At 44.0% G+C, this 72,089-nt stretch overlaps 1 protein-coding gene across 1 annotated transcript; it reads right to left on the reverse strand.

The window, feature by feature from the left end:
• Positions 1-7,295: 7,295 nt before the first annotated feature.
• LOC133830694 (exocyst complex component EXO70E2) lies at positions 7,296-10,336 on the reverse strand. The gene has a single exon (XM_062260732.1). It carries the CDS (start codon positions 9,629-9,631, stop codon positions 7,541-7,543), a length of 2,091 nt encoding a protein of 696 aa, XP_062116716.1. The 5' UTR covers positions 9,632-10,336; the 3' UTR covers positions 7,296-7,540.
• Positions 10,337-72,089: the final 61,753 nt, after the last annotated feature.

The raw sequence follows: 72,089 nt of genomic DNA on the forward strand, positions 1-72,089 counted from the left end.
TGGTCCATTTTGTAAAATAAGCGACAGCGACCACTGCATACTTTACTCCACCTTTGCCAGTTGGAAACGAGCCTATAAGATCGATTCCCCACACCGCAAATGGCCATGGGGAGGTCATCATGGTTACCTCAGATGGTGGAGCTCACGGAATTGTAGCGAATCGCTGGCATTTATCACATTTCTTGACATACTCGAATGCATCTGCTTTGATAGTGGGCCAGAAGTATCCTTGTCTTATAATTTTCTTTGATAGGCTATGCCCCCAGTGTGGTCTCCACAAAATCCTTCATGAATTTTTTCTAAGATTTTCTTTGCCTCTGGTGGAGTCACACATCAGTGCAATTACATAGAATATCCTCTCCGATATAACCTTCCTTCCACAATAGTGTATCTTGGAATCTGATAAATCAGTTTCTGAGCCGTGTTCCGATCAGCTGGGAGAATACCAGTTTTGAGGTAATCAACTATTGGGGTCATCCAGGTCAGTTCGGAGTCAATCATGCGTACATCTTCCTTTTCAGGCTCGTTGATACTGGGAGTCGACAAGTGCTCTATTGGTACTACATTCAGCACATCAATTTCATTGGACGTGGAGAGTCTGGCTAAGGCGTCCGCATTGGAGTTTCGCTCTCGAGGAACCTGCTCTATCGTATAGAACTCGAAAAGTTCGAGTGCCGCTTTAGCTTTTTTTAAATACGCGGCCATTTTTATGTCACGAGCCTGATATTCCCCTAAGATTTGGTTGACCACCAACTGCGAATCATTGTAGCAATGTATTGCTTTGGCCTTGAGCTCTTTGGCTATTTGGAGTCTTGCCAATAGAGCTTCATATTCAGCCTCATTATTAGATGCTTCGAAGCTGAACCTCAAGGCAGAGTGAAATCGACTTCTAGTTGGAGTGATCAATATAATCCTGCCCCCGATCAATTTTCATTGGAAGAGCCATCGACATAAAGTTTCCACAACTCACAGGCTGGGGTTATAACTTCGTCATCAGATATTCCCATACATTCCACAATGAAGTCTGCCAGGGCCTGCCCTTTTATGGTCGTTCTCGGATGATAAGTGATCTCGAACTGTCCAAGTTCAACAGACCATTTCAGCAATCTGCCTGAGGCTTTTGGTTTGGACAAGACTTGCCGCAGTGGTTGGTCAGTCAGTACATGGATGGGGTGTGCTTGGAAGTAAGGTCGGAGCTTTCAAGATGAGTGGATCAGGCTAAGGGCCAGTTTTTCCATTAACAGGTATCTCAATTTTGCCCCCAGTAACCTCTTGCTGACATAGTATACGGGTTTTTGCACCTTCTGGTCTTCTTGGACGAGCACAGCACTGATGGTGTGCTCGGTTGTAGCAAGATATAAGTACAAGACTTTTCCTATGATAGGTTTTGAAAAGATCGGAGGTTTCGCCAGATGCTTCTTTAGGTCCAGGAATGCGAGCTCGCATTCCTCTGTCCATTCGAATTTTTTGCCTCCTCTCAAAAGGTTAAAAAATGGAAGACATCGGTTTGTAGATTTATAAACAAACCTACTTAATGCCGCCATCCGTCCAGTTAAACTCTGGACATCTTTATGCTTTCAAGGTGAGGGCATATCAACTAACACTTGGATCTTGTCTGGATTAACCTCTATTCCTCGCGGATTTACTATAAAGCCCAGAAACTTCCCCGAAGATACTTTGAAAGAGCATTTTTGGGGGTTGAGTTTCATGTTGTACTTCCACAATACGGCAAAGCATTCTTCGAGGTCGTCTACATGGTTATCGTTATGTTTAGATTTGACTAACATATCATCAACACAAACTTCCATGTTATTACCTATCTGCTCGGAGAACATTCTGTTCACGAGTCTTTGGTACGTCGCTCCAGCATTTTTTAGCCTGAAAGGCATAACATTGTAACAATACAACCCTTTATCGGTTACAAAGCTTGTATGTTCTTGGTTGGGTGCGTGCATGGCGATCTGGTTATATCCAGAATAAGCGTCTATGAATGACATAAGTCCGTGCCCAGCCGTGGCATCTACGAGTTGATTGATCTGAGGTAGGGGAAAGCAATCTTTTGGGCATGCCTTGTTGAGGTCGGAATAATCGATGCAAGCCCGCCACGTTCCGTTAGGTTTTGGGACCAGTACCAGATTAGTGATCCAATCAGGATAGAAGGCATCTCGTATGAACCGATTTGCCTTTAACCTATCAACCTCTTCTTTTAAGGCTTTCTTTCTATCATCGTCCAGGAGTCTTCGTTTTTGTTGCTTTGGGGGGAAGCGCTTGTCAATGTTAAGTGCATGGCTTATCACATTCGGACTTATCCCTACCATGTATGAATGTGACCACGCGAAAGCATCCTGGTTCTTCCTTAAGAAGCAAATTAATTGCTACTTTGTTTTTTCTGAAAGGTTTTTCCCGACCTTCACAGTTTTGAGGGATCGACTTCTTCGAGCTTGTCCTCTTCGAGCTCTTCCAATGGTTCGAGGTCTTCTCTTTCTTCTACTCTAGGGTCGATTTCCTCTTCGATTTCCAAGATCGTGCCACCCTTATTCCGAATTATGACAAGTGCTTGTGCACTTGTTTGTTTCTTTCCCCTAACGGAAATGTTGTAGAATTCCCTTCCCGCCAGTTGGTCCCCTTTCAAAGTTCTGATGCCCCCAGAAGTCGAGAACTTGATGGCCAAATGTCGGACTAACGATACTACCCCCAGCCCTACTAGGGCGGGTCTCCCGAGCAATACGTTATAGGCCGATGGAAGGTCAACTACAACAAATTCCATCATTTTGGTCACAGAGACTGGATAGTCTCCCAAGGTCATAGGGAGTTTGATGGATCCCATACAAGCAATCCCTTCTCCTGAAAAGCCATACAACGTAGTTGCACAGGCTTTTAGGTCACGAAGCGCGAGTCCCATCTTTTCTAAAGTAGCTTTGTAGAGGATATTTACTGAGCTCCCATTATCAATCAGGTCCCGGTGTACCCTCTTGTTCGCAAGCTGAAGGGTGATGACCAGGGGGTCATTATGGGAGAACTGAACATGAGACGCATCCTCTTCAGTAAAAGTTATGGGTTGTGTTTCAACCCTTTGTTGTTTCGGAGCTCTAGGTTCGGGTTCGTAGGGAGAATAGTCACCCGTCTTTAGCTCATTGACATATTTTTTCAAGGCATTCTTGCCCGATCCTGTGATATGAGGTCCCCCTGAGATGGTTATCACATCTTCTCCATCAATCGGAGGGGGTCGCTCATCCTCCCGAGGTCGAGAGTTATTGTTTTGGGCAGGTGGTGTAGCTGCCGCCCTTTGGCTGGTGGAAGCCTGATTGGGGTTTTGATTCCTTACGTATTGCCCAAAATACCCCCTTGAGATCTACCCTTCGATCTCATCCTTTAGTTGTCTACACTCATCGGTTGTGTGCCTGATATCCCTGTAGAATCTACAATACTTGCTAGAATCTCTTTTCGCATTTTGGTTCCTCATGGGATAAGGTCGTCTGAAAGGGACCTGGTTTTCATTAGCAAGGTAGATATTCTCCCGAGACTCATTGAGCTCAGTATACACCTTGTATATGGAGAAGTATCTTTCCCCTTTCTTTTTCTTTCCCCCATCCGCCTAGAAGTTATTCCTTGATTTTTCTTTCTCTTGGAAGGGTTGTCCCCGGGGGGTTTTGAAGTTGTAGGATCCGCCGAGATCGAGGCAGAGTTAGCGTTCGTTGTTGTAGTTACGGGCTGAGGGGTCATATTTAATGCTGATCTCGCATCCTCTACATTAATAAACCTCTGAGCTCTTCGATTAAACTCGGTTAAGGACCTTACATGTTTTCCTTGTAAGTCTTCCTAGAGAGGACTCCCAGGCATTACTCCAGCTTGAACGGCCATTAAATGGCCACTGTCGTCAACATCTCGAGCCTGAGCGACTTCCAAGTTAAACCTTGTGAGATAACCTTTCAGTGACTCATTTTGTTGTTGTCGGACATTGGTCAAGGCAGAAGCCTCGGGCCTAATGCCGACCATGGCTTTGAATTGTTTCTTGAAATCTCTCGATAGTTGATCCCAAGAAGCAATCGAATGTCTTTTGTATTTTTCAAACCAGTTTTTTGCTGGTCCCATGAGAGAGGCTGGGAACAACATACACCTGAGCTCGTAGCCCACATTACTGGCTTGCATAATTGTGTTGAACATGCTTAAGCGGCTATATGGATCTAAATTTACATCAAATGGCGGGACATGAGGGATTCTAAATCCTTGAGGAAATTTGGTGTTAGAGATGTGCGGGGCAAAGGGCTCGAGTTCCTCATCGAACTCTTCGTCCCATTCCCAGCTATGTTTGTTCTCCAAGAGCCTGAACGCTCTCTCCAGCTGCTCAATCCTCTCTTGGACTGGATCTATGGGAGGTCTGGTCTGGACCGGGGGGAACTGGTTATCGTTGATTACAACTCCAGTTCCCCGCCTTGGCGCGGGATTGTATATTGGCTTCTTGCGCCCGTTGAGATGATTTCTCAGGTTTGGATTTGGGGGATTATCACGTCCCCGATTATGATTTAAATGCTCCCGTAAATCTGGCTGATCTCCTCGATTTCTGGCATTCCTGGGCTTTGGGTTATATATACTCACGGATCTAGTGTCACCCAAGCTTTCGCTGACATGGCTCGTTGCATGATTATTACAAGATGGGTTTCCTGTTGGTCTCCTCGTCTCAATAATTTGAGACCAAGACATTTGGCTTCTCGTGGGATGGGGACCCCTGCGCTCCCTAGTAGTTTCTTTAGTCCCATGTCTTCACCCAGCTCGCCTTTCCTTATCATGACAGCCTGGTTGCGCCTCCCTCCGAACTGGCGAGGGGTGCCTTATTGGGGATGGCGGGTGCCTTATTGGAGAAGGTGGCTGTCATCTGTTATGGGGCCTAGATGGCCCTGAATTCGCTCGATCAGGCTCTGGCACATTCTGCGTGGCACTAGGATTTTGGGTCCGAGCCTCTGAGGGGGCTCAGTTATTCCCTATTCCTGTTGGTGCCCCTGCAGTTGGGTTGGCAGCACCTTCAGCCCGGTTACCTCTCCGGGGTCTCGGTGGGATAGGCTGCTCTGCTGGTGGTGGAGGTTGCTCCGTTCTCCTGGTGGCCGCATTTTTACGCGGTCGTCCCCGAGGCCTACGAGGTGGGACATGAATGTCCCGTGGAGGCGGAGCCTGGGCATCTTGCGGAGGCGGGGCCTAAGCCATCTGTGCTTCAGTAGCTAGTCTGGCTAGCTCTTTGTTGCGTTTTTTAGCTTCTGCTAACTGTTTACGCAGTTTGCGATTCTCGAGTTCCACGATTGGGACATATCTCTCGGGATTGTGGTACATATCCTCGTCGGCCCTGGGGGCAGTTGGTTCCCAAGAGTCAGATGAATCACTCCTCTCATCGGGATCAAAATTCACCATGGGCTGCTTTCCAGGACGCTAGGGGTACTCATTTTCATCTAAAATGTCCTCCTCAGGAATATTGGGATCATTTGCAGCCATTGCTAATTCGAGAGGCTTTCTGACTAAACAGATTCACGCACGCACTGTTTAATGGCTCTCAATGAAAGCACCAAACTGTTGACGCTGTTTTTCGTCAACTTAAAAATGAGAGTAATTAAACAAAGATATATCAGAGGAAATAAAAGAAGATGAAAACAGGATGTTTTTACGTGGTTCGGTGGTTAAATCTGCCTAGTCCACGAGTCTGTGTTATAAGTGCTTGAGAGTTTTCTGGAAACTTTTCAGGGAATAGTTGCCCAGAGTTTTCTCTCAAAAGCTCAGAATTTCGGTCCCCTACAAATGGAGTTTCCTTCTCTATTTATAGGGAAGGTTTCATAATTCATTCCAACATATTTCGGGAAGATATTCTCTAAATCAAATAATATAATGCCATTTAATGCATTATTTCCTACATACACGGAAACATCCCATAAAATGTGGGATTGGATAACAAATTATCTAATATCCCTTAAACATTGAGATTTTATAACAATAAATACATTCATATGTAACCGATTAGCTCAGATATGGAGTTCATTACATCTCCGAGACTATCCGTCAATCACAAGCTCGTCATCTTATTTCGACTAGGTTTATAGCAAGTATCCATTGATGAAGTCATCACATTCGAGCTTACACTTCCCGAGCTCGAACCATTTCGTCTGAAGGCAAGAGATGCATCAGGAAATATATATATGTATCAAACCATGGCTATTGTCAGCTCAGAGAATATTCGAGGCTACAGACTCTTTGAGCTTTTCGAGGTCGTTATTTACAACAAAGCGGTCTGACTGAAGGATCATATGACGTCCGTGCATGTTTCGAGCTTACACCCAACGAGTCTAGATTTTGGGATCATAACTTCTCATGTTCGAAATTTAGGTGTAACAAATAATAATAATAATAATAATTACAGGTGCCATTTTAGATTTTTGTTAGTCCCATTTTGATGTCTGATAATTGACCTTATGACTTGTATTGTACGTAAGGTATTATGTCATGGCTGATTTTATTTTTATTTTTGTGTGGAAAATGTAAAAGGGTCATAGAAGGGTGGCTCCAAATTTATATGATAAAGTCAAGTTCTTATCCTCTGGAAGCCAATGCAGTGGCATTGGTCAAATGTAACAAAACTTTGTATAAATGAAAAAGTGATAAACAATGACTTAACAGAGTCGTGTACATTGTACGATCTCAAAGACTCGAACCAAAACATTGTACCGTTCTCTCCTTAAGAGCCAAACATTGTACTTAATCCCCTTACCACATTTAGATTCACGTGTTCTCTTCTTCAAGTCCTCCTTGCTAAGCCACTAGAATTAGTCATTTTTCTTTATTTGCCACCCAATTGCTTATAATTAACATGTTTTTTTGGGAGACTAACTATATTAGAAATATAATCTTTTAGTGTAAAAAATTGACTTAAGATTTGAGTGCATGTATAATTGTAGTTGCTTCAAATGACCATCAACAAAACTTCACTTTTTAAGCTTTAAATGGTTTGCTTTAATCAACCAAATTTTATGGGTGCATGAATGATGCCTCAGGAAAAATTCAAGGAAAAAGGACATGACAGTTGGGGTGTCTGCACATTTGCAGGCTGTGTTTTGAGTCAATCAAAGTCAAGATCAAAACATTAGTTGACTTTAGTAAATAATAACAAAGGGTGGTTATGCACCTAATTTAACTAATCAGATTTGTTGAATCTTATGCTGGAAAATTTTGTGGGTTATGATGCTGAAGTATTGGTCCATAAACAAAGGTTAGACTTGAACTGATATGGGAAAATCACAAGCACATAGTATGAGAAAGCATTCCATCGTAAAACCAACTGATATTTTTATATATATTCTCATGGAGAATACAGAGAATACACATGTTAGTTGATGAAACAACAATATATGAGCATCATAATTTTTCTCATGAGAATCTTTTAACAGTAGGCATACGAGAAATACAATCGAAATTTACATTGATTACAATTATTACAGAGTACCTAGAGAAAAATGTACCCAAAAAGAAAAATAATACTACAACATTAAAAACCATTACTGAAGCCTCATCTCCTGCGGGGATTGGACAATGATCTTGGTGACCCTTCAAAGAGATGCAATAGAAAGTTTTCTAGCTCATCAGCAGTGTACTTGATATGCTTCTCATCATTCGAGTTTCGCCCGGTAAAACTCCGATATGCTTGGATTACCTTCTGGGAAATCGAAATTTGAAGATCTTCCCTAAGCTGTGGATCTGGGATATACCATGCTGTCTGGTTTCTATAAACCTCTTCAAAGGCAACACTGAAACGCCTACACTTTTCTTTGAAAATTTCCTTTGGAAGTGTGTGACCGTCTTGTGATCTGATCAAGGAAACAGCAGAACTCCAAGAGGTTCTCTCATAGCCTGTTGCCTGCTGCTGTACTTTGGCCATATGCTCCCTGATCCAAACATCTCCAAAAAAGAGTCTGAGTTTAGAGGTCTTCACCTTCTGGACAATGTAGTTGATATTATTCATTAAGAACATATTTTGCAGAGCACCATTGTTGTACAATTTGGATCTGTTGTTGAGGTTGGATTCTAGAGTTGATGCAATTGATTGAAGGTTGTAAGCTGTGGGACAAGAAGTCAAAGTGGAACTGTCCTCTTGCATATTCTCAAGCTCAAAAACTGAGTTGGGATCTTCAGAAGAAGCTGAACTTTGATCCTTGAGAAGAACATTGAGTGTATCACCAAATTCAACAAGGGCTTTGATGTAGTTCATGACATACTTTGTTAGAGGATGAATACCACCTCCTTTGTAAGGAGTAGTTGATGTGCTGCAAGCAATGGCATGTCTGAACTCAGAAAATGTTACTCTTGAGAAGTCTCCTAGTTTCTCCAAAAGATCGTGGAACTCAATTCGGATATCAGATCCCAACTCTGCCAACAATAAATGATCTATGTCGAAGAGAAGATCTCCTAGAACCTCATACATGTCCAGCAATCGAAACAACTTTTCAGGCTTATAATCTCCCATTACCACAGCTTCACCAAAATTCAACAGGTACATCAATAAAGCTTTTGATATCTCCATGAAACAGTGTGAGCTAACATATCCAAACTCCCCTAAAATCTGATCACAGAGCCTTTTTTCGCTTGGAAGATAAACCCGGATAATGATCTTCATGATCCAAGACCATCTCTTGATCTCGTAGTGCAAACTTTTCCATTCCATTTTGAGCACATCCTCAATGCTGAATGTCTCCATGCCTAAACTAACCCAGTATGTGTCCAAGGCTTCTTTCCTTGCCTTGATGAAAGCTTGGCAGAATTCTTCAGCATAATTTGAAGCAAACATTATGTTAGTAACGGACTTAAGGTGAGGCATTACATGGGGACGTACTAAATCAACAAGGTAATCTTCTGATTCGCTGCCACTGCTGTTTCTTCGCAACGCTTCTTCTTGTGGATCTTCCTCGACAGAAACAAAGGACTCATCATACATCACATCTGATCCACAAGATCGGAATGACATGTCCTCAGGCTCAAAGTACTGCTTGTGCTGATGAAGAATGTAATCCACCTCTTCTTCAAGCTTTGACATTGCCGTCTGAAGAAGACTCTCAGCTCTTTGAAGAAGCTCCATTGGTTTCCCATACTCATCTGCTGCCAAGCCTCTGAGGCTTTCCGTCATGGCGTGGATTTCACCAATGACTTCCAAGTTCTGAGAAGCTTCAATAGGGCAACAGTCACTTACCATCAGTTGATTCAACGTCCAACTAGCGACCTTTTTCTCTGCTTGCTTAAGCCGCTGTTCCAATTCCAAAAACTCCCCTTCTTTGCTTTCTGTGATTACAACCATGGCAGACAAGTGGGAGTCTAGATCACTGAGGATCTTTTTCAAATCATCAGTGAGATAATCAATTCCCACTAAGGCTTTTGTGAGGTGCAAAGCTGCAGCCATCACATGATGCTTTCCTTCTTGGGTTGGGGTTGCAGATTTACAGTTTTCCATTTCAGAAAGAGTAGGCATAGAAGGTGAAGAGGAATTATTTTTCTGAGTAAAAAAGATAAAGATGTACTTAGCCAAAGACTCGAAGAATCTGAAACTCAAGTCTTTAACAAAAACCAGGATCACTTTGCCTATAAGAATGTGAATCCAATTGGTTAGCATGAGTTTTCAAACAAGACTAGCTAATTTAGAAAAAGTGGTCAAACTCTACTAATTGAGGTCTTTAACAAAGAGACTAGACTTTTAAGCATGAAAAATATAAAAGGATAGGAATTAATTCCAAGCGACCAATTTGGAATACTGTTTCAAACAAAAGCCAGGAAGAAGAAAGATTGAGAAATGGAAAGATCAATGAAAACCTTATAAAGCTATTTTTTTTAATGTTGGCTTACCACTACAGATAGATGGGATATTGAATGAAAGAAAAAACACAGAATTGTACTAACACTACCTCAAAACTCAAAAACCCAGATGAAGAATTTACCAGAAGAAACAAAGTCAATAAGTGAAGGTACTCAACTCAAAAACCTAGCTGAGGAATTTTCCAAAAGAAACAAAAACAAACTAGCTCTGTCAGAATCAACCCAATATTTCTTGTTCAAGAAACTCGCTTTCCCCCTATTTGGTAAGCAACCACTAAAAAACAGAGTTCATATATATCCCATGAAACACTGGAGAAAATAAAACTCAAGAGGAAATAGCCAAATTCAAGTCAAAAAAAGAAAGGGAAATAAAAAAATATATATTATCATAAATCCAAATGAAAAGCGAATTACGCGTTTTCGTTGATCAGTGATATTATTTTCCAAGACAGGGACAGAGAGAAGAGAAACATATGAAGTTTGAGAAGCAAATGTGAAAATGAAAGCAGAAAAATCAAACATTTGAAATACAAACTGAGGGTGGGCCTGAAGCTTCGTGGGGTAAGTCTTTCCAAAGTCTGTCTTCATTTTCTTAGTATTAGTACTTCCATATTTTTGAGATAGAAAAAAAAAAGAGGTTACTTTTTAAGAACTTGACTCCTAGTACTTGACATTTTAATAATGCTAACAATCAAAATGGTGAAGAATAGGAAACATAAGTCTTTTCCACAAGTGGCGTTGACCAACTAACTTTATAAATTTACATACACTCAGAGACAGTTGCTGCTTTTTCCTTGGCCCTTTTCTGCCTCCACCCTTGACTCTACTACTATCAACTTCAAACTATGAAGAGTTTAGTAAGTATGGAGGATAGAATGGACGGAGAGGTGTACTCTCTTTCGTGTTGTGTTGTTTGGTATTAGGATTGGAGTTGGAAGGATGGTGAATAAATTATTTATTAAAATTATCGTTTTATATTTTAAAAATGCAAATGTGACAATTTACATTTTTTTTGTCTTCTTGAATTTCTAAAAAAATAGAGGGAATGATGTTTTGAGGTTTGGAGGGAGAAGGCTCTCCCTTCCCCTCTCTTGCCAAATAAAGTATTCAACTAACCATTCCATTTAAGGGTAGGCATCCGATCCAATAACTTTTTTGTACTAATCCAATTCAATTAAATATTGGATTTTGAAAATCATCATCAAATTCAATTCAATTAAGCATCAAAATCTAATATATTCCAATCCAATTAGTAATTGATTTAGTTTGATTTTTTAATTGGATTTCGAGTTTGAACTTGATTTCTTTCTTTTCGAAATGGAGTTAGAACTTGATTTTTAATTTTAACTTAAAAACATACAAAAAAATCACTTCAAATCTAGACAACACCATCCATTTATTTAGGTACAAACTACATAAAGTATCAACCTTACAAGTTTAATTCAACTAAAAGCTTGAAGAAGTATTGAAAATGAGAGAGAATGAGGAGAATATATGCATATTTTTAGTGTTTTCTCCTCTAATTAGGTACGAAAGTGTATATGAGAAGACTAATAGTTAGCCAATAATAATGTATTAAAGGAAATATAAATAATTAAATATTTTTTTAATATATATTATGTAACGTCCTACTAATCAGGGATCGTTACGACGTGTGTTTAAAATAGTGTTGGGACTCACTAAACAAGTCATTTAGACTAGAACATGTGATTAAGTAACTAATAGCTTAGGTATTAAAGATTTCGGTCAAAGGAATAAACATTTTCATTAAAAAGTTTTAGTCTTTACATGGGATCCCAAAATAGAAGTTTAAAAGTCGTTTACAACTCAAGGATTACAAAATAAGTCGACATAAGCAGCAAAATAGGGTCCAACCCTAGTTCCTCTGTGATATCTCGGTCGTGGCGGTCAAGCAGACTGCATATGTACACGCCGCCCCTAATGCTCTCCAACTCATAGATGACCAAGCTTCTTCTTACCCTTACCTGCACCACAAAGCACCCGTGAGCCAGGGCTCAACATGAAAACTTAATTAAATAGATTCAGATAGTCAACAAAATATATACAACATGCTTAGCAATAATAACTGTAACCAAGCATACACATTATGCAAGTATGCGACCACAGAGTCACACAAGTGTGTACTGCATTTCTATTTATTCAAGTGGCACAAGTGCATACTGCACTCCTAGGGTGGCCTAGCCATAGCGGCATGCGTTCTGCACGTATAGTGCCGACCACGACTTATAAGCCAAGCTTTCCAATCAGGAATAATCATACATATAATACATTCATCATATAAACAAATATAGTGCATTCTAGTATGCTTAATCAGGTATTCACAAGCATGATTATAATCATGCTCATTCACAGGGGCTCGAGCCCTAATCATATCTATATTTAACAATCGGGCCAAACCCAAATCACATACATCACGTATTGGATGTATTTTTCTTACCTCTGGTCTAAGCACGAGCTAATTAACAATGATTGCCGAGCACGATCCCATCCCGAGCCCTAGCGGTACCCTTAATTCCCTCTGCCCAATCCGAAACCTTGCTGAAATCCCTAGCTTGGCAGCTCCAAATCCCTCAGCAAGCTTTAATTCTCCTTTAATTCCCTTCAAGAATCCAACTTGGCCTAGCTTTGGAGTCTCCATGAGTGCTCTTCCAAAATGGCCAACAAGTAAAAATAGAGAGGGAAAATGTGAATAGCATCAACTCTTGACCCTTAGCCAAATCCCACTAGCCACATGGTCAAAAGACTAATATACCCTTGCCCTATTATTTCTCTTCAAGACATTTCCAAGGGAAATTTTCATTTGGCATGATGCCCATTAATCTCAAATTACCCCACATATTCCCAAATAAATCTATCAAACCAAATGTGCACCAAGTTAATTCCCGTTACTCAATAAATCCTGGTAATTTTAAAACTACCAAAATACCCCCAAGCTCACCCCGAGCCAGATATTTAACAATGTTATGACTAATCCGCTAATTTTCTCACTAGGATCGCTTCGTGCCAAATAACTCAAATATATCCACATAATAATGTGGTCTCAATCATAAATAACATATATTTACAATTATACCCTCAACGGGTCAAAATTACAAAAATGTCCTCCTAATAAGAAATGACTCACATGCATGCTTAATACACCCAAACATGCCAATATAGTCATATTATAATATAACTCACACAATTCATATAATCATGCATATAATCACGTAATACATAATTGTACGCCTTGATTTTCCAACAGGCTATTAGCGAGCTGAGATACGGCCTAGATTATATCAGCCACGTGGATCCCCCATGACCGGAGCTGTTGTCGTCAGGTCCTACCTCGTTAGCTCGGGGTATCCAAAGGTTCGCCAAGATTACTTAAGGACCGAGTCTGGACTGTGAAGGCCACAGGTCGAGGAGGCATCCAGCTCGTGGTACGAGCTGGAGTTTGAGGCTATGACCTTTTATAAAGTCAACCACGCAAGGTAAACGTGTATATATCAGACATCACGTGTCTGATATATCACTGACTTCTCGGACACGCAACATGAACGTGCGTATTCAGGCACCCATGACTGGGTTGGGCCGTGCGGCCCATTATCCCCCTTTACCTATTGATTAGACCACACTTCATGTGTCAGGTTTTAGGAATTAATCATGAATGTCACAGAAGTGACATGATAGGTAGGAAGGTCACGGGATGACCCCCCTTACCAACTCCCAGGTGCCCTCTCCTATAAATATGGAGACCCTGGGAGTTGCAAAGGGTTGGATTCTATTGTGTAAGGAAATACCCTGTAAAGAATATCAGACATATAGCAATAATATTGGCTGGTGGAGTAGAAGGATTTTAACCTTTGAACCACCTAAAAAACGTGATTGTGTCACCAGTCCATTAAAAGATCATTCATCTATTTCGGTTCATAGTTAAGCACTAATCCCTTCCTCTTATTTTCTTAATTACCTGTTGGCGAAGAACCTCATCAACAGTTTGGTGCTTTCATTGAGAGTTAGTTAGATTGGTGCTATCGCAAACATCCAACTATGGTGACCACTCGATCAAGACACGGTAACGAGGCGGAACAACATGATGGGCAGGAGGCTCATCATGCCGCCATCTCTGGTGAGCAAAATCCTGAAGTTCAGCAGCGGCCGGGCAAGTAGCCGATTGGCCAGGATGACACTAGAAGTTCGACGCCCCGACCACCTAATCCAAACCCAGATTTTTACACGGCGGTAGAAATGGAGAACGCTTAGCTGAGGAGCCAACTAGCGAAAGCTAGTCAGCAGATTAAGGAGGTGTTGGCCCGACTACCCCCTCTTACAACCGACGCTAACGTCGGAAAGAGGCAAGGCGAGACTCGTAAGTCCCGTTGGGGTAATTGGTCCAGGCCTAGCCGCTCGGACAGACCTCCGACATCCAACTCTATTCCCTCATCGCACCGTCGAGAGGCAAACTTCGAAGAAATGCCTAGAGCTGAACAACAGTATAGCCCCTCGGTCCGAACTTCAACTCCCAGCTCCCAGCCAGCCTCGAGCGCGCCCAGGAGGGCTCGAGGGAATTCCAGAAGGTGGTCCGGGGAGGGCTCACAGCACCAGCCTGTCCCCACCAGCCGTCCTGCGCCTTGTCCAGATCGCCAGGTGCGGGACTCGCAGGTTGGCAGGGCCGAAAGGCCCCCACCTAACTTGGTCCGCCCTGATGGAACCAAGATTGCATCTCCGGTCAGGCATCCTCCGTCTCCAATAAGATATCCGTCTCCTCCTCGTCCCATCCGAGATATTCCAGCTTATGGAAGCAGCAGGAGAAACCCGCCGTCCGCAGGACCTTCCCGACGTAGCAGGGCGCCAAGAGAGAGCCCGAATCCTCACCCCCAAGGGCAGACTCTGAGCTTTTCTAACGGGAGCTACTGGACCGGCAGTCGCCGGAGTGACCTTTCTGGCGGAGACTTGCGTCAACGCTTAAGCTCGGCGCAAAGTCCTCAAGCCACCCAGAGGGGCGACCTTCGAGATCGCCTTAACTCTCATAGGGGGGAACCAGTAGGAGGTGGCTGCCATGCTCACTCAGGGGGAGACCTGTCCGAGGTGCGTAACGGCGGGAACGCCCCAAATAACCTATCTCAAGATAGGAGGGGCAATAACCCACCAAACATATACAATGGATCCGGAGCTGTCGAGCAGCCCCGGAATAACCAAGGAAATCAGGACAAAACCCTTGAGCGCCTGGCTCAGATGGAGGAGCTAATGAGGAAGCTCCTGCCGGAGAAGGAGAAAGACGAATATGATTCGAGGGACGAGCTTGAGCTCTTCGCCCCCAGCATAGCAGCAACGGCATACCCACCCGGTTTCCGTATGCCGCACCTGTCCAAATTCAACGGAGACGGAGATCCGTCGGATCATCTGGGGATGTTCAATACCCTGATGATGGCCCACAACATTGGCCCTGAGCTGAGGTGTCTGATATTTCCCTCCACACTGACTAGACCAGCCAGGCAGTGGTTCAAACAAAGCAAGAAACAATCAATCAGCTCCTGGAAAACTTTCTCTGCAGACTTCAAGAGGGCATTCCGAGCCTCCCAGGCTGCCCGCGTCAAGGTCGACTCTCTTGCTAACGTGAGGCAACAACCTGATAAGCCTCTGAAGGCTTACCTGAGCAGGTTTGCGAACGTCACTGCTCGGGCCAGAGATGCAGATGACAGCTCCAAGCTCATGGCTTTGAGGACTGGAATCCTCGTCAGAGGGGGACTCTGGAACGAAATACAGAGGAAGGGAGTCAGCTCAGTAAATGAATTCCTGAATAGGGCCCAAGGATGGATCAACTTGGAGGAAGCCCAAGCCTCGGCTGTAGGAACCAGCCAGGTCCCTGAGCAGCCCGCTGGAGTGGGAACGGAGGTCGTGACAGCGACCCAGAACGTTACACAGAACAACCAGTTCGGTGGAGGCAAAAGAAAGGGGAACGGCGAGGGCAATCAGCATGGCCCAAAGAAGAATAAGTCTGTAGACAAATTTAAGCCAGTCTACGCGACTTATACAGAACTCACCCATTCTAGGGAGAACATCTTCCTAGAGAACTCTGCTCGCCTCCCCTGGAAGAAGCTGGAGCCGTTAAAGCACCAGAAGGGGAAGAGAGACACCTCCAAGTTTTGCCGTTTCCACAACGACGTTGGGCACAATATTGATGATTGTAGGAATTTGAAAGATGAGATCGAAACTCTCATCAGAGCCGGCCCCCTTGGCTTAGTATGCGCGGAATAGGGTTCCAGCAAGCCGACCTGCTCCGGAAGTCCCGATCAGCCAGCCCGGGTCTCGGGTAGATCAAGACGTCCCTCCTCCAGTGGTAGGAGGAGAGATATCCACAATCTCGGGAGGTCCGCATTTGGCTGGCGCGAGCAGGGGTGCCCAAAAGAGGTACGTAAACGAACTCAAGGCGCATAATGGAGTAGAGTTCGTCCCGGAGCAGCGTCTGCCAAAGCAGCAGCGATTAGAGAGGCAACCAATCATTTTTATGGAAGAAGATGTTGGCCATGTCCAGTTCCCTCATAACGACCCTCTGGTCGTAGCAGTGCAGCTCGCTAATCGGAGGGTTAGGAGAGTTCTGATCGATAATGGGAGCTCGGTAAACCTTCTATTCTGGTCCACGCTGGAGAAGATGGGTTGGACTGTCGCCGAGCTGAAGGCGAACTCCATGATGCTATATGGTTTTTCGGGAGAAGGATCAGCGGCTATAGGGACTATCGAGCTGGTGATCACCTTAAGAGAAGGACCTCGGACAGTCTCCAAACTCCTTGAGTTTGTGGTCATCAACTGCCCCGCTGCGTACAATGCTATTTTGGGCCGACCCACACTCATAGCTTTTGAGGCCATCACCTCCGTTCGCCACCTCGCACTGAAATTCCCTTCTTCCACGGGGATATGCATGGTCCGTGGCGATCAGCTCGTTGCCAGGGAATGCTACAACATTTCCATGAAGGGAAAATCGAAACCCGGGCAGCTAGCAATGGCCATCCAAGGTGGAGGAGAGGAATCTCAGGAACCTTTAACTGACCCTGAGATTGAAAAACCTCAGAGCGCCGAAGGGGAAAATATCATCTTAAGTGAGGATATTGACCCCCGAATAGGCGAGGATAAGTCTGAGCTCCAGGCTATTGAAGAGCTCGAGGAAGTAAACATCGATCCACCAAATCCTTCACGGATGGTCAAGCTCGGGAAAAACCTCTGTAACAAGAGGAAAGCGGAGCTGATCAAATTTTTGCAGGATAACCTGGATGTGTTTGCGTGGTCACACGAGGACATGGTGGGAATCAGTCCAAATGTCATCATGCACACCCTTCATCTGGATAAGAGCGTTCCTGCAAAGTCCCAGAAGCAGAGGCGCCTGGGAACAACTCGGGTTGAGGCCTTAGAGGATGAAGTAGCCCGGCTCAAGAAATGCGGCTTTATCCGTGAAGCCAAGTTTCCAATTTGGGTCGCCAACCCTGTGCTGGTCCCGAAGCCCAACAGGAAATGGAGGACCTGCATCGACTTCTCCGACCTGAATAAAGCCTGCCCCAAAGATTGTTTTCCCTTGCCAAGGATTGACCAATTGGTGGATGCCACAACGGGCCACGAGCTCATGTCCTTTATGGACGCGTACTCAGGCTACAATCAGATCGCCATGAATCTGACGGACCAGGAGCACACCAGCTTCATGACCCCGACTAACGTCTATTGTTACAAGGTCATGCCATTCGGGCTGAAGAACGCTGGTGCTACATACCAGAGGTTAGTAAATAGAATGTTCGCCAACCAGATCGGGAAGAACATGGAAGTGTACGTTGACGACATGCTGGTCAAGTCAAAGACTGTCGATAACCATGTTTTCGACCTGGAAGAATGCTTCAAGATACTACAGGAATACAACATGAGGCTTAATCCACAAAAGTGCACTTTTGGGGTCGCATCTGGAAAATTCCTAGGGTTCATCGTCAATACCTGAGGAATCGAGGCAAACCCTGACAAGATCAGGTCATTGCTCGAGCTTCCCTCACCCAAGTCGCGCAAAGACGTCCAAGGCCTGACAGAAAGGGTGGTAGACCTAAATCGGTTTATTTCAAAATCCACAGACAAGTGCCTCCCATTCTACAACCTGCTCCGAGGAAATAAGAAAATCGAATGGACAGAAGAGTGCGAAAGTGCTTTCCTCGCCCTGAAGGCGCATCTGGCCGAACCACCCGTATTGTCCAAACCAAAGGCAGGAGAGCCCCTTTTTTCTACCTAGCTGTCACAGAGGATGCAGCTAGTGTCGTATTGGTCCGAGAAGAAGACCGGGTTCAGAAATTGGTCTACTACATCAGTAAGAGACTTCTCGGGGCTGAATCCCGATACCCGTTGATGGAAAAGTTGGCGTTCTGTCTTATCACGGCCTCCCAAAAGCTCAGGCCATATTTCCAGTCCCACTCAATACACGTCATGACCGATCAGCCTTTAAGGTAGGTTTTGCAATAACTTGAAGCATCGGGACGCCTGTTAAAGTGGGCTATCGAACTTAGTCAGTTCGAGATTTTGTACACCCCACGAACTGCTATAAAAAGTCAGGCCCTGGCCGATTTTGTGGCAGAGTGCACAGGATTCCGGGAGGATCCTGCAGAAGACTCACCCCAGGTCACCTCGGCCCAGGCGTCATGGAAGATCTTCGTGGATGGCTTATCCAATGAGAACGGCTCCGGGGCTGGAATCATTATGATATCCCCTGAGGGAAATAGATTCCACTCGGCGCTGAGATTCAGATTCAAGGCCTCCAACAACGAGGCCGAATACGAAGCTTTGCTGGTCGAGCTAAGAATAGCCCAGGAGCTGAAGGCGAGCTCCATTCAGTGCTTCAGTGACTCCCAGCTCGTGGTAAACCAGGTGCTGGGCGAATATCAGGCACGAGGAACCAAGATGGCTGCTTACTTGGCAAAGGTAAAAGTCGAACTGTCCGCTTTTGGGCGAGGCTCAATCGAACAGATACATCGGGAGCAGAACGCTAACGCAGACGCTCTTGCCAAGCTTGCCACCTCCGGGGAGACGTAGGCTTTGGGGTTAGTACCGGTAGAGTTCTTGGAAAAACCAAGTATAGAAGAAGTCAGGGCGGAGGTCGAGATGATCGACGCCGGATCGACCTGGATGACCCCCATCCTTGAGTATCTCACCGAAGGGAAGCTACCTGAAGGGTGTAATGATGCGCGGCGGGTACTGTACCAGGCCCCAAGGTATACGATGGTAAACGAGGTGCTATACCGGCGTGGGCACTCCCTACCTCTCCTACGATGTGTTCTTCCAGGTGAAGCAAAGGCCATCCTACAGGAAGTGGATGAGGGTTTTTGCGGGGATCACACTGGGGGGAAAAGCTTGGCCCTAAAGGTCTTAAGGCAAGGGTATTACTGGCCCACTCTATCCAAGGACTCGATCTTGTATGTCAAGAAATGTGACAAGTGCCAGCGGTTTGCCACAGTTGCCCGAGCTCCCCCAGTCGAGCTGAAGATGATCTCTTCCCCATGGCTATTTGCGGTCTGGGGAATCGACTTGGTTGGCGCCCTCCCTACTGGAAAGGGCGGGGTCCGATACGCTATGGTGGCCATCGACTACTTTACGAAGTGGGCTGAGGCCGAGCCGTTGGCAACGATAACTTCCAAAAAATTCCTCGACTTCGTGGTTAAGAGCATTATCTGCCGATTCGGGCTGCCCAAGAAAATCGTTTCCAACAATGGGACTCAGTTCGACAGCGACCTATTCACCGAATTTTGCGAAAGGCACGGGATTGTGAAAAGCTTCTCGTCCGTAGCCTATCCTCAGGCAAATGGCCAGGTCGAGGCCGTCAATAAGACCCTAAAGGCGAGCCTTAAGAAGAGACTAGACGAAGTAAAAGGGGTATGGCCAGAACAACTCCCCCAGGTTCTGTGGGCATACCGGACCTCGCACCGGACTCCTACGGGTCATACTCCTTTCTCCCTGACTTTTGGGAGCGAGGCAGTCCTCCCCGTGGAGATTAAGGTACCTTCGCATAAAGTCCAGGCGTATGACCAGGACCGCCACCACGAACTACTTTGCGCTTCCCTTGACTTGGTTGATGAAAGACGAGAGGATTCGCAACTTCAGGTTGCACATTACCGGCAAAAAATCACTCGTTATTTCAACTCAAAAGTAAAAAAGCGCGCCTTTAGTATTGTTGACCTGGTCCTCAGGAGAGTTTTCTTAGCCGGTAAGGATCCCAAAGATGGAGTATTGGGACCGAACTGGGAAGAGCCATATCAAATCATCGAGGTCATTAAAGAAGGAACTTACAAATTAGCTCGGCTCGATGGAGGGACAGTCCCATGAACTTGGAACGCCATCCATTTGAAAAGATATTACCAATGACACCCTTGTAAGGCCTAAAGGCCATTTTTTATGTATTGAGCAATGAGAATTAACTTTTCGTTCATGATTGAATATATTTGCAAGTGTAATCTAAAGTAACCATGAAAGACCCTTTCCTAGTTACTTGGGGGGCATATGGTGCCTGGATATAACCAGGTCGCCTTAAAGGCTTAGAAGTTAATTCAAAATTGATTGATCGTTGCTTTTCTTAAAGAGCGCGAGATATTGATAAAGGATTAACGCGAAATAAGCTCTACCATGGATATTACCAGGTCATAAAACTTAGAAGTTAATTCAAATTGATTGATCGTTGCTTTTCTTAAAGAGCACGAGATATTGATAAAAATTAACATGAACTAAGTTTTCAAACTAAGGTCCTGGACATAACCAGGTCATAAAACTTAGAAGTTAATTTAAATTGATTGATCGTTGCTTTTCTTAAAGAGCACGAGATATTGATAAAAATTAACACGAACTAAGTTTGCAAACTAAGGTCCTGGACATAACCAGGTCATAAAACTTAGAAGTTAATTTAAATTGATTAATCGATGTTTTTCTTAAAAAGCACAGAATATTAGTCAAAAATTAACACGAACTAAGTTTTCAAAGCAATGACCAAAATGCGTAGATGGAAAAGGGAATGAACCAATTAAAAGTAAAAATTGATAAAACCAATTGTCTCAAGGTGGAAAAACCCCATACAAAAGTTACAAAAAAAAAAGAGGGTAATAATTATAAACGGATTCAAAGAGGAAAGGCCCTAGGCTCCACCGGGCTGCTCTGTGGAGGTCGTCATCTCTCCCTCCTGCTCGGCCACTGTGGAAGTCTCCGCAGTCTCAGAAGGTGCCTTGTAATGCCCTGGATAGCCAAGACCGTTACACTGTGTGTTTATAAAGTGCCAGACTTGCTAATCAAGTCATTTAAATAAAATCGTGTTATTGAAACTATTGAGGAACTAGGGTTAAAAGAGTTTTGGTCTCAAAAGCCACATTTACATTAAAGGAACTATTGAAACTATTGTGATGCCCTACGGCCCTCTCTTCTTGCTGCACTATCCCTCCATATCCTATTCTCCGCTTCCTCAGCGGTAAGAGCCCTCTCCACAGCCTGGGCATAAGTAGTCACTCCAGGAACTGTGGTAATTCTTACATCTCGGGCTATCATAACATTCAGTCCTCTAACAAATCTGTCCAGCCTGGCTGCATTAGTAGGCACAAGATCTGGTGCGAACTTCGCAAGTCTATCAAATTTCAAGGCATATTCTGTAACTGTCATACTGCCCTGAACCAGCCCCACAAACTCATTCACCTTCGCTGCCCTGATGGCAACGTTATAGTACTTCTGATTAAATAAATCCTTAAACTCTTCTCAAGTCAATGCGGCAACATTTCTAGTCTGTGATGCCACCTCCCACCAGATTAGGGCATCCTCTCTCAGCATATAGGTGGCACAGTCCACCCTGTCATGACCTTCCACTCTCATAAAATCTAGAATGGTAGTGATCAAAGTCATCCACTACTCAGCCTTTAGTGGATCAGGTCCACCCTCAAAGATAGGGGGTTGTTGCTTCCTGAACCGCTCATACAACGGTTCCACTTTGTTCCCAACATCAACTGGCTGTACCACATGTACTATTGCCGGTGGCACAACAGGGGCAACACTCCCAGATGGAGCCTGCTGCAGAATTCTGATCTGTTCATCTTGGCTCTGAAGCCTAGCTTGCATATCTGCCATTAACTGTTGCCAGTTTTCAGGGACTGGCGGAGGGGTTGGGCCCTGGTCATCCTCTCTAGCCCCAGACCTGCCGGCTTGTCGTGTGGATTTCCTTGAACGCATAACTATTCAAGTCAATCTGCAATCAACGACTCGGCAATTAGGCTAAGATGACAGGGTAATAATCTTTCCATAATCCATCACTGAATCTCCACTCATTCACAAGCAATCAAAGTATAGTAATTTATCCAAATATTCATTCACATGCACAACAATGCTAATAAGCACGCCTCAATAGCATCATGCAATAGTCAAGGGCCAGGCCCTATCAGTATCTCATGCTCCCTATTCATCAAGCAGATATCAACAATTACATCTCACTCAAATCACTTAAGCACATAATCATGCATATACAATTACCAAACCCTGAGTTGAGCTTGTCTCCCGCGGCGAATGTACATACCCAGCCAGTCTTCAGGACCCATAAACCTAGGACGCTCTGATACCAAGTTGTAACGCCCTGGATAGCCAAGACCGTTACACTGTGTGTTTATAAAGTGCCAGACTTGCTAATCAAGTCATTTAAATAAAATCGTGTTATTGAAACTATTGAGGAACTAGGGTTAAAAGAGTTTTGGTCTCAAAAGCCACATTTACATTAAAGGAAAACATTGTTTATTTACACGGGATCCCAAAAATATTTGTTTAAAGGCCATCTACAACAGTTACAAGGTTCAAATACATTAACCAGCCATATTAAGGCAAAACGAGCAGTTAGGTAATCCCTGTCCTGACTCGCTCCTCGACCATGGTGATCGAACAGCTGGCTAAGTACATTCCACCTCAGGGCTCTCCACCTCAGGCTTGGTCTAGCTTGCCTTTGCCTTTACCTGCACCACATAGCACCCGTGAGCCAAGGCCCAGCAAGAAAACACAACAACAACAGAGCATGAACAATTAACAGAAAAATCAATAACTCACATTGCACCTCATAAACTTATATATATCATTAGTCAGTATAATCAAGTATTCCACATACTAGGCATTTCAGTTCATAATATACACAATTCACAAACGATAACTAGGGCTAGCACCCTCAGGCTGCTCCCTCTGTTATCCCGTTGTTCTTGGCTCCCAGTGGCCAATTCGCGCCCTGTGCGCTAAAATCATGTACGGTACTCTTAGACCGCTTTCACATGTCCCATGGCGTGATACCAACGTTGACACGATATAACTTTCGGGAGCACTTAGTCCCATCACAATCATACAATCGGGTGCAGTTTTCTTACCTTTCAATTCACTGGTTTCCGATGCCACGAAGCCGCGAGCACGGTCCACTACCCCGAGCCTCTCCAAAAACCTAACCACAACACAAATGAAACATCCTTTGTCACTAATCAATCCATAGCTACCTCCCTGGAATCAATCCCACACTCTCGGAACCCCCAAATCCCTAAAACAATGCACCGAAGACATCCCCCGAACCCCCGGAGCAAAGGCTCAAAATTGCAAATTCTAACATCCTGAAATTGGCCTTGCGCCGCGGCGCAGCCCTGTAGGGCCGCGGTGCCCAGCAAGTCAGAGGACTCGCTTGCCCAAAAATTCAGCCTCGCGCCGCGGCGCGCTAGAACAGCGCCGCGGCGCTCCTTCGCGAGCCCAGAAAATCTGGGTTTTCCCTGCGTTTTCCCCGAACCCAAATCACTCCAAATCATCCCAACTTCATACCCAAGCCCCAAAACTTATTTAAAACCCCACATAGACCAACCGACAACCTATAAATACTATAATCCAGCTCAACTACACAATCACCCACAGAATTCACACTTAAATTCAGATTCAAACATTTGAACCAAAGCTTGAGAAATATGTAAAACAGCCCCTTAAGATTCTTAAACCATAACAGCTACGAAAATTTAAACATGATACACCCTTACCTCAATCAAGAACCCAGTTTGAATTCTCCTCAACTCTAGCTTCAAATCACCTTCTCCTTTTGATTACTCCAACTCTAAATTCATGCAAAACCAGCCACCAACTTGCTTCAATTCATATTCATCATCTAAAAACCAGACTCAAAACTTAAACATATTATAGCTAAATCCTTACCTCTGAGTTTTCTTGGCCTAAACTTGGTTGATAACTTCAAACACCCCTTGATTCTCCTTCCAAGAGCTAAAGTTCAGCTTCCCTTTTTCTATCTTTCTTTTGTTCTTCTTCTAGGTCTCTAATATATTCAGCATAAAACCAACTCCCAAAATGTTATACGTAAATGTATTTCCTTCAGCTCAAACTTATCTATTTACTGCCAAAAGACCAATTTATCCCTCTAATAATATCCCTTTCTAACTAGACCTCAAGGGCTTACTTGTCCTTTAACTGGTTTACAATTCTACCACCTCCCCAACAAAACTGGTTACTCTCTATGGTTACTAACAGTCACACAAGTTACTAAATCACCAGTTACCATTATCTAGTTTCCTAGGACCGTCTCGACACGTGCATCACATTGGTATCACCGCACCCACGTGGTACGATTCACATATCATAATTATCACATAACATAATACACATAGTCATATAACATGCTTAAAATCATAACCATGCTTCTAAATCATTAAAATCACACATGATTCCCATTATGCCCTCCAGGCACACTAATCAAGGCCCTTAAGCCTAGTTAGTGAATTTGGGCTCCTGCTGCAGACGAGCTTTAAACCCCTCCAGCAAGGGCTCCCATACGTCCGCTCCCAAGAAGGAGAAATCGCCGTCCGAGTTATAGACCCAGCAGTGGTAGAGCATGTCCTCCATGGCGGAGCTGGAAGCTGCCTTCTCCTTTTCCAAGGCGGCCTTAGCCTCCTCAGCCTCGGCTTTTGCAATTCCCAGTGCGGTCCGGGCAGTCCTGGTCTCCTCAGGTTCGGCCGTCGCAGCGGCTAGGGCGGCCTTGTTAGCCTCGGCCTCTTCTAGCTTAGGACGGGACGCGTCCAGCTCAGCCCGCGCGGCCGCCAAGGCTTCCTTGGCCTCCTGCTCCTGCTGTTGGGCAGTCTTCAGGGCGGCCAGAGTAGTCTGATGGGCGGCCAGAACAGCCTGATGCTTGCCCCTCATATCCTCGAGGCGAGCCTTGGATCTGGAAATGCTCCGGTGAAGAGCCAGAACACTCTACAAAAATAGAGAGGCGACTGCCTTAGAAAAAAAGAGAAGTAGAAAGAGGGTGTGATGCATGATAACCCAAAGAGTACAAAATGTAACGCCAGCTTACCGTTAGAGCCATTCCCAGTGAAGAATCCATCACACCCTCCGGGCTCCTTGTTTCGATAGCCCGTAGGTCCCTTTCTTTGGCGTCGTAGAAGTGGTCGACGGCGTAGCTCGCCGTCTCATACACCATCACCCAAAAGACGTCTGGAATCTTCTCCAGGGCCTGGGGGTCCACCGGGAGGTGCACCTCGGGGGGCGCGGTTGCCGAGGTCCCGAACTCCGCCCCTGTGTCCCGAACAAAGGCCGGAGCTCGCGGAGGGGGCGGGGGCATGTTCTCCACTACAGCAGGAGGAACAGTTTCCTTGGCTTGGGCAACCGGGGTCTGGTCTTTCCCCTTTGTAGGGGACTTAATTGGGGCCCCAGCGGATTTCTTCGCCACCCGGAGCTTCTTCATTTTGGGCCCAGAGGCCCCAGCTGATGAGTTCCCTTCGGCGAACATAGCTCCCAGATCTCTGCTCCTGGGCTGAGATATTTCCTCTGGCAAAACAAAGACAACATCAATATACAAGTAAGCATTCATGCAAAAACAAAGATAAGGGGGAAAAAGCGAAACTCAAGTATATGTACTAAAAGGAATCCTTCCCCCCGAGCTAGAAGAGGAATCTATGGTCACGACCATCGACCCCGGAGCTTCTGCGGGGCAATCTAAGACAATTACTTCTCAAGCTGGCGCGGATTCTGGGTCCGAGACTGGCTTAGGACTAGACTCTTCTACGTATTGCCTAAGACCCGGAGCTACGGTACCCTCCCGGAGTGATGGCCATGACCGAAGGTTGGTCCCATACTCCTCAAATAAGGCCGACCTAAAGGCTAGGGTGTTGTCTACGACTATGGTACCCCTAGGGCGGCTACTTTCGTAATCCAACACAAGCCGGTCGACACAATGGAGCAGGGTTATATCAAGGTCTGGGTCACTTCGATGGCATTGGATGAGCTGTTTGGGATTGAACCTAGCTAGCCGGGGGTCTGCGGTGGCCCTATCTAAGCCCCTGAATAGATATGGGTTACCTTGGTCTGAGGGACCTGCAGCTGCTCCGAACCAGATCCTCTCCTCATCCGTTCTTTGGGCTTCCTCCAGCACCCGCTTCCTCCTCACGAGGGGCACCTCGTCCTCCTCGTCCTCATCCCCCGCGGCCTCCCCCTCGGGGATAGGCCTCAACTCGTGAGCTGGGGGAGGCACCCGGGGTCTCCTCAGGTTCAAAGTCTAGCCTGGAGAGATTAGCTTGCATGCCAGCATCGTCTCGTCTGTCACGAGCTGGTGATAGTCCTTTTCACTGGGGGGCAAGCCCGCCAGTGTCTCGTACTGGCTCCCGAGGATCACAGACTAATCTGTCCTCGCGAAAATGGCTGCAGAATTATTCTAAGTCAGAAATGGATACAAGGGGGAGCTAACCGATACTTAACTTACGAGCTAAGGATGAAAGATACTTACGAGGACAGTTGAAGTAGTGCAGGTCGCAGTTGCGAAACCCCTTGGACATAAAGAACTGGTCTTTGAAGTCGTTGGGGTGGCTGGGCAGCTTGATGACCGTAGCCGTATTTGGAAACCGGGTCAAGTAATAGAACCCGTCGCCTCACCCCCGCTGCTTCGGGCTGGCCTTGAGGCAGAAAAAATATAGGATATCTGTCGGAGTGGGGACCTCCCACTCCTGTTTCAAGAACAGATATCTCAACCCTGCCAACAAATGATAGGAGTTGGGGGGGAGCTGGAAAGGAGCCAACCTCACGTAGTTGAGGAAGTCGGCGAAGTATTGATCCAGCAGGAGGAAAGCCCCTGCCTTGAAGTGCTCGTCGCTCCAGGTCGCGAACTCCTCGTCGAGCAGCACGCAGCTCCACTCACCTTCTGCGGGAGGTCGGGCGATCAGGGCGCCTCTCCCCAGTTCGATGTGGTGAGAAAGGAATATTTTATTCACTTTCCCCTGGTCAGTGATCTTTGAGACGATCCTCTCGGCCTCGAAGAAAGCATCGGGCGCCACCTCGAGCTCCTGATCCATGGCCGGCCTGAAGACAGGGATTGGGGAGTCTGTCATCACTTCTTTTCCTTTGGATTGTTGGGAGGACGAGCTGCCTGCAATCCTCTTAGGAGCGTTCTTCTTGGGTCTCATCTGGTCGCCTAGCGAACAAAAGAAGAAATTTCAGAAAAGGAGACCTAAGCATAAGGAAGAATCAAAAGAGGTGTTTCCTTTGCACGAGCTGAGGTAATCTCAGCCCGTGGAGAGTGAGACCACGCGGTTCTATGAACACGCGCCTGTGCCCCCAATAGATCCCCGATTACTCAGAATTCATGTGTCAGGAGGGTCAGGATAGAAATTTGCCTTGGAAGGAAAGTTTCAGTAGGCAAGAGGTGCAAAACTGCCTGTGAAGCGTGTCCCCTAAGCTACCCGGTTTTACACCCAAAGTACTGAACATTTTAAACAAGCATATCGAAAATCCTACCCAGAAAATTTCCCCAGAAAATGCGCCCTATAAACCATGCTCCTAAATGGCTTTCTACTACAAACGATACCCTAACCTAAAAGCTTTCTCCCTTCATACCCACAGAAAACCAACAAAACCTTGCATGCAGCTACATGAGTTATTTACCTAGGCTACAGTGAAAAAGAAATTCAAAACATGCACAGTCAGGAGACTTACGGAGTGTTCTGGTTGAGAAGAGGATAAAGGGGTCGTCTGGGTTGGGGCCTCGTCGGAGTAGTTGATACCAAAACTTCGAGGGAGCCCTTGCACCTGAGCTTCTGGAGTGGAAACGGTAACCGGGAGAGAAAGAGGGTTTTTTAAGGGTGAGAAGAGAGAAGAAGAAGAAAAATTCGGAAAATTTTCAAACAAATGGGTGGCCCATGCGTAAGGTGGCCACCCCTTTTATATACGTGAAGGGCCACGTGAGGAGGACCGTTGGATTGCCCTGATGTGGGATCCAAGGCTCTCCACTCGAAAGGCGAAACGACGGCTGAGTATAGGCTAGGCCATTTAATGTGGTTCTCGGAAGATGTACCATCACCAACCACGATGTTCCACGTATTTGGCACCTGCGTAAAATGTGGAATATGAAGAGTTCATGGGGAAGCCTAAAAGCCCCTACTGTGGCCCTACACGACGTCGTGTACCACGAGCAGGGGCTTGGGGGGCAAATGTACACCCTGATTTTCCAACGGGCTATTAGCGAGCTGAGATACGGCCTAGATTATATCAGCCACGTGGATCCCCCATGACCGGAGCTGTTGTCATCAGGTCCTACCTCGTTAGCTCGGGGTATCCAAAGGTTTGCCAAGATTACTTAAGGACCGAGTCAGGACTGTGAAGGCCACAGGTCGAGGAGGCATCTAGCTCGTGGTACGAGCTGGAGTTGGAGGCTATGACCTTTTATAAAGTCAACCACGCAAGGTAAACGTGTATATATCAGACATCACGTGTCTGATATATCCCTGACTTCTTGGACAAGCAGCATGAACGTGCGTATTCAGGCACCCATGACTGGGTTGGGCCGTGCGGCCCATTATCCCCCTTTACCTATTGATTAGACCACACTTCATGTGTCAGGTTTTAGGAATTAATCATGAATGTCACAGAAGTGACATGATAGGTAGGAAGGTCACGGGATGACCCCCCTTACCAACTCCCAGGTGCCCTCTCCTATAAATATGGAGACCCTGAGAGTTGCAAAGGGTTGGATTCTATTGTGTAAGGAAATACCCTGTAAAGAATATCAGGCATATAGCAATAATATTGGCTGGTGGAGTAGAAGGATTTTAACCTTTGAACCACCTAAAAAATGTGATTGTGTCACTAGTCCATTAAAAGATCATTAATCTATTTCGGTTCATAGTTAAGCATTAATCCCTTCCTCTTATTTTCTTAATTACCTGTTGGCGAAGAACTGCGTCAACAATAATTAAATCAATTATTGTCCTTCGGGCCCCCTAATCAAGGCACTAAGCCTTATTAGGGAAATTAGGACATTACAGTTATCCCCTCCTTACAGGAATCTCGTCCTTGAAATTTAATCTAAACAGCTCAGGATACTTATTCTGCATGTTGGACTCTGATTCCCCGGTCGCCTCCCGGGCCTTGATTTTCCTCCATAATATCTTAACCAAAGATACGGTTTTGTTCCTCAAGACCTTGTCCTTCTTGTCTAGTATCTGGATTGGCTGTTCTTCATGGGAAAGATCTGCCTACAACTCCAGATCTTTGTAACGCAATACATTGGTCACATCTGACACATACTTTTGAAACGTCAAAATATGAAACACATTTTGTACGACCGACAATGTCGGAGGTAAGGCCAATCTATAGGCCACCTGACCAATCCTCACCAGGATCACAAACGGTCCTACAAAATTAGGGCTCAACTTGCCCTTCTTTCCAAATCTTTTCACCCCTTTCCATGGTGAAACCCTAAGGAAGACATAGTCTCCCACTTGGAGCCCCGTGTTCTTGTGCTTCGGATCTGTATAACTTTTCTATCTACTCTGAGACGCGAGCATCCGAGCTCTAATCTTCTCAATAGCCTCATTGGTCCTCTGAACAGCCTCAGGACCCAAGTATTTTCTTTCTCCCGTCTTATCCCAATGAATGGACGACCTACATTTCCTACCATACATCATCTCATAAAGAGCTTCTCCAATGGTCGACTGACAGCTGTTATTGTAGGAAAATTCTATCAAAGGCAAATAGTTACTCCAGGACCCTTCAAAGTACAACACACATGCTCGCAGCCTGTCTTCTAATATTTGTATCGTCCTCTCAGATTGTCCATATGTCTGAGGATGATAGGCGGTACTAAACTTCAGTTGTGTACCCATAGACTTCTACAAACTTCCCAAAAACTTGGAAGTAAGTGTGGGGTCCCGATCTAACACAATCGACCTTGGAGCACCATGAAGGCACACTATCTCTCTCACATAGAGATTTGCATACTAATCAACTGTATAAGTCATCCTCATTGGTAAGAAGTGAGCTGATTTGGTGTGTCAATCCACAATAACCCACACCAAATTATATTGACCCACAATCCTGGGCAACCCAACCACAAAATCTATTATGATATCCTCCCATTTCCACTATGTGATATCCAGAGGCTATAATAACCCTGCTGGTCTCTGATGCTTAGCCTTGATCTGGTGACATGTCAGACACTTAGCCACATACTCATTTACATCTCTCTTCTTCCTAGGCCACCAATATAAAGTCCTCAAATCCCGATACATATGTGTGATGCCTGGATGCAAAGAGTAAGGGGTACTATGAGATTCATCTAGAATCTCTCGTCTAATAACGTTATCTATTGGAACACAAATTCGACCCTTGTATCTCAGCAAGCCCATATCTGACACTGTATAGTCCCTAGCCACTCTAGCTAGGATGTCCCCTCTAATCCTCATCAGCTGTGGATCACTCAACTAACTTTCCTTTATCATCTCCAAAAGAGTAGATTGTAACGTGATGTTGGCTAACTGGCCCACCACTAATTCTATTCTTGCTTTGGTCATATCCTCTGTCAACTTCTTGGATATCTGTCTCGCACTGTATAATTGTCCCGGACCTTTCCAGCTTAAGGCATCTGCCATCACATTGGCTTTTCCCGGGTGATACAGGATTTCACAATCATAATCCTTCACCAACTTCAGCCAATGCCTCTGTATCATGTTCAAATCTTTCTGCGTAAAGAAATACTTCAGGATCTTGAGGTCAGTTTATATCTCATATTTCTCCCCATAAAGGTAATGCCTCCATATCTTTAATGTAAAGACCACCACTGCTAACTCTAGATCATGAGTGGGGTACCTCTGCTCATATTCCTTCAACTAACATGATGCATAAGCAATCAATTGCAAAGCCTCATATGTTTATGACGACAGCTACAGAGGTGTGGATTTTATTCGTGATACGTATTCTGACCTAGATAACTATTCTCAGATTTTCAAGTTAAAGACTCAACTATGGCAATCCAAACAAGGACAGTGTAATGTCACAAGCTATTATAATGAGATGGTGGCATGGTGGCAAGAGCTGGATCAGTATAATGATGATGTTTGGGAGAGTCAAGTGGATCTACTCCAACATAAAAAACGTGAGGAAAATGATAGGGTCTTCATGCTCCTTGCTGGGATTAATCAGAACATGGATGAAGTTAAAGGCAGAATTCTCGGATGCTGACCCTTACCTATGCTTCGTGAAATTTCTATGAAATCTGGGTAGAAGAATGCCGCAGGAAGATAATGATTAGCAGTGAACCAACCTCTGTTTTAGGTAATGATACCTCAACTTTGTTTGTCAAAGGAAGTGATTCTAACAGTGACAAGAAAAAGAAGTCGTGGTATGATTTCTGCAAAAAAACATTGGCATACAAGGGAGACATGTTGGAAAATACGTGGGAAGCTGCCTGGTGAAAAGCCAATTCGACCAGAAAAAGATTTACAATCCGTGGTTGATCCTTCTTCAGAGTCGAGCATCACTCCTGGACAGTCTCCATTCACTAAGGAATACACTACAACTCTGATAAGCCCTCATGTTCTTTTGTGCAACATGGTAACTCTAATTCTCTATCTTCTTTTGTTTGTACTCAACCTAAGACTACCTGGATTATTGATTTAGGAGCTTCCGATCATATGACTAGTTGCTCTAGTTTTTTCTTTTCATATAAGCTTTGTGCAGGGAATAAAAAAATATGTATAGTAGATGGATCTCTCTCTGCTATAACCGGTATAGGGGATGTAAAACTCTCAAATACTCTAACCTTGTCTAACGTGCTTCATGTTCCTTGTTACACCCAGATTTTGAGATAAGAAGTTATGACCCCAAAAACTGGGTTCGTCAGGTGTGAGCTCGAAACATATGCGGACATCATATGATCCCACCATCAGACCTCTTTGAAGTAAACAATGACCTCGAGGATGTGTAGCCTCGAATGTTCTCTGAGCTCGCAAAAGCCATGGAATGACACTTGTATATATTTTTCTCTGATTGCCTTCAAGCGAGATGGCTTGAGCTCGAGAAGTGCAAGCTCAAACATGAAAGCATCATCAGCATCTACTTGTTCCGAGCATAAGCGGAGTTAGGTGACGAGCTCGTGATTGACTCATGGTCTCGGCAAGTTCAATGCGAATTGCTGATCTTGAAGATTTGATGAATCATCTAGGTTAATCAGTTCTGTGTGAATACGTTTATTGTTGTATAATCCCAATATTTAGGGGATATCATTTAATCTGTTATCCGTTCCCAATCTTCATGGGACGTTTCCATGTATGTAGGAAATAATGCATTAAATAGCATTATATTAATTGATTTATAGAATATCTTCCCGAGATATGTGAGAATGAATTCTGCAACCTTCTCTATAAATATCTTCCCAATCTTCTCTATAATGAATTCTGCAACCGATTTCTGATTTCTCGAGAGAAAAATCTAGGCAACTCTTCTCTGAAAAGTTTCTAGAAAACTCCCATGTCTTAATAACACAGACTCGTGGACTAGGCATAGTTAACTGCTGAACCACGTAAAAATCCTCTGGTTTTCCTCTTTATTCATTTGCACCAATATTTTATTGTGTAATTGCTCTACTATTTAAGTAGATGAAAAACGGCGTCAACAGTTTGGTGCTTTCATTGAGAGCTATTAAATGGTACATTGGTGAGTCTATTTAGTCAGGAAGCCTCTCAGATTAGCAATGGCTGCAAATGACCCCAATATTCCTGAGGAGGAGATTTTAGATAAAGCTAAGTACCCCCGGCGCCCTGGAAAGCAGCCTATGGTGAATTCTGACCCCGATGAGAGGAGTGGATCATCCGACTCTTAGAGACCACCTGCCCCCAGGGTCGACGAGGACATGTACTACAATCTTGAATGATACCTCCCAATAGTTGAACTTGAAAATCATCAACTGTGAAAGCAGTTGGCGGAAGCTAAGAAACGCAACGAAGAGATAGCCAGGTTGGCAGCTCAAGCGCAAGAGGCTTAGGCCCCACCTCCGCAAGAGGCCCAGGACTCACCTCCGCGGGACGTCCACGTCCCACCGCATAGGCCTCAGGGGCGGCCGCACAAAAATGCTGCCATCCGAAGAGCGAAGCAGCCTCCACCACCAGCTAAACAGCCCGCTCCGCCGAGGCCACAGAGAAGTAACTGGGCTGGAGGTCCTACCAACCCAACTGCGAAGGCACCAGCCAGAGTAGGGAATAACTGAGCCCCCTCGGAGGCTTGGACCCGACATCCTGGTACCGCACAGAACGTTGCAAAACCTGATCAAGCAAAATCAGGGCCTTCTAGGCCCCGTAATGGATGGCAACCACCATCGCCAATAAGGCACCCACCATCACCAATAAGGCATCCCTCACCAACTAGGAGGAACGCCCAACTGACCCATGGTGATAAGGAAAGGCGAGCTGGGTGAAGGCATGGAAATGGGGAAACTGCTAGGGAGCATAGGGGTCCCCATCCCACGAGAAGCCAAATGTCTCGATCTCACACTATTGAGACGAGACAACCAGCAAGAAACCCATCTCGAAATAATCATGCAACGAGCCATATCAGTGAAGGCTTGGGTGACACCAGGTGTGTAAGTATATACAACCAGGAACGTAGAAACACTGGAAATCAGGGTGATCACCCAGATTTACGGGAGCATTTGAACCATAATTGGGGGCGTGACAATCCTCCGAATTCGGACCTGAGAGACCATCTCAACGGGCGCAAGCACCCCGTGCCGAGGTGGGGAACTGGAGTTATAATCAACGATGACCAGTTCCTGCTGCTTCAAGTCAGACCCCCAGTGGATCTAGTCTAAGAAAGGATTGAGCAATTGGAAAGAGCATTCAGGCTCTTACAAAATGAACGAGGCCGGGAACGGGACGAAGAGTTCGATGAAGAACTCGAGCCCTTCGCCCCGCATATTTCTACCACCCCGTTTCCTCAAGGGTTCAGAATTCCTCATGTCCCACCCTTTGATGGGAATTCGGATCCGTACAGCCATTTAAGTACGTTCAACACAATCATGCGAGCCAGTAATGTGGGCTACGAGCTTAGGTGCATGCTATTCCCAGCATCACTCACGGGACCTGCGAAGAACTGGTTTGAAAAGTATAAGAGACATTCGACTGCTTCTTGGGATCAATTATAAAGAGATTTCAAGAAAAAATTCAAGGCCATGATCGGCATTAGGCTCGAGGCGTCTACCTTAACCAATGTCTGACAACATCCAAATGAGACACTGAAAAGATATATCACAAGATTTAACTTGGAAGTCGCTCGAGCCCGTGACGTCGACGACAGTGGCCATTTAATGGCTGTCCGAGCTGGAGTAATGCCTGGAAGTCCTCTCTGGGAGGACATGCAAAGGAAGCCCGTAAGATCCTTAACCAAGTTCAATCGACGAGCCCAGAGGTTTGTTAATGTAGAAGAGGCGAGGTCAACATTGAATATGACCTCTCAGCCCATAACTACAACAACAAACACAAACTTTGCCTTAACCTCGACGGATACTACGACCTCAAAACCCCCTGGGGACAACCCTTCTAAAAGGAAGAATAATGAAGGGAATAATCCCGAGGCGGAAGGGGGAAAGAAGAAGAAAGGGGAAATATATTTCTCCGTATACAAGGTGTATACCGAGCTCAATGATTCTTGGGAGAATATCTACCTGGCTAATGAAAACCAGGTCCCTTTCAGACGGCCTGACCCCATGAGAAACCAAAAGGTGAAAATAGACTCCAACAAGTACTGCAGATTCCATAGAGATATCAGACATACAACCGATGAATGCAGGCAATTAAAAGATGAGATCGAAGGTCTGATCTCGAGAGGATATTTCAGGCAATATGTGAGAAATCAAAATCCCAATCAGGCTTCCACCCGCCAAAGGGCAGCAGCTACACCACCTGCCCAAAACAGCAACTCCCGAGTAAGGGAGGACGAACGACCCCCTCCGATTGATGGAGAAGATGTCATAACCATCTCAGGGGGACCACATATTGCAGGATTGGGCAGGAATGCCCAGAAAAGATATGTGAATGTGCTGAAAACTGGTGATGGGTCTCCTTACAAACCCGAACCCGAACCCAAAGCTCTGAAACAGCAAAGGGTGGAATCTCAACCCATAACTTTTACTGAAGATGACGCATCCCATGTGCAGTTCCCTCATAATGACCCGTTGGTCATAACCCTTCAGCTTGCGAACAAGAGGGTACACCAAGTCTTGATTGATAATGGGAGCTTAGTAAATATCCTCGACAAGGCTACTTTAGAAAATATGGGACTCGCGCTTCGTGACCTAAAGGTCTGTGCAACGATGTTGTACGACTTTTCAGGAGAAGGGATTGCCTGTATGGGATCCATCGAACTCCCTGTAACCTTGGGAGACTTCCCAGTCTCGACAAGCAAGATGATGGAGTTCGTAGTGGTGGATCTTCCATCGGCCGACAACGTACTGCTCGGGAGACTCGCCCTAGTAAGGCTGGGGGCAGTTTCATCCATTAAGCACCTGGCCATCAAGTTTCTGACTTCTAGCGGCATCGGGATGCTGAAAGGATACCAACTCGCGGGAAGGGAATGCTACAACATTTCCGTGAGAGGGAAGAAGCAGACAAGTGCACAAACACTTGTAGTAATTCAGAATAAGGATGGGACAGTCTTTGAAATAGGCGAAGAGATCGATCCAAGAATAGAAGAAAGGGTTGACCTCGAGCCTCTAGAAGAGCTCGAAGAGGTCGATCCCCCGAAAACTATGAAGGTGGGGAAAAACCTTTCAGAAGAAACAAAGTAGCAATTAATCTGCTTCTTGAGGAAGAACCAGGATGTCTTTGCATGGTCGCATTCAGACATGGTAGGGATGAGTCCGAATGTGATAAGCCATTCCCTTAACATTGATAAAAGCTTCCCCCCAAAGCAAAAAAAATGAAGACTCCTGGACAATGACAGGAAGAAAGCCCTGAAGGAAAAGGTCGATAGGTTGAAGGCGAATTGATTTATACGAGACGCCTTCTACCCTGATTGAGTTGCCATCCCGGTACTAGTTCCAAAACCTAATGGTACATGGCGAACTTGTATTGATTACTCTGACCTCAATAAGGCATGTCCTAAGGACTGCTTTCCTTTACCTCGGATCAACCAGCTTGTAGATGCCACAGCCGGGCACGGACTTATGTCATTCATGGATGCTTATTCTGGATATAACCAGATTTATATACATGCCCTGGACCAAGAGCATACGAGTTTTGTGACAGATAAAGGGCTGCATTGTTACAATGTCATGCCTTTCGGGCTCAAAAATGTTGGAGCCACCTACCAAAGGCTCGTAAATATGATGTTCTCCAAGCAGATAGGTAATAACATGGAAGTGTATGTTGATGATATGTTTGTCAAATCTAAACATAACAATAACCATGTGGACGACCTTGAAGAATGCTCTGCCATGCTACGAAAGTACAACATGAAGCTCAACCCCTAGAAATGCTCCTTTGGAGTATCGTCGGGGAAGTTCCTGGGCTTCATTGTGAACGCATGAGGGATAGAGGTTAATCCTAACAAGATCCAGGCGTTGATTGACATGCCCTCACCTTGAAAGCATAAAGATGTCCAGAGTTTGACTAGACGGATGGCGACATTAAGTAGGTTTATCTCGAAATCTATAAACCGCTGTTGTAACGACCCAAATTTGCTAATAAGGCTTAAGGGCTTTGATTAGTGTGCCGGGAGGGCATAATTGGGATTAGAATGAATGTTATTTATTTAAATGCGTAAATATATGATTAATAGTGTGTTTATGATAATTGATGATATTATATGATGATGTGATATATATGTTTGAGATATATGCGAGAACCACATTATTATGTGGATAATTCTGCAGCTGGTGACTCGAGGCGATCCTAGGGCTAGATAGCGGGAAAAGTCACAACGGGACATTATAATTGACTTTGGACAAGTCAAGGAGTATTTTAGGTATCGGGTAGTGATTTAGACTATCGGGTGATTAAAATAAATAATTGGAGATATATTTGAGGTTAGGATGTCTAGGCGGGATTATTGGGGGATTTTACCGTTTTGGCCTCGGGGACGTTCTCGGCACCCCGAGCTTTGGGATTAGTCTAATAACTTAAGGATAGACTTGGGAGGATTTTAGAAAATAGTAGACACAAAGTTAGAACCGACTTATTCTTAGCTTTGCTCTCTTCTCTCTCTTAAGGAAGAAAACTACTGAAACTTGAGAGGGAACTGCTGGAATTAAACTGTGTCTTTGAGAATTGAAGGGAATAATCTGGAGGATTAGCTCAGGAACTGATCAAGGTCTGAGATAGAGCCAAGGTAAGCTTTGAATTTTCGTTTCTGAGGTTAGGAATTTAGAGAAATGGCTGAGTCTTAAATATCTGTGGTTTTGGCATTTAAGGTGGAAATTGGGGCTTGAAACTTTGAAGATAAGTCAGGGGACTCTTGGAGAAGTGATTCTGCAGCTGAGGTAAGGTTTAATTTAAAGTTTAATGGTTGAATTTGAGAGCTTTCATGGCTGGTTTTGAGTTTTGTGGGTTTGAAATATCAGAAATTGGAATTGGGATTTTGGTGGGTGTTAGGCTGGATTTTTGGTGGAGTTGTGTTGTTTAAATCATTCTAATGTTGTTATTATTAATTGGTATTGAGTTGGGGGCTTTGGGATGGCTTAAGGTGAGGTTTAGAGATTGAAAATGGTGGATTTTTCTGGGTTCAAAGGGTCGGGTCGTGGCATGGTTCTTGGTGAGCCGCGGCCCTTCAAGGCTGTTGCATGCTGAGGAAGGAGGGCGGGCTGCGGCATGGCCCAAGCAATGCCGCGGCCCTTACCTGTTTTTGTGCCTTAGATGGTTCTGTTTGGGGGCTATGCCGCGGCATGGGTGGCCTATGCCGGGGCGCTTAAGGGATTTTGGGATTTTGAGATTTTAGGCTTGGGAATTTAACCTAGGGTGCTCGGGATTGAATCTTTTACCATATTTGGTGAAGTTCAATGATCCGAGGACTAATACTTGGTTTGGAAACTCATTTAAGATTGTTAATGGTATCTTTCATCATGGTTGTGACTAGGTGTTAAGCTAGGGCTCGGGGATCGGATCGCGCTCAAGGAATATCGCCCGTAGCTAATTTATCTAGAAGCTAAAGGTAAGAAAACTACACCCGGTTGAATATTTGAACGGGACTAAGGGCTCCTTGATATATATGATTGAAAGAATGGTATTATGCCATGTAAATTGTAAACCAACGGCCTAAGTGTGCCACGGTTAACTTGTGCAATTGGCATGGCTTGGACACTGGTATTCGAGAACAGCTTATTATGCACTGAGCTCGGTTTAAGCGGGCCGAAGTCAGTGGGTTAAACAGAGGGTGCGACCTAAGGTGTCGACCCTAGTATTTGTGTTAATTGATTATTATATTTGGCTATGAATGGGATTAATGAGATTGTTGAATAATCTGAGTATAGATGAGGTTACTTGTACCTTGAAGTGTGCTTATATGCTGTGGACTGAATATCTGAACATGCTTATCGGAATGTCTGTTTGATAATATTGTTTATGCTGTGTATGTTGTTTTCTTGCTGGGCCTTGGCTCACGGGTGCTGCGTGGTGCAAGTAAAGGCAAGGGCAAGATCGATCAACCTTGATTGGAGAGCTCTGCAGGGTGAATTTACATGTCAGGCCGCTCAACCGCCACAGTTGAGGAGATTACAGGAACAAGAGGACCAGAACCTTGTATTTTGCCTTAGTATGGCTAATGTTTACTCTTAACTGTTGAATTTTGTGAACCAACCTTTAAACATTGTCAAGTTTTGGGGATCCCTTATGTAAACTGTTTATAACTTATAAAATGTATCTTTTGAGGCCAAAATGTCTTTTAGCCCTAGAACACTTTAGCTAATGACACGTTTTGGTTAAACGAATTGATTGGCAAGTCTCACACCTTTATAAATACACAGTGTAGCGGTCTTGGCTATCCAGGGCATTACAACTGTCTCCCATTTTTCAACCTTTTGAGAGGGGACAAAAAATTTGAGTGGACAAAGGAATGCGAGCTGGCATTTCAGGAGCTCAAGAAGCACCTCGCGGAGCCTATTATCTTGTTGAAACCTATCATAGGAGAAATTTTGTACCTATATCTCGCTACAAACGAGCACGCCATCAGCTCCGTGCTTGTCCGAGAAGACCAGAAGGCACAAAAGTCAATATACTATGTCAGCAAAAGGTTACTGGGGGCAGAATTAAGATACCCCATAATGGAGAAATTGGCTCTCGGCCTAATTCACTCATCTCGAAAGCTCCGACCTTACTTTCAAGCACACCCCATCCATGTGCTAACTGACCAACCACTACGACAAGTCTTGTCGAAGCCAGAAGCCTCGGGTCGATTGTTAAAATGGGTTGTTGAGCTTGAACAATTCGAGATCACTTATCATCTAAGAACAACCATAAAAGGGGCAGGCTCTGGTAGACTTCATAGTGGAATGCACTGGAATGACTAATGACAAAGTTATAACCCCAGCCCACGAGTTGTGGAAGCTTTATGTCGATGGGTCCTCCAACGAGAATGGATCGGGGACAGGAATCATATTGATCACTCCAACTGGAAGTCGATTTCACTCCACCTTAAGGTTTGGCTTCGAAGCATCTAACAACAAGGCTGAATATGAGGCTCTATTGGCCGGACTCTGAATAGCCAAGGAACTCAAAGCTAAGGCGATACATTGCTACAGTGACTCGCAGTTGGTGGTCAACCAAATTTTAGGAGAATACCGGGCTCGCGGAACAAAGATGGTTGCATATTTAGAAAAAGTGAAAACAACACTCGGATATTTCGAGTTCTATACAATAGAGCAGGTTCCCCGAAGAGAAAAATTCAAATGCAGACACACTAGCCAGGCTCACCACATCCGCCGAAGTCGATGCGCTGAATGTTGTGCCAATTGAGCACCTGACAACACCCAGTATTAGCGAACCTGAACAGGAAGATGTCTGCATGATTAACTCCGAGTCGACCTGGATGACCCCAATAGTTGATTACCTTGAAACTGGCATTCTCCCAATAGAACAGAACAACGCTTGGAAACTAATGTATCATATTCCCAGATACACTATTGTGGAAGGAAGGCTATATCGGAGAGGATACTCTATGCCACTACTCCAATGTGTGACTCCACCCGAGGCCAAGAAAATCCTAGAAGAGATTCATGAAGGATTTTGTGGGGACCACATTGGGGGGCATAGCCTATCAAATAAAATCATACGACAAGGATACTTCTAGCCCACTATCAAAGTAGACTCGTTTGATTATGTCAAGAGATGCGATAAGTGCCAACGGTTTTCTACAATCCCGCGAGCTCCACCTTCTGAGCTAACTATGATGACCTCCCCATGGCCATTTGCGGTTTATGGAATTGATCTCATAGGCTCGTTGCCAACTGGCAAAGGTGGAGTTAAGTATGTAGTAGTCGTGATCGATTATTTTACAAAGTGGACCAAGGCTGAACCTCTGGCAACGATTACCTCGAAGAAAGTCTTGGACTTTGTGGTGAAAAACATAATCTGCCGATATGGAATGCCAAGGACGATTGCATCAGATAACTGTACTTAGTTCAACAGTGAACTGTTTACCAATTTTTGTGAGAAAAATGGGATAATAAAGAGATTCTCCTCTGTGGCCCATCCCCAAGCAAACGGCCAAGTCGAAGCTAAGAAAAAGAGATTGGAAGAAGCTAAGGCTCTGAAAAGTTCTATGAAAAAGAGATTGGAAGAAGCTAAGGGAAAATGGCTCGAGGAGTTGCCCCAAGTCTTGTGCTCCTATCGAACCATAGCTCGCACTTCAATAGGACATACCCCTTTTTCTCTGGCATATGGATGCAAGGCCATGTTACCAATTGAGGTCGAAATACCCACTATTCGTAGCTATGCTTATGACCAAGCCTCGAACCAATCCCAACTCGAAGTAAGTCTGGACCTGATCGAAGAAAGACGGGACGAAGCTCAACTAAAAAATGCAGCATATCAGCAGCGAGCTACCTGATATTTCAATAAAAAGGTCTGGGACATGAAATTTGGATTGGGAGACTTGGTGTTAAGGCACGTGTTCCTAGCAACGCGAGACCCAGCCGCTGGTGTAATGCCCCGAATTCTCCGATATGGTTTAATGGCGGGATTAGTAGGCCAGGAGGGCCATACTTGTTTAATTATGCCATTAAATGATAATATGCATGTTTATGTGAATTATATTATAATATGATGTCATATGCATGCATGTGGGTCCACATTTGAATATTAGGGTGTTTTGATAATTTGGCCCGTTAAGGGTATAATTGTATATTTGGGTGCATATTGTGATTTGTGAATGAGATCCCATTATTATGGAGATATATTCAAGCTATTCGGCAAGAGACAGTCCTATATAGTGGATTAGTGGTTTTGTCATAACGGGGTCAATTATTGTGTAATAGGAATGTTATTTGATGATAAATTGGGAGTATTTGAGATCAGGATGGAATTCTGGAAGTTTTGACTATAATGTCCCCGGGGTGTTTTTGGGACCCTGAGCACTAGGTTTTATTAGAGGTTAGTTAAGCTTGAAGTAGCTTGTCAGATAGAACGTACATTAGAAAAACCTCTCGTTCTTCCCCGTTAGCTCATTTTTACCGTTCGAAGCCTTTTCGAAGATATCTTGAGTTCTAGGAGTCGAAATCAAGCAAGGATAGAGGCATATCGATCCTAGGAAAGATTAGAAGCTTCTTGACCGAAGGATTTGATGAGAAACAACCTAATCAAAGGTAATCTAAGTTTAAATTTTTGAGTTTTTAGAGTTTTTAAGCTTTGAATTGGACATTGCGAATCGTTGAGATTTTGGTTCGATTGAACCTTGGGTTTTGATGGTTTTGGACCATTGGGAAGCTTGGAAACTTTGATTTGATGATTTGGTAATATTTAGGCATGTTTTTGGAGAGTTTGGGATGAAGAAGAACGAGTTTGGGCATGTTCTGGGTTGGACGCCGCGGCCCTGTTCTTGGAGAGCCGCGACCCTAGCTCGAAGAAGCAGGTGGGGGAATTTGCTCTTGTTGGGCGCTGCGGCCCTTGATGTAGGGCGTCGTGGCCCTAGCTCAAAGAAGCAGGTGGGGGAATTTGATCTTGCTGGGCGCCGCGGCCCTTGCTTCATAGGTGGCTGGGGGCTGCGGCCCAAGGTGTCAGGGCCGCGGCCCGAGAGCAGGGTTGAGCTCGTTTGTGTGTTTTGGCCCCGGGAACATAGTTTTAGGCCTTAGGATCATTCCTACTACTTGGATTAGTTTGGATTGATGTCTCAGAGGCTAGATATTCATTTGGAAACCTATGTTGATCATTTTTATTGATGGTATCCTATATTTGGTTATGTGACCGCTAAAGGACTAAAGGTTGATCGTTCTCAAGGGTTGTTCTTTTAATCATTCTAGCTCGAATCTGAGGTAAGAAAACTACACCCTGTGTATATATGACATGTGTAATTGTTATTGAGGCATGTTTATTGGTAAATGTGGACATGGATTGCATATTAAATGCTAGCGAATATTGTTTATCTGTATATGGCACTGACTAGTCAGGGACACTGACCTAAGAGTCAGAAACGACATAAGCGTCCTGAACGCAGGGCCGAATGAAGATTAGATCTAATCGATATCAGTGTTGAATGACTCTAAGGCATTAGCGCTGGACCGACCCTAAGGTCGATGAACTTATAAGCGCTTGGCTAGTCTAAGACTAGTTACTCAGAGCCAGGGCCTAAAGCCCAGGTGACCGCTTGTCACATGGCTAGGGAACGATGTTCCAGGGTTATGACTCTATGGTCATGAGGAAGGTTATGTGGGTGACCAGTCACCATGCACCTATCCTGTTTAAACTAATAAAAGGTTCACTCACCTGTTAAGACTCGGTGACCCTGCCGTCACAAGGCTGAAGGGAGCTATTCTCTATTTAGTGACTTTTGCTACTGTCACCTATCTGTTTTGGACTGATAGTCCTGAATGATTATTATGATCTTTGTTGATATTATATCATGCTATATTGTGTTTTCTTTCTGGGCCTCGGCTCATGGGTGCTATGTGGTGTAGGTAAAGGGAAAGAAAAGCTCACCTAGCCTTGAGTGGAGAGCTTAGGTGGTGATGTGTACATATGCGGCCGCTTGACCACCACAGCCAAGGAGTTCTTAGAGGAACTAGGGGGTTTACCCTATTTTTGCCGCTTAGGTCAGTGAGGTTGTAAATTTGAAACAGTAGTGACCATTTTGTACTGTAAACAACTTGTAAATGTTTTGAATAGCTCATGACCAATTTATATACTTAATGAAATATATCCTTTCCTTTTGATTGGTTTTCCACCTTAGCTTGTTAATCACACTTAGAGCACGTTTTTAACCAAAGGACTCGGGTAGCGGGTCAAATTTTCAGTTCACCGATTACAGTAACTGTCCTGGGGTAACCAGGGCGTTACAACTTGGTATCAGAGCGTGCCAAGGTTAGGGTTCCTGCAGACTGGCTGGGCATGTACACACATCATTGAAGTCAAGCTCGTCTCATGGTTTGGTAACTATTTATGTAGTTATATGTATAACTGCTTAAATATAGTATATATGCCTTACTTATATGCATGAGACGCCATGTTAAACCTGTGCCCTGAAATACTATATCCTCAGCAACTGTGTGCTTATTAGTACTGGGATTGCTAGAACATACTTATTAGTATGGTTGTTATGAACTATTATGTGATACATGCTAAGTGGTAAATGCTATAAACATGTATCTACCTGTGTATATTTGTATGACTGCTGAATGTGATAATTGTCTACTTGTTCTTGGACCGTAAGGCGGCAAGATGTTTAGTTATTACTACCTGACTGGCCGTATTGATCAATATTTTAGCAAGGTATCAGATAAGAATGAATCCAGAGCAGACAGATACTTCACCTGGCCAGAGTGATCAGGGCCAGAATAATAATAACAGTTAGGGTCAAGAAAATGACCAGCCTCAGATTCCACAGCCAGCTCCTGTAAATTTGCAGCAGATAATCAGTAATTTACAGGCAACAGTATTAAGACAGGGAGAAGAGTTACGTCTCCTGAAACAACAGCAAGTGCCTGCAGTGGCCAGTGGATCAGAGGCACCTCTTGTGTTGGTGCCAGCAGCTAGGTAGCTGCCTGAGGTTGGAAATAAATGGGAGCTTCTCTATGAAAGGTTCAGGAAGCAACAACCTCCTATATTTGAGGGCAGTGCAGATCCTGCCAAGGCTAAACAATGGATGAGCATGATTACCACTATCCTTGACTTTATGAGGGTAACTGGTAATGAGAGGGTGGCATGTGCCACTTATATGTTTCAGGAGGATGCCCGAATTTGGTGGGAAGTGATTACCCAGACCAAGAATGTAAATGCCCTGACTTGGGAAGAGTTTCAGACTCTATTCAATGAAAAATATTATAATGATGCTATTAGAGCGGCGAAAGCTGAGGAATTCATTAGGCTACTTCAGGGGAACTTGTCAGTCACTGAGTATGCCTTGAAACTTGATCGTTTGGCAAAGTTTGCCCAGGAATTGGTGCCCACTGACGGGACCAGGAGGGAGAGATTCCTTCAAGGGCTACAGCCCAGATTAGCCCGAGATGTACGTATCACCACTATGGCTGGGGTTACTACCTATGCACAGGTGGTAGAGAAGGCACTCACAGCTGAGAGTGCAGAGAACAGAATCTAGCATGACAGTGCAGCCAGAAAGGAATTCAGGAGGCCAGGTCCTCCATTTATGGGTTCAGGTAGGGGTGTTGGCCCCAGTGATCAGAAGAGGAAGGTTCTTGGCACCTTCCCAGTTCCAGGTCCTGATAGGCAGCCCTGTGGTATTTCTATGGGTTGTCCAGGTGGTAATGAAGCCTGGAAGTCTTATCCTGAGTGCCCAAGATGCAAGAGGCATCACTTGGGAGAGTGTAGGGAAAGGGCCTGCTTCTCTTGTGGAGCGGTGGGTCATCTTAAAAAGGATTGCCCTAAGGAAAGAAAAGAAGAACCCAGAAAAGCGGACAGCTCGGCCCCAGCTCGAGTGTTCGCGTTGACTCAAGCAGAAGCTGAGGCTTCTCCCTCAGTTGTTACAGGTCAGTTTCTTAGTGCTAGAACCCCTTATAATGTATTGATTGATTCTGGTGCTACACATTCTTTTGTTGCTAGTAGTGTTATTGATAGACTGTGAGACCTTGTGATTTTTATGCTGTGGGGTTTGGAACTTTGTTACCCACTGGAGAGTTAGTGGTATCCAAGAGATGGGTCAGATCTTTGCCAGTGATAGTGGAAGGCAGAGAGTTGTCAGTGGATTTGATAGAGTTGGTTATGACTGACTTTGATATGATATTGGGTATGGATTGGTTGGCAAAGTATGGGGCAACTATTGATTGCAGAAGGAAGATGGTCACCTTTGAGTCTGAAGGTGAGGATCCTTTTGTGTTTGTTGGTGTTGTGCATGGACCTCGCATTCCTATGATTTCTGTATTGAGGGCTAGGGATTTATTGCAAGGAGGTTGCATTGGATTCTTAGCCAGTGTGGTTGATACCACTCAGGTCATGCCAGTGAGACCAGAGGATACCAGACTTGTTTGTGAGTTTCTGGATGTGTTTCCAGAAGATTTTCCAGGGTTGCCACCGCATAGAGAAATTAGGTTCGTTATAGAACTGGCACCATGGACAGAGCCAGTGTCTAGAGCGCCTTACAGAATGGCCCCAGCTGAATTGAAAGAATTAAAAGTGCAGTTGCAAGAACTGTTGGATTTAGGTTTTATCAGACCTAGTTTCTCACCTTGGGGTGCGCCAGTTCTGTTTGTAAAGAAGAAAGATGGTTCTCTGAGGATGTGTATTGATTACAGAGAACTGAATAAGCTGACAATTAAGAACAAGTATCCTTTGCCAAGGATAGATGATCTGTTCGATCAATTGCAAGGTAAAAAAGTATTCTCAAAGATCGACCTTCATTCTGGTTATCATCAGTTGAGGGTCAAGGAAGGAGATATACCGAAGACTGCTTTTCGTACCAGGTATGGGCATTATGAGTTTTTAGTCATGTCATTTGGATTGACTAATGCCCCTGCTGCTTTTATGGATCTAATGAACAGAGTGTTCAAGGATTATCTGGACCAGTTTGTGATCGTCTTTATCGATGATATTCTGGTATATTCTCAGTCAGAGTCAGAGCATGAGCAACATCTGAGGTTGGTTCTACAGAGACTGAGGGAACACAGACTGTTTGCTAAGTTCAAGAAGTGTGAATTCTGGTTATCTCAGGTATCCTTTCTTGGGCACATTGTCAGTAAGGAGGGGATTAAGGTAGATCCAGCAAATATCGAAGCGGTCAGAGATTGGCCAAGTCCAAAGAATGCTTCTAAGGTTAGAAGTTTCCTTGGATTGGAAGGTTATTATAGGCGTTTCATGGAAGGGTTCTCAAAGATAGCTACTGCATTGACTGAACTGACATGCAAGAGCCAGAGATTTGTGTGGTCAGATAAGTGTGAGAACAACTTCCAGGAACTGAAGCAAAGATTGATTACAGCTCTGATTCTGAGTCTTCCAACAGATCAGGAGAAGTTTGTGATTTATTGTGATGCTTCTCATCAAGGTTTGGGCTATGTTTTGATGCAATCAGAGAAGGTAATTGCTTATGCTTCTCGTCAGTTGAAGGAGTATGAAAAGATATATCCCACTCATGATTTAGAGTTGGCGGTTGTGGTTTTTTCTTTGAAGATATGGAGGCACTATCTCTATGGAGAGAAGTGTGAGATCTATATAAACCACAAGAGCCTGAAATACTTCTTCACCCAGAAAGATCTTAATATGAGACAAAGGTGTTGGCTGGAGTTAGTAAAAGATTATGAATGTGAGATTCTGTATCATCCAGGAAAAGCCAACGTGGTAGCTGATGCTTTAAGCCGGAAGGGTCCGGGACAGATTTATGGTATGAGGCCGATAGCCAGAGAGTTAGCAGATGATATGACCAGAGCTGGTATAGAGTTGCTGGTGGGCCAGTTGGCTAACATTACGATGCAGTCTACGCTGTTGGAGAGGATCAAGGAGGGTCAGCTGAGTGATCCACAGCTGATCAAGATCAGAGAGGATGTTCTGGCTAGAGCATCCAAAGATTCTACAGTGTTTGAGATAGGCTTGCTGAGATACAAAGGGCATATATGTGTTCTGCTGGACACTACTTTGAGGCGAGAAATTCTGGATGAATTTCATACTCCACCTTACTCTTTGCATCCAGGCACCACGAAGATGTATCAGGATGTGAGATTGTTGTATTGGTGGACAGGGATGAAGAGAGATGTAGTAAAGTATGTGGCTAAGTGCTTGACATGTCAGCAGGTCAAGGTTGAGCATCAGAGGCCGGCAGGGTTATTGCAGCCTCTGCATATCCCAGAGTGGAAGTGGGAAGACATCACAATGGATTTCGTGGTGGGCCTACCCAGGACCGTTGGTCAGCATGATTCTATTTGGGTGATAGTGGATCGCTACACCAAGTCAGCTCACTTTCTGCCAGTGAGGACTACTTATACAGTTGACCAGTATGCAGATCTCTAAGTGAGAGAGATCTTGCAACTCCATGGAATGCCTAGGTCGATCGTGTTAGATCGGGACCCTACTTTTACTTCCAAGTTCTGGAAGAGTTTGCAGAAGGCCATGGGGACACAGTTGAAGTTCAGTACTGCTTATCATCCTCAGACAGATGGGCAATCTGAGAGGACGATCCAGATATTAGAAGACATGCTGAGAGCATGTGTGCTGGACTTTGGTGGATCTTGGAGTAAGTATCTACCTTTGATAGAGTTCTCCTAGAACAACAGCTATTAGTCTACCATTGGAGTTGCACCTTATGATATGCTGTATGGTAGGAAGTGCAGATCTCCCATTCATTGGGATGAGATAGGTGAAAGGAGATACTTAGGTCTTGAGGCAGTTCAGAGGACCAGTGAGGCCATTGAGAAGATTAGAGCTCGGATGCTTGCTTCTCAGAGTAGACAGAAGAGATATGCAGATCCCAAGCGTAGGAACGTGGAGTTCCAGGTGGGAGACTATGTCTTCCTTAGAGTCTCGCCATGGAAAGGGGTGAGAATGTTTGGGAAGAAAGGCAAGCTGAGCCCCAGATTTGTAGGTCCATTAGAGATCCAGGAGAGGATTGGTCAGGTGGCTTACAGATTGGCCTTGCCTCTGGCATTGTCTACTGTGCATAATGTGTTCCATGTATCAGCTCTTCGGAGGTATGTATCTGATGTGAACCATACTTTGAGTTATGAAGATTTGGAGCTTGAGCTAGATCTCTCCTTTGAGGAGCAGCCAGTTCAGATACTAGACAGAAAAGATAAGGTCCTCAGGAATAAAACGATACCTTTGGTTAAGGTATTGTGGAGGAACAGCAAGGTCGAGGAAGCGACCTGGGAGCTGGAGTCAGATATGCAGAGTCAGTATCTCGAGCTGTTCAGGTAAATTTCGAGGATGAAATTTCTGTAAGGAGGGGATAGTTGTAATGCCCCGAATTCTCCGATATGGTTTAATGGCGGGATTAGTAGGCCGGGAGGGCCATACTTGTTTAATTATGCCATTAAATGATAATATGAATGTTTATGTGAATTATATTATAATATGATGTTATATGCATGCATGTGGGTCCACATTTGAATATTAGGGTGTTTTGATAATTTGGCCCGTTAAGGGTATAATTATATATTTGGGTGCATATTGTGATTTGTGAATGAGATCCCATTATTATGGAGATATATTCGAGCTATTCGGCATGAGACGGTCCTATATAGTGGATTAGCGGTTTTGTCATAGCGGGGTCAATTATTGGGTAATAGGAATGTTATTTGATGATAAATTGGGAGTATTTGAGATCAGGATGGAATTCTGGAAGTTTTGACTATAATGTCCCCGGGGGTGTTTTTGGGACCCCGAGCACTAGGTTTTATTTGAGGTTACTTAAGCTTGAAGTAGCTTGTCAGATAGAACGTACGCTAGAAAAACCTCTCGTTCTTCCCCGTTAGCTCATTTTTACCGTTCGAAGCCTTTTCGAAGATATCTTGAGTTCTAGGAGTCGAAATCAAGCAAGGATAGAGGCATATCGATCCTAGGAAAGATTAGAAGCTTCTTGACCGAAGGATTTGATGAGAAACAACCTAATCAAAGGTAATCTAAGTTTAAATTTTTGAGTTTTTAGAGTTTTTAAGCTTTGAATTGGACATTGCGAATCGTTGAGATTTTGGTTCGATTGAACCTTGGGTTTTGATGGTTTTGGACCATTGGGAAGCTTGGAAACTTTGATTTGATGATTTGGTAATATTTAGGCATGTTTTTGGAGAGTTTGGGATGAAGAAGAACGAGTTTGGGCATGTTCTGGGTTGGGTGTCGCGGCCCTGTTCTTGGAGAGTCGCGGCCCTAGCTTGAAGAAGCAGGTGGGGGAATTTGCTCTTGCTAGGCACCGTGGTCCTTGATGTAGGGCGCCGCGGCCCTTGCTTCAGAGGTGGCTAGGGGCTGCGGCCCTAGAGCAGGGTTGAGCCCGTTTGTGTGTTTTGGCCCCGGGAACATAGTTTTAGTTTTCGGGATCATTCCTATTGCTTGGATTAGTTTGGAATGATGTCTCGGAGGCTAGATATTGGTTTTGAAACCTATGTTGATCATTTTTATTGATGGTATCCTATATTTGGTTATGACTAGGTGACTGCTAAAGGACTAAAGGTTGGTCGTTCTTTTAATCATTCTAGCTCGAATCTGAGGTAAGAAAACTGCACCCTGTGTATATATGACATGCGTAATTGTTATTGAGGCATGTTGATCGATAAATGTGGGCATGGATTGCATATTAAATGCTAGCGAATATTGTTTATCTGTATATGGCACTGACTAGTCAGGGACACTGACCTAAGAGTCAGAAACGACATAAGCGTCCTGAACGCAGGGCCGAATGAAGATTAGATCTAATCGATATCAGTGTTGAATGACTCTAAGGCATTAGCGCTGGACCGACCCTAAGGTCGATGAACTTATAAGCGCTTGGCTAGTCTAAGACTAGTTACTCAGAGCCAGGGCCTAAAGCCCAGGTGACCGCTTGTCACATGGCTAGGGAACGATGTTCCAGGGTTATGACTCTATGGTCATGAGGAAGGTTATGTGGGTGACCAGTCACCATGCACCTATCCTGTTTAAACTAATAAAAGGTTCACTCACCTGTTAAGACTCGGTGACCCTGCCGTCACAAGGCTGAAGGGAGCTATTCTCTATTTAGTGACTTTTGCTACTGTCACCTATCTGTTTTGGACTGATAGTCCTGAATAATTATTATGATCATTGTTAATTTTATATTATGTTATATTGTGTTTTCTTTCTGGGCCTCGGCTCATGGGTGCTATGTGGTGTAGGTAAAGGGAAAGAAAAGCTCACCCAGCCTTGAGTGGAGAGCTTAGGTGGTGATGTGTACATATGCGGCAGCTTGACCACCACGGCCAAGGAGTTATTAGAGGAACTAGGGGGTTTACCCTATTTTTGCCGCTTAGGTCGGCGGGGTTGTGAATTTGAAACAGTAGTGACCATTTTGTACTGTAAACAACTTGTAAATTTTTTGAATATCTCATGAGCAGTTTATATACTTAATGAAATATATCCTTTCCTTTTGATTGGTTTTCCACCTTAGCCTGTTAATCACACTTAGAGCACGTTTATAACCAAAGGACTCTGGTAATGGGTCAAATTTCCGGTTCACCGATCACAGTAACTGTCCTGGGGTAACCAGGGCATTACACCTGGAGTGCTCGGGCCTAATTGGGAAGGGCCTTATCAAATCGAGTCAGGTATTAGACCTGGTGTCTACAAATTGGCAAGACTAAATGGAGAATTGGTACCACGAGCATGGAATGTCGAACATCTGCGACCGTACTATCAATAGTGTAGGAATGATGTTTCCTGTAACCATGCTTATTTATCTTTACTAAGCTTCTATTAATAAATTGTTCAATTATGAATAAAGTTAATTTTCGTTTCAATATGTTGCATTTTTTGCAAACTCTCTTAATTTAATAACCTATGGTCACACTCATAGGATATTAAGGGGGCATCAGTGGTATACATACCATAAGTTTGAAAAAATTGCTCAAAAATAAGCATACACAAAAACAAGAAAATGTCTGGACCGTTAACCAGATTACTAAAAGTAAAGTGTTTGGATATAACCAAATGCACGAGCTAAGATAATTTGGACCGTTAACCAGATTATTAAAAGTAAAGTGTTTGGATATAACCAAATGTGCGAGCTAAGATAATTTGGACCGTTAACCATATTATTAAAAGTAAAGTGTTTGGATATAACCAAATGCGCGAGCTAAGATAATTTGGATATAACCAGATTATTAAAAGTAAAGTGTTTGGATATAACCAAATGCGCGAGCCAAGATAATTCAGACATAACCAGATTATTAAAAATAAAGTGTTTGGATATAACTAAATGCGTGAATCAAGATAATTTGGATAAAACCAAAATATTAAAAAGCGTCTAGATACGACTAGATACGCTAACCAGTGTGATCTAGATATAACTAGATTGAAAATATGTAAGTGTATGGATTACAAACCAAACGCGACCTAAATAGGTTTGGAACAAACCAGCTAAAACTAATCGACGAAAAGATGGGATACAAACAAACCCACTTCAATTTACGTAGAGATCGAAGCTGGAATATTTTGCAAAAAGATAGTTTCAACCTCATAACTTTGGGGAGCTACTCGAGGACGAGGAAAAGTAACTAGAAAAGCAAGATATAACTAAACTACCTACCTTACACACCATATAAGTACTTTCGAGTGCATGGTGAAAGTAAGATCCGACCTTGACAAATAACGAGATCGGACACGGATATATCGAACAAACTATACAAAAATGCGTAGAAACTTGAGCTCAAAATCCAACATGTGTTTGTATGAATAAACAGACATAAAGGCAAACTTTTAATATAAATTGCTTAAAATATTTCGATTTAAGAGATGTAAAGCAAAAATATTAAAGGGAAGTCAAATATGGTATGTAACGCCCTACTACCTTAGAGCCGTTACTAAGTGAGTTTAAAACAGAAATTGTGCATTTAATTGACTCAAAGTGGTTTCTAAAACCAAAAGTGTGATTAAACCAGAGTTTAAGGCTGTACTCTTTTAAAAATGTTTAACTTCATTAAAAGCGTTAAGTATAGAACATCTGGGATCCCAAAATAAGGTTTGAAAACTAATTACATCTTGAAATAAGGTTACAGTTGAGAAATCATAAAATCATAGATTATTACAGCCATTTTCGAATAAACCCCCAACCAAAGCAGTCGGGCAGGCCAAACATGTATGCGTCGCTTCACGCTCTCCGTACTCATGGTTGGTTGACTCAGTCCTTGCTTCTACCTGCCACACGGAGCACCCGTGAGCCGAAGCCCAGCAAGAAAACCCAAATAATACATAACATATGCAAATAATATCACTGGCATAACTCACTGATAAATAGGAAATCATCAATTAAACAAACACGGCCATGCCGCCCCAGAGGCCTTACCAAAGCTTGGAGTCTCGGTTCTCACCGCGAGGATAACTCATGTATCCCTTGGGTCCCACCCTGAATATAAGCATCCCATGTGCTGAGTGTTACTTTCGGCCCCACGGCCGTACCCGGCCTACGCCGCACTCGACCCTTGCCGTTCATTTCATTATAATCACACATATAGTACATTCGAAATAATCATTCACACACATCATGATTCATTTAAGGTTAAACACTTGCACATAATACAATCTGGGGCCATGCCCTGTAATCACACAGTGGGGCCATGCCCTATTCTCGGGTGTTACGGTTTTCTTACCTGTATTCCGAGCCTCCTGATGCACTAAAGCCGCGAGCACGGTCCTCTAGCACGAGCCTCACCAACAACCTAGTCACAACACACAAGAAACATCCCTCAATACTAATCAACCCAAAACCACTTCCCGGGACCAATCCCGCACTCTCGGGACCTCTAAAACCTTAAAACAACACCCCGGAGACATCCCCCGAACCCCCGGAGCAAAGGCCTAAAATTGCCAAAAATGTCAACCTGAAATTTGCCTTGTGCCGCGGCACCCATCAGTCAGGGACTCCCTCGCCGCGGCACGAAAAACCTGTGTCGCAGCACGCCTTCGCAGACCCAGAATTCTGGGTTTTTCCCTGCACTATCTCCGAGCTAAAACCTTCCAAAATCATACCAAACCAATACCCAAACCCCAAAATCAATTTAAGACTTCAAATGGACCATCTAACAACCCATAAACACTAGATTCAAGCTCAAAACACAAACATAACCAACAATCCACCCTTAGATTGCAAAAAATCAGCAACTTCAAAACTCAAACTTTAAAAACTTAACTCAAGCTTTAAGTTTCACATATCTAAACATAATCAAACTTAAATATGCATAAATCCTTACCTTAAGTAGAGAATCCCATCCTAAGCTCCCTTGATTCATCTCCTAAGTCTCCAAATTTCAGCTCCTTCACTTCTCTTCTTCTTCTTCTTCTTCTCATTGCCCTAACTTTCCTTCTCTTTAGTTTTTCTTCTCTTTATTTCTAACAAAACCAATCCATGACCAAAATGACTAAGCCCCCAAACCGTGTACCCCATATAACCCAGCTTCCATTTATCTAATTCCCAACCAAATGACCATTTTGCCCCTCCTTGCCTATCCTTTCCCAACTAAACCTCAAGGGCACTTAAGTCCTTTCATTTCTATTTCATATCTACCATTTTCTTTCTAAAACTTGTTACTCTCAGCAGTAACAAATGGTTACCCAGGTTACTAAATCTCCAATAACCATTACCCGCTAAATCTCAACTTAACCATAAAATTCCCGAGGTACCCCTAGGCTCCTCCCGAGCCGGGTATAGAAATCCTGTTGTGACTCTTAAGTTAACTAGCTCTCTAGGACCGTCTCGGCACGTGCATCACAATAATAAAACCACACCCGCGCGGTACAATTAACAGAATACAATTATCACATATCAATACAGTTATGCCCAACATGGCCAAAATTACAATTACACCCTTCTAACACGATCCGGGCCTACATGCATACTAGTAAACATAGCCATGCATCTCAGTTAAACAAATCGCCAAATAACATGCTTTAAATCATAACCATGCATTTAACTCATAAAATCACACATAAATCCCAACCTGCCCTCCTGGCACACTAATCAAGGCCCTTAAGCCTTATTAGCGAATTTGGGTCGTTACAACTATCCCCTCCTCATAAAAATTTCGTCCTCGAAATTTATCCAAACACATCAGTCAGTAAACCCGCAACTCTGACCCTGAATCCCAAGGTCCACCGCCTTTACTTTACTTTTTAACAACACTCTTACAAGAGTAACAATCTTGCCCCACAAGATCTTGTCTAATAGTCAGGCTCTCGATAGCCCCTTGTTAACCCTGCAACCCTGCCGAAGCCCAGGGTCTGCCTAGATTACAATGACCAATTCATTGTCTTATTCCTGATTCCAGAGATACTCAAAAGTCATCACCTCTACTAGGTGGGATCAACTTGTAGGCCCCGCTGGCCTAACCCTTAGTACAACTTCAGAATTTTATGTTGAAATAAGAGTCAGAACTCTCCCTCCTTTCTCTGAACACCTTACAGATCCTCGTCTGTTATTATGCAGAGATGCAACTCTTTTCTTCCGGAACTTTATTTCCTCATAACTTAACAATTTACCAGCTCTTTATTCTTTCGAATATGCAGGCACTCCTGCCTTAAGGATTTCAACAACCTCTCTAGCTTTCTCTCTGAACCAATGCCAACTAGTAGTATTCATTATCCTTCGTCTCTTACCATGTCCCATGTCGTGTTACATTAACAAGACGCCAACATTTGCCACCATAGCTAACTCACCAGGGATAACGCTTCCCTTAAAATCTCAAGTTTTCGCATACTCAGCGCTCAATTCAGTAGATATCTGATAAACTTTCAGACTGCCATTCCACTTGCAATCCACAGATAATTCCGGGTTCCCACTCTGTTCTTTTTATTCTCTAAATCCATTCCAACAATTTAAAATACCATAGGGCCTCAATTCAGTATCATCGACGTTATATCTCGAAACCAGTTCACTTGACCCAACGACATTAACTCCATCAACTGAGTTGAAACTTTTCATGTCCAAACACCTTACTCAAGGTCTACAGTGGTCTATTCTCATGATACAATACCACATCACTTAACCCCTCAGGGTCCAAAGGAAATCGCTAGATTCTATCACCCGCTCAACCCTCCCGGTTCCATGTACCCTGGGAGGTGGAATGATGTCCACTCAGAACCCTCATTCAAAACCACAACCTAACTGGATCCTTCACTCGATCCTGGTATCCCAACTTGTACCACCCTAGCAGGGTTCTTTCCTGTTTCGACCAAAGCCGACACTTCGGATTCCATGGCTCAGTGACACTCACCAGCTAATCATACATGCCAACGTTACGCCAATCTCAGTCGTTGCCTTGTATCCTCCATCACAATCTATGGCGTTATTCCTTGACTGATACACGCCTCCCATTATATCTCCCCTCGCCCACTCGAGGATTTCAAACACTGATTAACTGTCTACTACGTTTCACCACCTCTGTGTCTCAATGCTATCTTTCTTGTTAATACCCGACACCCAAGTACCTTATGCCATGCACGACAGTCGACTTAACGTTCTAAGTGTATCAACCATGATCCAATCAGTCATCTCCCGCAAGGTTCAATCCACCCTCGCGTCAATTGCGCATGGGCGTGCACAATCCGTGATGCACTCCCACAATTCCATACCCTCATCATAGATCAGATCCTTTATGTAATCACTCTTTACTTAACCGTAACACACACATTCCAGCATCGCCAAATACCAATTAATTCTTACCTTGTCTTCTGAATTTCTTTCTGATTTGACGCCATACAGTCCGTCTAACCTCAAGTTTTACTGTTCTGCTCATCTCTGATGTAGTTGTCTCCGGAGGTGCTTATGCAATAGATGGCGCGCTTACCAGTCCTGAGATGCTTTCTGTTCTTCAAATGTTCTTCATTATCTTATTGCGGCTTCTGATCGATTCCTCTCTTACCTGTCCTTTCTTCTTGTAGCTCTAAACTGAGTACTCCTGACGACACCCAAACTAACACTCCGTAGAACCTTACCTGAGACTCCGCCTTCTGGATACAAACGTCTTCCGCATAGTCATTGCTCACCATTTCCGTCTGGGAGTAATCCACAGGTACTGCTCGTGAGCTTGAAGGGGACTTGTCCATACCGTTCTTGTATTCCCTACTTAAAGAACTACCTATGCCGCTGTAGCTCGAACCATTCTAGAATCTTTCTTACCAACTCCTCACACCCTACCCGGTGCAAACTAGACAATTCACGAAATGTCTCTGTCCTTGGTTTCCAACTGGTAACAACCAGGTCATAGATTGACTCTTGGGGACATCGTCCCATCTTGTATCCAACATTAAACTTTTTGTTCTAACCCGACGATGCTAACAATCCCCGCAGTATAACACTCTGGCTACCCCAAGGTTGAATTCCCTCGTTGCTTCAATAGATTCTCTGTCAGCCAAAACCGTCTTTTACAACATTCCTTATACCAATCCTATCTGTTGTTCGACCTTGAAGTACCCCCGAATCTCTCTTTACGTACCCACATAATTTTCCCACTGATCCGCTCAGTCTCCTTTACGTACTACAGACGATATCCTCAACAATCCATCTGCCAGAGTCTCTTATTTCCTCTCAATAAGTATTACTATCATCAGCCTCTCGAATAGCACCTTTGAGGCTTCCTCTCTATGTCCATCACCCTCTCGGAACATTCTCAACACCGAGTTCTTCCAGTTCGTTACATGCCCAAAGCATAAGCTCGTCAGTTAAATACTCCTCCTTGAGGACTCAGCCTCGAACTTTGAATATATCGATGCATTCCAGTTCTCCGTTTCCCGCACCATGGGAAATCCATCCTATCATCTCGAGTCATTCAACGTAGAAGTCATGCCCTCACCTGACCTCCTCTCAGGTGGCATCCTCTTCTTCATATGCATACCAAATAACCTCCTGGTTCCTGTCGCCATCTCGATAACTACCTATTCGATCAGGCTTCTTTCCAATCTCAAGTTAGGTGCCCAAGCACTGTCTGGGGTCCTTCTACCTCAAAATCGAGAATCCTTCCTTGCGGCATTCTAACAATAAAAGTACCATCTTTATCAACCAGACTTTTCCCCCTTTCTGGCAAACCAGAAACCATAGAACTATCCGGGGTTCCTTTAACTCGATTATCACAAATCTATCCTTACTAATTCCATCAAAAGGAAGCACTGCCAATGCGGCTCTAGCACTCATGCTCTATACATCAACCATCAGTTCCTTGAACAACATGGCCCTCTCCGCCATCCACATACAGAGGATAATTCCTTACATCAGGGCGGCCCAAATTCCTTAGACTATTCCAGATCTCATATCCTTAAATGGGTCGCCATCCATTCCAGGTACATCCATCAGTATAACTTCCTGAAATGAATTACCCGATTCACCAACCCATTGATTTACACTGTTGTTACTCCCAACAGTCCAAACCAAACTTATAAGCCCACCAGTCTCCACGGTTCTAAACATGTCTTTAAAATCTCTTCTAACCCTTCATCATCTAGGTTCTTTCCAACCCATTAAGCCAGTACCTCCGCCTGAGTACCATATCCAGGCATCTCCCTGCCTCAATATTTAACACAACCCTCTAATCAGGATCTCTCATCCTCTTAACCAAGGGTGGAATTAACTCTGCTCATCTATTGATAAATTCCTTGTCAACTCGAACTCTCCTCAAAACCCGAGGTTAACACCCTTTAAGCCTTTCATTTAATACCCTTTTCTGTCCATACCTCACAGTAAACCATCACCGGTAACCTTACTGTTAAAACATCTAAATCAGCCATCTCCCCAGAGAACCCGCTGTTCTTCTATCCCATCTCAACTAACAAACTCCACAGCTTACTCACACACTAGTGACCGCTTTGCTGCTACTTTCAGGGATAACTGGAGATCTCAACTCCGACTTATATCTAAAAACCCCTTTCAACACAATATCAGGTCCCCAAACCCTTCTAGGAACCAACAACTCGAGTTCATCCGTCAAAACCGACCAAACTCCTGAACTCAGAGGTTCATACCCTGAACCAACTCACATCTAAATCCAAATATCCACAGGTATAATGCACACACAAGCATATACTAGGTCAAAACCACAATGATATACATTTAGCTACCAGATTCAATCATCACTAAGTATATCCATACTCATCATGCTTCATACAAGCCAATATACAGATATAACATATGAATTTAATCCAGAAAATTAACCACATAAACTCAATATGCGAACCATTATGCCAATATTCATCCATATGCATAATAGTATTATTCAGCATGCATCAATCTCAACATGCAATAATCAAGGGCCCAGCCCAACAACATCTCATGCATATGTCATTTCATTCCTCATGCTCCATATAAATAAGCAGGCAAACAGGGCATTCAAACATATATTCAGACATGTCAATCATTCATACCAACCAACCCTGAGTCGAGCTTGTCACTGACAGCGAGCGTACATGTTCGGTCGATCTCCAGAACCAATAAACCTTGGCTCGCTCTGATACCAAGTTGTAACGCCCTACTACCTTAGAGCCGTTACTAAGTGAGTTTAAAACAGAAATTGTGCATTTAATTGACTCAAAGTGGTTTCTAAAACCAAAAGTGTGATTAAACCAGAGTTTAAGGCTGTACTCTTTTAAAAATGTTTAACTTCATTAAAAGCGTTAAGTATAGAACATCTGGGATCCCAAAATAAGGTTTGAAAACTAATTACATCTTGAAATAAGGTTACAATTGAGAAATCATAAAATCATAGATTATTACAGCCATTTTCGAATAAACCCCCAACCAAAGTAGTCGGGCAGGCCAAACATGTACGCGTCGCTTCACACTCTCCGTACTCATGGTTGGTTGACTCAGTCCTTGCTTCTACCTGCCACACGGAGCACCCGTGAGCCGAAGCCCAGCAAGAAAACCCAAATAATACATAACATATGCAAATAATATCACTGGCATAACTCACTGATAAATAGGAAATCATCAATTAAACAAACACGGCCATGCCGCCCCAGAGGCCTTACCAAAGCTTAAACATTTGCACATAATATAATCTGGGGCCATGCCCTGCAATCACACAGTGGGGCCATGCCCTATTCTCGGGTGTTACGGTTTTCTTACCTGTATTCCGAGCCTCCTGATGCACTAAAGCCGCGAGCACAGTCCTCTAGCGCGAGCCTCACCAACAACCTAGTCACAACACACAAGAAACATCCCTCAATACTAATAAACCCAAAACCACTTCCCGGGACCAATCCCGCACTCTCGGGACCTCTAAAACCTTAAAACAACACCCCGGAGATATCCCCCGAACCCCCGGAGCAAAGGCCTAAAATTGCCAAAAATGTCAACCTGAAATTTTCCTTGTGCCGCGGCACCCATCAGTCAGGGACTCCCTCGCCGCGGCGCGAAAAACCTATGTCGCGGCACGCCTTCGCAGACCCAGAATTCTGGGTTTTTCCCTGCACTATCTCCGAGCTAAAACCTTCCAAAATCATACCAAACCAATACCCAAACCCCAAAATCAATTTAAGACTTCAAATGGACCATCTAACAACCCATAAACACTAGATTCAAGCTCAAAACACAAACATAACCAACAATCCACCCTTAGATTGCAAAAAATCAGCAACTTCAAAACTCAAACTTTAAAAACTTAACTCAAGCTTTAAGTTTCACAAATCTAAACATAATCAAACTTAAATATGCATAAATCCTTACCTTAAGTAGAGAATCCCATCCTAAGCTCCCTTGATTCATCTCCTAAGTCTCCAAATTTCAGCTCCTTCACTTCTCTTCTTCTTCTTCTTCTTCTCATTGCCCTAACTTTCCTTCTCTTTAGTTTTTCTTCTCTTTATTTCTAACAAAACCAATCCATGACCAAAATGACTAAGCCCCCAAACCGTGTACCCCATATAACCCAGCTTCCATTTATCTAATTCCCAACCAAATGACCATTTTTCCCCTCCTTGCCTATCCTTTCCCAACTAAACCTCAAGGGCACTTAAGTCCTTTCATTTCTATTTCATATCTACCATTTTCTTTCTAAAACTTGTTACTCTCAGCAGTAACAAATGGTTACCCAGGTTACTAAATCTCCAATAACCATTACCCGCTAAATCTCAACTTAACCATAAAATTCCCGAGGTACCCCTAGGCTCCTCCCGAGCCGGGTATAGAAATCCCGTTGTGACGCTTAAGTTAACTAGCTCTCTAGGACCGTCTCGGCACGTGCATCACAATAATAAAACCACACCCGCGCGGTACAATTAATAGAATACAATTATCACATATCAATACAGTTATGCCCAACATGGCCAAAATTACAATTACGCCCTTCTAACACGATCCGGGCCTACATGCATACTAATAAACATAGCCATGCATATCAGTTAAAAAAATAGCCAAATAACATGCTTTAAATCATAACCATGCATTTAACTCATAAAATCACACATAAATCCCAACCTGCCCTCCTGGCACACTAATCAAGGCCCTTAAGCCTTATTAGCGAATTTGGGTCGTTACATGGTATCAAAAATATCATAAGTAGCTCTTGTACGAGCTATAAATTGTTTTTGCCCCAAGGGCATAAAAAACAAAAACAAAAGCTATAAACTATTACAAAAGGCTCAAAGGGACGTAGCCCAGGATCAAGATTTAGGAGGTAGGAGCACCCTCCTTAGCCTTCTCAGCATCCTCCTCTGCCTCCAGCCGAGCTTGCCATTTGGCTAAAAGCTCATCCTCAAAAGATCCTAGGAAGCTGGTGACGAGATTGGCGTTGCTAGCCCAGATCCTATACATGGCCAAGTCAACTGCCCAATCCTTCCTCTCCTTGAACTCTTCAAGGAGACGAGCCTTTTCGCCCTCCATGATCTCGAAGGTGGCCTTTTTCTCTTTCTCGAGCTTGGCATTCAGCTTCTCAAGCTCCTCAACCCTAGAGCTATTCTCTTTGAGCTTATTTTTTGCCTCCTCGAGCTCGACATTCATCTTCTCAAGCTCCTCAACCTTGGAGCTCATCTCTTTGACCTCGGCCTCCAGTTTTGACTTCGCGGCTTTGTACTCGACTGCAAGCTTGAGCTGGAAATCCTTCGCCTCCTAAGCATAGGACATGCTTGCGTGGACCTCGTTGTTCAGCTTGTAATTTAGCTGAGCAAACACGGTAAGAGACTAGCACACAAACAAATCAAGTTAGAACATACTCTAAGAAAAATTCCAACAAATAATCAAGTAAGAGGGTTACTTCGGATGCAAGCTCAACACTTTTGTTGTAAAGGACGTTGTAATCCCGAGCATTGACCAAAAACTGCCACTTAGGAGTCTCAAAATTACTGATGCTTTGGCCTACCCGAGATAGGACGTCCGAGCCGAGAGTGGCACCGTGAACCCCGGTACCCTTATCGATGACATACTCATCAGCATGAGTAGAAATCGACAATAGGCGCTCCCTGGAGGTCGCCGATTTCTTCGGAGCTGGGCCGAGTGTTGGAAGGATCTTGATAGCGGGAGGCAAAGTAGGAGCATCTGTTGTGGAAGCATTGACCTGGGAAGTAGGGTCCGCTACCGGGCTCAGAATAGTAGGAACTGGGGGAGGAGTCGCCTCGGTCCTTTTAGGGACCTTAGCAGGCCGACCAGATTTTTGCGAGGCTCTTAGGCGCTTGCTTTGCTTGGCCCCCTCACCCCTGGTGAGCACGTTCTCGAGATCAGAGTCCATAGTACCTGCACAATCAAATCACATTAGAAAACGATCTCAAGATGCTAAAATTAGCATAATGCAGATAGTTAAAGTCATTAAAGTCAAATGACGAGGGACTCCTAGGACGGCGAGCTGGGGATCGTGCCTTAGAGCTTCGCCTCGAAGGAAGGCTGCCAGTTGGAAGAGGCACAAATTCCCACTTGGTGTACTTCTTGTAGGCTCTATCGTCTATGAATTGATCATTCTCTAGGAGACCACAGACTCGAAGATTATCTTCATGAAGAAGATAAGATAGAGAGTGCCTACCATAAGGGAGTTGAAGAAAAGTTTCCTTCTGCTCCTTCATCTCGCCCGTGGGAGTAGGGCGGTGATAGTTGGCTGGAGAATTGAATATATTATGAGTGGTTCGAGCTTAAACAAAAATCGAGCATGAGAGGAAAAGGATTTTATACTTATAGATTCGCCTGAACAAATAATATCTGGAGGGAGCCAGGCCGTCCGTCCAAAAGAACGCTAGCTTGAAGTTGGGAGGATGGTTCGGTAGGTCTTCGAAGATCTTCTTCTCCCTGGGATAGATCGAGAGGTAGTAGAATCCATCTCCTCCCTGAGCTCGGGAAGGGTTGCTTTTCAAGCAAAAGAGATACAAAATCTCTTTTGGTGAAGGTCCTTCCCACTTTAGCTCATGGTAAAGCGACCTCAGGGCTAACAAGACCCTGTATGAGTTGGTCTGGAGTTGGAAGGGCGCGAGCCCAACAAAATCCAGAAAGTCCTTAAAAAAGGACTTCAAGGGCAATAATGCCCCTGCCCTCATATGCTCGTGGCTCCAAGCCGCGAGCTTCAACTTATTGTTGGGACGGCCATCTCCCGGGGGGTAGCAACTCTGTTCATTGGAGGTCGGAGCTCGACACCTTAGTGAGCCTGATAATCCTAGGCCGTGGTGAGCTAGGATGTTGGTTATCTGCCCCAATGAGGAGACCGAGCTCCAATAAGGCTTGGCCTCAAAAAATTCTCCCCTCGAGGTGGGAATGGCGGTTGGCTGCAAGGTGGATGGGTGATTTGCTGATTCTTCCATCAATGAAAATTTGAGTTCGCCCGGTTTAAATGCGACCGTCACTTTGAGAGTAGGGTCGAGAGGAATTGGTTTGGGCTCGGGTTCCGGATCTGGATAGATTGCGACCCTAAGTTTCTTCCTCTTTCTCTCTTCGACCTCTCCTCTTGTTCACACTTCAATTCGTGCTCTCGAATCAGTCACTGGTTCCGAGTAAAGGGTGACTCCGAGCTCGGAGTTGTCGGTGAGTAAGGAATCTCAAGTATTGACCCCCACCGCTTGTCCAAATTCTGCGACATCTAGCAAGAAATAAAAAGGGTGAGGGCCAGGCGTACAAGAAATTAAGGATAAAAATCGAGATGGTCTGAGCTCGAATGCTCGAGACCGTCGAATAAGCTCGATCAAAAGAACGAGATCAAGTTCGGTAGAAACCTGAGCTATCAAAAGAATTGAGCCCCGAGCGTGTATTTGACGCGGAGGGGGGAAAGTAGATTTATTTTTTAAAGATCTCAGATTTTCAGGGAAAAAGTTGGCGGTTACTCAAAAAGTGATATTTTTGGGAAACATGCAATTTGAAAACCCCAATCTTATACCCCGTTTCTTGGTCTACACGATATGATATTCGAAATCAAGATAACCCAATAAAAGAGCCATATTTGCATCATTTATGCAAAATCTGGGTTTGGAAATCTGTAACATCAGATGATCCTAAAAACTACATTGACTATTCTAGTGCTAAACTAGTACCCAAAGTGCAACAACAACACGAACATGCATGGAAAAAACAGAGTACATATATGAACATATGAGAACAGGAATGAATACTTACACAATGCAGCTGGTGGATACAGAGAGATCGATGATCAAATGATTGGTTGCAAGAATGATTTTATGGAGTCGAAGAGGCCAGCGTTGTTTTGCTTCCTCGGCTTGGAAAACATGCAATAGCCGAACGAGTTTTGAGTTCTGGTTTTTTGTTCTTCTCTTATCTCTGAAAGCTCTAAATGCAAAAGTAAGGGAAGAAGATGGCACAAGCATATTTATAGGCCACAAAAGAATGTCAAGCGACGAATTAATCTGGACCGCTGGTCAAGTTTGGTATCTGATCGAACGAACGGGTACATGCGTGGCAATGGCGGAAAAAAGGTGGCAGATGAGAAGATGTGGGCATGGTGCAAACATACTCAAGTACTTTGATCATCCTATACCTGCCTGACGCATGTCCACACTCGAGTGCAATTGATGGTATAGTTTCCAAGAAGGGCAGTTCAAAAGTTTCCTTCGCATGGGATTCGAACTAATACTTTTGAGGGGGAAAAATGTTACACTCAGATTTCGAGATAAGAAGTTATGACCCCAAAAATTGGGCTCGTCAGGTGTGAGCTCGAAACATATGCGGACATCATATGTTCCAACCGTCAGACCTCTTTGAAGTAAACAATGACCTCAAGGATGTGTAGCTTCGAATGTTCTCTGAGCTCGCAAAAGCCATGGAATGACACTTGTATATATTTTTCCCTGATTGCCTTCAGGATAGATGGCTCGAGCTCGGGAAGTGCAAGCTCGGATATGACAACATCGTCAGCATCTACTTGTTCCGAGCATAAGTGAAGTTAGGTGACGAGCTCGTGATTGACTCATGGTCTTGGCAAGTTCAATGCCAATTGCTGATCTCTAAGATTTGATGAATCATCTGGATTAATCAGTTACATGTGAATACATTTATTGTTGTACAATCCCAATATTTATGATATATCAGTTAATCTGTTATCTGTTCCCGATCTTCACGGGACGTTTCTGTGTATGTAGGAAATAATGCATTAAATAGCATTATATTAATTGATTTATAGAATATCTTCCTGAGATATGTAGGAATGAATTCTGCAACCTTCTCTATAAATAGAGAAGGAAACACCTTTTGTAGAGGATCGATTTCTGATTTCTGAAGAGAAAACTCTGGGCAACTCTTATCTGAAAAGTTTCTAGAAAACTCCCAAGTCTTAATAACACAGACTCGTGAACAAGCCAGAGTTAACTGCTGAACCACGTAAAAATCCTCTGGTTTTCCTCTTTATTCATTTGCACCAATATTTTATTGTTTAATTGCCCTACTATTTAAGTTGAAGAAAAATAGCGTCAACATTCCTAAATTATCTTGCAACCTCATATCTATTAAAATTCTTTTCTTCTTATTGTCTGTTTCAGAGTCTGGTCTTGGGGACGATGATTGGTAGTGCTAGGGAGAGTGGCGGTCTTTACATTCTAGATGAGGGAATATTCACGAATAAAGAGTCTCGACAAAGTTCTTTCCTGCAAGTTGCATATGATTTTAAAGATGATGAGATTTATTCATGGAATTTTAGACTTGGACATGCAAACTTTCATTTTTTAAAACGTTTATTTCCTGTTTTATTTCGCAATAAAAATCCTTCCTCTTTTCAGTGTGAAATATGTGTTTTGTCTAAACATCATAAGAGTACATATTCCCCACGTGTTTATACACCTTCAACACCTTTTGCTTTGGTGCATAGATCTGTGGGGACCATCCAGGGCCTCTACATGCAATGGTAAACGTTGGTTTATTACTCTTATTGATGATCATACTAGAGTAACATGTGTTTATTTCCTAAAAGAAAAATCAGAAGTGGAAAGTGTTTTAATTTTTTTTTATAACATGATTCAAAATCAGTTTCAAACAAGTATAAAAATCTTACGAAGTGATAATGGGTGTGAATATTTTGCACAAGTATTAGGTACTTTCTTTGTTGAAAATATAATTTTTCAACAGAGTTTTTGTAATGACACCCCTCAACAAAACGATATTGCTGAAAGGAAAAATAGGCACCTCCTTGAGATAAGTCGTGCTTTACTTTTTTCAAATCAAGTTCCTAAATATCTTTGGGGTGACGCTATCTTACATGCTACTTATTTAATGAATAGACTTCCTTCTAAAATTTTAAACTTCAAAACGTCTATATCTGTTCTTAAAGAATGTTTTCCTGAATCTCGTTTGTTTCATGATATGTCTTTCAAGATTTGTGGTTACACTGTTCTTATTAAAAATCCGATAAGAAACGCTAGCAAACTTGACCCAAAAGCAAAAAAATGTGTGTTTATTGGTGTTACTCCGAATAAAAAAGGATACAAGTGCTTTGATCCTACATTTCAGAAAACATTTGTTACTATGGATGTGAAATTTCTTTTAAAATACTCCTTTTTTTTAATCCTCATCTTCAAGGGGAGAATCAAGTTAAAGATTTGAATTTTAGGGTAACAAATAATAGAGTTAATCCCCATTACAATCTCAAGAATATTGCCAAAAATAGTTTTTATGATTCTACATTAAATCTGGATTTTCTAGGATATGATTTAGGAAATAAAAATATAAGGCAACTTGAAGAGATTGATAAGAGTCCAGAAATAACTTAGGAAAATTTGGAAGTAAATGATCAAAGTTTTTGTGAGATTAAGAATGTTTCACAAAATAAATCTATGCAATCTCAACAATCAGTGTGCAATGAGCACAATGGAAGCAAGTTTGGACGTGTTTATATGTGAAGATTTCCTCATCAAAGAACTGAAGCTACAACACCTTTGCCATACCAAGAGTCTGGACCTCAACTGGACACTGAATTAGGTAATTCATCTAGCCCTATTCCTTCTAATCTTAGTTATGAGTTTGACCTTCCAATAACTATCAGGAAAGGAAAACGTTCATGTGCCAAATATCCTATGTCTCTCTTTGTGTCTTATTTGAAACTCTCATCTTCCTTTGTCACTTTCACCACCAATATTTCAAATGTTCAGATTCCAAAAAATATACAAGAAGCTCTACATGTTCTAGAGTGGAAGAAGGATGTACTTGAGGAGATGGGTGCTTTAGAGAAAAATTAGACATGGAGACTTGAAGATCTTGCAAAGGGTGCTCCGACAGTCGGCCGTAAGTGGGTCTGTACACCCAAATTCAATGGAGATGGTACTCTAGATAGGCACAAAGCTTGTCTGGTGGCCAAGGGGTTTACACAAACCTATGGTATTGATTATACTGAGACATTTGCACTAGTAGCCAAACTTAACATTGTTCGAATTTTATTGTCTATTGCAGCTAATTTAGATTGGCCTCTGAGACAATTTGATGTAAAGAATGCCTTCTTCAATGGAAGATTGGAAGAAGAAGTATATATGCTTCCTCCCCCAGATTTTGAGCATAAGTTTGGGACTAAGGTTTGTAAACTGGAAAAGGCACTTTATGGCTTGAAACACCACGAGCTTGGTTCGAGAGGTTCACTCAAGTGGTGAAGAAACAAGGCTATACACAGGCACAATTTGAGGATACCTTATTCACTCAATATTAAAATAGTGGGAAAATTGCAGTTTTGATTGTTTATGTTTGTTATTCCTGTTTTCCCCTCAGACATGTGGCACGACACAATGGATCCGTGGGCTCTCTCGAAGAGATCAAAGGCCGAGCCTAAGCCCACTGGATGGGGAAGAAGAAAGTCATATTGGCCCAATCGTCGACAAGCCCAACATTGTTCGATGGGCGCCACCATAACGAGGGAATCAGGAGCAAGATGCGGACCCAATTCATCTTCGCGGTCTCAACCTAATGGCATCATCCGGGATGCGAGTAAGGGTGGCAGGCTCAACAGTCTGAGAATACACCCTTGTCAAGAATGAACCTGAGCTTTGGTAAACAAACCAGGGTCCCGGTGAATGGATCGGGATGCTAGTAAATGAACCTAGACCAGGCTTCCGGATAGGGCAGGATTGAACTTCCCTGACGCTAACATATCCCTAAGAAACACAGAGTTTGGTCTCCTCAACTAACCTGCAGAAGAGGTTACATACGGAATGTACACCGTTATTGGGAAACAATACTGCTACTACCCTGACAAATCTTGTCCCCAAGATCTCCTTAGGAGCCCACGCGGACCAGTCTGAGGCTACGTACTGCTGTCAACTATAAAGCTTGAATCTGCCCAAGCCGGCCCAATGGGCCTTGATTAATGTACATTATTTAGCAAAATCCTTTGTATTAAGCCTCCATTAGCGAGCCAACCATGATTACATCCCTAATGGGCCCGTATTAGTCCGGCCCAAGCCTATTACACCCAACTGCCTATAAATAGGACCAATTGTGTACTGTAGAAGGGATCCTGAATTTTCTCTTGTAAGCAATTACTCTGCCCAAACTTGCAGAAAACTCCATTGTTAAAGCTTTCTAAGCTCTAATACAATAGACTTATGGACTAAGGCTCATTAATGCCCCAACCACGTAAAAATCTTGTGTGATTATCATTAAATCCTTTCTTTTTAGTTATCTTATCCTTCGTAACTCTAGTTTCCGAAAAACTCGGTAAACATTTTGGTGCTTTCATTGAGAGCCGAAGAAAGCTTGAAAAGATCTTGAGCGTCTGCAACAATGGTGAGCACCAGGAACATTGTATTTGATCATGCTCACCAAAAATAGTAAGGCAATGAAGAACCATTGCCCAACCAACCATTCCCTCAGGACCAACATGAGGAAACACACTATCAAGAGCCCATGCTTGACGACTCCCAGAACTTTGAGGATGGGGATGACTACGACGAGGGTTACTACGAAGAAGATGAAGAGAATGAGGGGGAATATCCGAATCACGACGCTAAAGATGTTGGTCCTAAAGACATGAACCCCAAACAAGAGGACCCAGAGGTGGCCCGTCTAAGACAACAAGTCCTGGATCAAGAGGCCAGGATAGCTGAGCAGAAAGAGGCCACCCTCCAGATGCAAGAGTCCCTCCTGGCTCTTCAGGCTTTCATTGCTGCCCAAGGATTGGCAGCCAATCCTCCAACCGTTCTGATTCCAGGAACTCAACTGCTGGCCCCACTGGTTAGGACCGGCGCGCCTAAGAACATGCCTTCACTGACCTTAACAAGGCCTGTCCTAAAGACTGTTTCCCTCTACCATAGATCGATCAAATGGTAGATGCAACATCCGGGTATGAAATGCTGAGTTTCATGGATGCCTACTCTGGCTATAACTAAATCCCAATGCACATAGCAGACCAGCAACACGCCAGCTTACAGACTGACAATGGTGGGTACTGCTACATTGTCATGCCCTTCGGGCTCAAAAACGTCGGAGCCACTTATCAGAGGTTGGTCAACAGGATGGTCCGGACCCAAATGGGGAAGAACATGGAGGTCTACATTAATGACATGCTGGTCAAGTCCAAAACCTCCGAGGGAGACGCTGATGATTTGGCATCATTCGAATGTATGGGATGAAGTTGAACCCCAAGAATTGCACCTTTGGTGTGACATCCGGGATGTTCCTGGGCTTCATAGTAAGCTCATGAGATATAGAAGCCAACCCGGACAAGATCAAAGCGCTGCTCGAAATTCCTTCACCACGGAAGCACAAAGACGTTCAGAGCTTGACGGGAAGAATAGTGGCCCTAAGCCGCTTTGTTTTGAAGTCCACAGACAAGTGCATCCCGTTCTTCAATATCCTTCGCGGAAGCCAGAGGTTCGAATGGATGGCCGAATGTGAAGAGGCCTTCGAGAAGTTGAAGGAACATTTGGCCCAAGTGCCAATCTTGTCAAAGCCAGTGGATGGGGAGCCGTTATACCTATATCTGGTCATTTCCGAGCATTCCATCAACACCGCACTAGTGCGGGAAGAGGGAAAGGTCCAGCTCCTAGTCTATTACGTCAGTAAAAGGTTGTTGGGCGCGGAGTCCAGATACCCATTAATCGAGAAATTAACATTTTGCTTATTGATCACGTCTCGGAAGCTAAGACCTTACTTTCAGGCCCACGCCATTAAGGTATTAACGAACCATCCCCTGTGGCAAGTTTTACAGAAACCCGAATCATCGAGAAGACTCTTGAAGGTGGCCATGGAGCTTAGTCAGTTCAACATTGTATATATTCCCAGGATTTCCATCAAGGGGCAGGCCTTGGCCGACTTAATCGTGGAGCGTACCGGGATCACTGAAGATAAAGAGCCCATCGACCCCGTCGCGCCTCTACAGAAGGTCTTCGTGGATGGAGTCTCGAATGAAAATGGGGCCAGGGCTGGGATCATTTTAATATCCCCTCAAGGACATCAGTTACAAAGTGCCCTACGCTTCTAGTTCGAAGCATCGAACAATGAAGTTGAGCACAAAGCCATGTTAGCCGGATTAAATTTGGCCCGGGAGGTAGGGGCAATAAGTATAGACTCCACATCGACTCCCAATTGGTGGTCATACAGATTTCGAGGAATACCAATCCAAGGGAGAAAGGATGGCCGCCTACGTGACACGAGCACGAGAGTTACTCCAATCCTTCAAGAAATATTTCATCTGCCAAATCCCCAGAGAACAAAATGTGTTTGCAGACACATTGGCAAAGTTGGCCACGGATGTTGAAGCAAAGCTCTCTGGGCTTGTCCCGATCGACCATCTTCCCGCACCTAGTGTTCAGGCCCCCGCATTCAACGCCATGGATTGATCCACGTCCTAGATGGGCACTCTCATCCACTACTTGACCACGGGGGTTTCCCGCAGACAGGGCGGCCACCAGGAAACTTCAATACCAGGCTCCCAGATACGTCATGATGGATGGAAAACACTATTGTAGGGGGTTATCCATGCCATATCTTCGATGCGTGTCTGAGACAGAAATGAGTGTAATCATGCACGAAGTGCACGAAGGTTTTTCTAGAGACCACACAGACATACTCAGTTTGTCCAAGAAAATCCTAAGACAAGGATATTTCTGGCCAATGATGAAGAAGGATTGTGTTGATTATGTCCGCAAGTGAGAACAATTCCAAAGGTACGCCCCGCGAGCCCCTCCAATGAAAATAACCCAGATGACCAGTCCCTGGTCCTTTGCAGTATTGGGAAACGATTTAGTAGGATCGTTCCCGACCAGGAAAGGTGGTGTAAAGCATGCCATCATGGTTGTCGACTATTACACCAAGTGGGTCGAGACGGAAACAATGAACATCATCTCCTCCAAAAAGGCCTTGGATTTCGTCATCAACAACATTGTGAGCCGATACGGCCTCTGTAACGCCCTAAACTCCAGGGACCATTACGGTGTGCATTTTAATCAGTGCTAAACTCGCTAATCGAGTCATTTGGCCATAATCATGTAACTAAGTATGATTAGCGGTTTAGGGTTAAAATTTTTGGTGAAGATATAACGTTTCACTAAAATATTTAACGTATACATTGGGATTCCAAAATTATAATTTAAAAGTTAGTTACAAGAAAATATTTACAACTAGCTGACCTAAGCGGCAAAATAGGGTTTAACCCTAGTTCCTCTTTCAACCCTCGGCCGTGGCGGTCGAGCAGCCACATATGTACACATTGTCACCTAAGCTCTCCAACTCAAGGATGGTCCAGCTTTCTTTTGCCTTTACCTGCACCACATATCACCCGTGAGCCGAAGCCCAACACGAAAACTCAATATGCTCATGAACAGTAATAACATGTTACTAAATTATAATGTGCATGCCTAGCAATAGTAGCCCTATTCACGCATGCAAATAAGTCTAAACAATGATGGTTGTGGGCCACGCCCTCCTGTAAGGATGACTATGAGTCAATCCTAAACAGATGAGTGATTTAACACTTGAGGTTTCGATAACCATGATGGGACTTATAGCCCTTATCAGATGAGTGACAAAGGAGTAAGTCACTAACATAGGTTCCGCACCCTCAGATGAGTGACTGATGAATGAGTCACTAACATGGGTCCCACACCATCAGATGAGTGACTGATGAGCAAGTCACTAACTTAAACCGAATGAGTGACTGATGAGTGAGTCACTAACATGGGTTCAGCACCCTCAGATGAGTGACTGATGAGCAAGTCACTAACATAAACCGAACGAGTGACCATGAAGTCACTAATGTGGGTTCCGTACCCTTAGCCATGTGACGATGCGGTCACCTGGGCCTTTTCGCCCTGGCTCTAAGTGAC

This window comes from Humulus lupulus, chromosome 4 (genome assembly GCF_963169125.1).
Source record: "Humulus lupulus chromosome 4, drHumLupu1.1, whole genome shotgun sequence".
Taxonomy (NCBI): domain Eukaryota; kingdom Viridiplantae; phylum Streptophyta; class Magnoliopsida; order Rosales; family Cannabaceae; genus Humulus; species Humulus lupulus.

Coding starts and splice junctions, on each gene's coding strand:
- LOC133830694 (XM_062260732.1), bottom strand. CDS start 9,631: ATGCTAACCAATTGGATTCACATTCTTATAGGCAAAGTGATCCTGGTT.